Source organism: Pseudophryne corroboree, chromosome 2 (genome assembly GCF_028390025.1).
Source record: "Pseudophryne corroboree isolate aPseCor3 chromosome 2, aPseCor3.hap2, whole genome shotgun sequence".
NCBI lineage: Eukaryota > Metazoa > Chordata > Amphibia > Anura > Myobatrachidae > Pseudophryne > Pseudophryne corroboree.
This window is the reverse complement of record NC_086445.1, coordinates 957970842-958042930: the sequence shown is the minus strand read 5'-3', so window position 1 is coordinate 958042930 and position 72089 is coordinate 957970842. Positions and strand designations below refer to the sequence as shown.

Sequence of the window (72089 nt, the reverse complement as noted above, 5' to 3'; positions counted from 1 at the left end):
CAGTGCAGAGTTTTGCTGATAGTGACCACCAGTTTTATTTATAATCCGTTCTCTGCCTGAAAAAAGCGATACACAGCACACAGTGACTCAGTCACATACCATATCTGTGTGCACTGCTCAGGCTCAGGCCAGTGTGCTGCATCATCTATTATCATAATATCTATATATAATATTATATATATCTGTCTGACTGCTCAGCTCACACAGCTTATAATTGTGGGGGAGACTGGGGAGCACTACTGCAGTGCCAGTTATAGGTTATAGCAGGAGCCAGGAGTACATAATATATTATATAGTGAGTGACCACCAGACACACAGTGCAGTTTATTTAATATATCCGTTCTCTGCCTGAAAAAAGCGATACACACAGTGACTCAGTCAGTCACATACCATATCTATGTGCACTGCTCAGGCTCAGGCCAGTGTGCTGCATCATCTATATATATTATATATCTGTCTGACTGCTCAGCTCACACAGCTTATAATTGTGGGGGAGACTGGGGAGCACTACTGCAGTGCCAGTTATAGGTTATAGCAGGAGCCAGGAGTACATAATATTATATTAAAATTAAACAGTGCACACTTTTGCTGCAGGAGTGCCACTGCCAGTGTGACTAGTGACCAGTGACCTGACCACCAGTATATATAATATTAGTAGTATACTATCTCTTTATCAACCAGTCTATATTAGCAGCAGACACAGTACAGTGCGGTAGTTCACGGCTGTGGCTACCTCTGTGTCGGCACTCGGCAGCCCGTCCATAATTGTATATACCACCTAACCGTGGTTTTTTTTTCTTTCTTTATACATACATACTAGTTACGAGTATACTATCTCTTTATCAACCAGTCTATATTAGCAGCAGACACAGTACAGTGCGGTAGTTCACGGCTGTGGCTACCTCTGTGTCGGCACTCGGCAGCCCGTCCATAATTGTATATACCACCTAACCGTGGGTTTTTTTTCTTTCTTTATACATACATACTAGTTACGAGTATACTATCTCTTTATCAACCAGTCTATATATTAGCAGCAGACACAGTACAGTGTGGTAGTTCACGGCTGTGGCTACCTCTGTGTCGGCACTCGGCAGCCCGTCCATAATTGTATATACCACCTAACCGTGGTTTTTTTTTCTTTCTTTATACATACATACTAGTTACGAGTATACTATCTCTTTATCAACCAGTCTATATTAGCAGCAGACACAGTACAGTGCGGTAGTTCACGGCTGTGGCTACCTCTGTGTCGGCACTCGGCAGCCCGTCCATAATTGTATATACCACCTAACCGTGGTTTTTTTTTCTTTCTTTATACATACATACTAGTTACGAGTATACTATCTCTTTATCAACCAGTCTATATATTAGCAGCAGACACAGTACAGTGCGGTAGTTCACGGCTGTGGCTACCTCTGTGTCGGCACTCGGCAGCCCGTCCATAATTGTATATACCACCTAACCGTGGTTTTTTTTTCTTTCTTTATACATACATACTAGTTACGAGTATACTATCTCTTTATCAACCAGTCTATATTAGCAGCAGACACAGTACAGTGCGGTAGTTCACGGCTGTGGCTACCTCTGTGTCGGCACTCGGCAGCCCGTCCATAATTGTATATACCACCTAACCGTGGTTTTTTTTTCTTTCTTTATACATACATACTAGTTACGAGTATACTATCTCTTTATCAACCAGTCTATATATTAGCAGCAGACACAGTACAGTGCGGTAGTTCACGGCTGTGGCTACCTCTGTGTCGGCACTCGGCAGCCCGTCCATAATTGTATATACCACCTAACCGTGGTTTTTTTTTCTTTCTTTATACATACATACTAGTTACGAGTATACTATCTCTTTATCAACCAGTCTATATATTAGCAGCAGACACAGTACAGTGCGGTAGTTCACGGCTGTGGCTACCTCTGTGTCGGCACTCGGCAGCCCGTCCATAATTGTATATACCACCTAACCGTGGTTTTTTTTTCTTTCTTTATACATACATACTAGTTACGAGTATACTATCTCTTTATCAACCAGTCTATATATTAGCAGCAGACACAGTACAGTGCGGTAGTTCACGGCTGTGGCTACCTCTGTGTCGGCACTCGGCAGCCCGTCCATAATTGTATATACCACCTAACCGTGGTTTTTTTTTCTTTCTTTATACATACATACTAGTTACGAGTATACTATCTCTTTATCAACCAGTCTATATATTAGCAGCAGACACAGTACAGTGCGGTAGTTCACGGCTGTGGCTACCTCTGTGTCGGCACTCGGCAGCCCGTCCATAATTGTATACTAGTGTCCAATCCATCCATCTCCATTGTTTACCTGAGGTGCCTTTTAGTTGTGCCTATTAAAATATGGAGAACAAAAATGTTGAGGTTCCAAAATTAGGGAAAGATCAAGATCCACTTCCACCTCGTGCTGAAGCTGCTGCCACTAGTCATGGCCGAGACGATGAAATGCCAGCAACGTCGTCTGCCAAGGCCGATGCCCAATGTCATAGTACAGAGCATGTCAAATCCAAAACACCAAATATCAGTAAAAAAAGGACTCCAAAACCTAAAATAAAATTGTCGGAGGAGAAGCGTAAACTTGCCAATATGCCATTTACCACACGGAGAGGCAAGGAACGGCTGAGGCCCTGGCCTATGTTCATGGCTAGTGGTTCAGCTTCACATGAGGATGGAAGCACTCAGCCTCTCGCTAGAAAAATGAAAAGACTCAAGCTGGCAAAAGCAGCACAGCAAAGAACTGTGCATTCTTCGAAATCCCAAATCCACAAGGAGAGTTCAATTGTGTCGGTTGCGATGCCTGACCTTCCCAACACTGGACGTGAAGAGCATGCGCCTTCCACCATTTGCACGCCCCCTGCAAGTGCTGGAAGGAGCACCCGCAGTCCAGTTCCTGATAGTCAGATTGAAGATGTCAGTGTTGAAGTACACCAGGATGAGGAGGATATGGGTGTTGCTGGCGCTGGGGAGGAAATTGACCAGGAGGATTCTGATGGTGAGGTGGTTTGTTTAAGTCAGGCACCCGGCGAGACACCTGTTGTCCGTGGGAGGAATATGGCCGTTGACATGCCAGGTGAAAATACCAAAAAAATCAGCTCTTCGGTGTGGAGGTATTTCACCAGAAATGCGGACAACAGGTGTCAAGCCGTGTGTTCCCTTTGTCAAGCTGTAATAAGTAGGGGTAAGGACGTTAACCACCTCGGAACATCCTCCCTTATACGTCACCTGCAGCGCATTCATAATAAGTCAGTGACAAGTTCAAAAACTTTGGGTGACAGCGGAAGCAGTCCACTGACCAGTAAATCCCTTCCTCTTGTAACCAAGCTCACGCAAACCACCCCACCAACTCCCTCAGTGTCAATTTCCTCCTTCCCCAGGAATGCCAATAGTCCTGCAGGCCATGTCACTGGCAATTCTGACGAGTCCTCTCCTGCCTGGGATTCCTCCGATGCATCCTTGCCTGTAACGCCTACTGCTGCTGGCGCTGCTGTTGTTGCCGCTGGGAGTCGATGGTCATCCCAGAGGGGAAGTCGTAAGCCCACTTGTACTACTTCCAGTAAGCAATTGACTGTTCAACAGTCCTTTGCGAGGAAGATGAAATATCACAGCAGTCATCCTACTGCAAAGCGGATAACTGAGTCCTTGACAACTATGTTGGTGTTAGACGTGCGTCCGGTATCCGCCGTCAGTTCACAGGGAACTAGACAATTTATTGAGGCAGTGTGCCCCCGTTACCAAATACCATCTAGGTTCCACTTCTCTAGGCAGGCGATACCGAGAATGTACACGGACGTCAGAAAAAGACTCACCAGTGTCCTAAAAAATGCAGTTGTACCCAATGTCCACTTAACCACGGACATGTGGACAAGTGGAGCAGGGCAGGGTCAGGACTATATGACTGTGACAGCCCACTGGGTAGATGTATGGACTCCCGCCGCAAGAACAGCAGCGGCGGCACCAGTAGCAGCATCTCGCAAACGCCAACTCTTTCCTAGGCAGGCTACGCTTTGTATCACCGCTTTCCAGAATACGCACACAGCTGAAAACCTCTTACGGCAACTGAGGAAGATCATCGCGGAATGGCTTACCCCAATTGGACTCTCCTGTGGATTTGTGGCATCGGACAACGCCAGCAATATTGTGTGTGCATTAAATATGGGCAAATTCCAGCACGTCCCATGTTTTGCACATACCTTGAATTTGGTGGTGCAGAATTTTTTAAAAAACGAGAGGGGCGTGCAAGAGATGCTGTCGGTGGCCAGAAAAATTGCGGGACACTTTCGGCGTACAGGCACCACGTACAGAAGACTGGAGCACCACCAAAAACTACTGAACCTGCCCTGCCATCATCTGAAGCAAGAAGTGGTAACGAGGTGGAATTCAACCCTCTATATGCTTCAGAGGTTGGAGGAGCAGCAAAAGGCCATTCAAGCCTATACAATTGAGCACGATATAGGAGATGGAATGCACCTGTCTCAAGTGCAGTGGAGAATGATTTCAACGTTGTGCAAGGTTCTGATGCCCTTTGAACTTGCCACACGTGAAGTCAGTTCAGACACTGCCAGCCTGAGTCAGGTCATTCCCCTCATCAGGCTTTTGCAGAAGAAGCTGGAGGCATTGAAGAAGGAGCTAAAAGGGAGCGATTCCGCTAGGCATGTGGGATTTGTGGATGCAGCCCTTAATTCGCTTAACAAGGATTCACGGGTGGTCAATCTGTTGAAATCAGAGCACTACATTTTGGCCACCGTGCTCGATCCTAGATTTAAAGCCTACCTTGGATCTCTCTTTCCGGCAGACACAGGTCTGCTGGGGTTGAAAGACCTGCTGGTGACAAAATTGTCAAGTCAAGCGGAACGCGACCTGTCAACATCTCCTCCTTCACATTCTCCCGCAACTGGGGGTGCGAGGAAAAGGCTCAGAATTCCGAGCCCACCCGCTGGCGGTGATGCAGGGCAGTCTGGAGCGACTGCTGATGCTGACATCTGGTCCGGACTGAAGGACCTGACAACGATTACGGACATGTCGTCTACTGTCACTGCATATGATTCTCTCAACATTGATAGAATGGTGGAGGATTATATGAGTGACCGCATCCAAGTAGGCACGTCACACAGTCCGTACTTATACTGGCAGGAAAAAGAGGCAATTTGGAGGCCCTTGCACAAACTGGCTTTATTCTACCTAAGTTGCCCTCCCACAAGTGTGTACTCCGAAAGAGTGTTTAGTGCCGCCGCTCACCTTGTCAGCAATCGGCGTACGAGGTTACATCCAGAAAATGTGGAGAAGATGATGTTCATTAAAATGAATTATAATCAATTCCTCCGCGGAGACATTGACCAGCAGCAATTGCCTCCACAAAGTACACAGGGAGCTGAGATGGTGGATTCCAGTGGGGACGAATTGATAATCTGTGAGGAGGGGGATGTACACGGTGATATATCGGAGGGTGAAGATGAGGTGGACATCTTGCCTCTGTAGAGCCAGTTTGTGCAAGGAGAGATTAATTGCTTCTTTTTTGGGGGGGGTCCAAACCAACCCGTCATATCAGTCACAGTCGTGTGGCAGACCCTGTCACTGAAATGATGGGTTGGTTAAAGTGTGCATGTCCTGTTTTGTTTATACAACATAAGGGTGGGTGGGAGGGCCCAAGGACAATTCCATCTTGCACCTCTTTTTTTCTTTTCTTTTTCTTTGCATCATGTGCTGATTGGGGAGGGTTTTTTGGAAGGGACATCCTGCGTGACACTGCAGTGCCACTCCTAGATGGGCCCGGTGTTTGTGTCGGCCACTAGGGTCGCTAATCTTACTCACACAGTCAGCTACCTCATTGCGCCTCTTTTTTCTTTGCGTCATGTGCTGTTTGGGGAGGGTTTTTTGGAAGGGACATCCTGCGTGACACTGCAGTGCCACTCCTAGATGGGCCCGGTGTTTGTGTCGGCCACTAGGGTCGCTAATCTTACTCACACAGCTACCTCATTGCGCCTCTTTTTTTCTTTGCGTCATGTGCTGTTTGGGGAGGGTTTTTTGGAAGGGCCATCCTGCGTGACACTGCAGTGCCACTCCTAGATGGGCCCGGTGTTTGTGTCGGCCACTAGGGTCGCTAATCTTACTCACACAGCTACCTCATTGCGCCTCTTTTTTTCTTTGCGTCATGTGCTGTTTGGGGAGGGTTTTTTGGAAGGGACATCCTGCGTGACACTGCAGTGCCACTCCTAGATGGGCCCGGTGTTTGTGTCGGCCACTAGGGTCGCTTATCTTACTCACACAGCGACCTCGGTGCAAATTTTAGGACTAAAAATAATATTGTGAGGTGTGAGGTATTCAGAATAGACTGAAAATGAGTGTAAATTATGGTTTTTGAGGTTAATAATACTTTGGGATCAAAATGACCCCCAAATTCTATGATTTAAGCTGTTTTTTAGTGTTTTTTTAAAAAAACACCCGAATCCAAAACACACCCGAATCCGACAAAAAAAATTCGGTGAGGTTTTGCCAAAACGCGTTCGAACCCAAAACACGGCCGCGGAACCGAACCCAAAACCAAAACACAAAACCCGAAAAATTTCAGGCGCTCATCTCTAGAATACATCCAGGAATAATAGAAAGAAGGTGCTGTTTGACTCAATTTAATGCCTAACATCAATTTCATAGTGGTTTGGGGGGCTCATTAAGATGATGGATGACAGAAGTGGAAACGTCGCTGCAGTCTCCGGCTTCACAGGAATCACTGATCTTCCTGAGTCTGTCACTAGTGTGCCAGCATTCCCACATCTACAGCAGCACGAGAGTGGGGCAGACTTATCTATGGATTGGACCCATATAAATATTATTCCTTTATACAGCTGCAGCGGCAGTGCGGGTGGGGTGTATACAGTCGCTCCCCTCTACAGATAGGAGAATTCAGAAAATAATCATGATTAGTGCTTGTACTGCACAATAAACTTCTACAGGTAAAGAAGCTTATGAAATAAAAGTTTTGTTACAGACACCCGCCATGTACACTTATGGTATACTTATGTATACTTATGGTAAGTAATGGAATGAAATAATTCACTGTATCATGTAGATATCATAGGTGAGTAGTAGGTGTACCCTATTCATAGGCGTCGAAAACAGCAATATGTACGGGTATGGGTCATAGGGTCGACCACACTTCGGTCGACAGTCATTAGGTCGACAGTGACCAGGTCGACACCTGAAATAGGTCGGCACAGCCATTAGGTCGACATGGAAAAAGGTCAACATGAGTTTATGTACTTTTTTTGTTGTTGTTTACTTCGTAAAGTGACGGGGAACCCCAATTAGTGCACCGTGTCCCCTCGCATGGCTCGCTTTGGGCAAGGTTACTATTCCCAATCGTGGTCCACGTGGATCACAAAGTATGAAAAAGTAAAAAAAAAATGGGGGAGGGGGGAATGTGAAAAACGTATTTTTCCATGTCGACATAGTGACCACGTCGACCTAGCGACCATGTCGACCCAATGCATGTCGACCAATAGTGGTCGACCTAATGTCTGTCGACCTAAGTGTGGTCGACCTAATGACCGTATCCCATATGTACATCAAGGTTCCTCTGAATGGCACTGCGACCATTCTGGTTTTCCTCTTCCCCTTACCCCTGTGTTATTTATGGGAAGTAACACATATAGTAGGAGTAAAGGAATTCCAAATCAGTTTGTTTAAAAGGGTCTAGTATGGTATGCCGGCGGCCGGGCTCCCGGCGACCAGCATACCGGTGCCGGGAGCCCGACCGCCGGCATACCAACAGCGTGGCGAGCGCAAATGAGCCCCTTGTGGGCTCGCTGCGCTCGCCACACTGCGGGCACTGTGGCACGCTACGCGCGCCATGCTATTCATTCTCCCTCCAGGGAGAATATGTGTCGGTATGCCGGGTGTCGGGATTACGGCGCCGGTATACTGTGTGCCGGGATCCCGACATTCGGCATCCAGAAGACCACCCATTTATAAAGCATAAATTTTAATCAAAATACATAGACATAAAATAACATAGTTACAGCCCTGGGAGGTGACGTGTGCCCCCCTGCAGACGGAAGGAGAAATTACTGTGCTGCAGAGGGAGGAGGAGCTGGGGGGACATGGACCGCTGCCTGGACACAGGTGAAGGAGGGGAGGGGGGGTCAACAGGGGCAAAAAAAGCCCATAGGCTTCTATATGGTATTGCCATAAAAAGATGGCGACATCCTCGGCGGCGAAAACCCGGAGGTCAGGCTATAGTACATATGAAAATGTGGTAAAACCCCCCCAAAAAATGGGGGGTTTACCGCATTTTCCCTTTAGTACATCCCGCCCACAGCGATTTAAAAATCAATCTAAAATCAGCCATCATCCACACGTATTTCATGGCCTAAATTCCATATTTAGTATTTTAGTAACAGTCGATGTTAAAAATCGGTTTTAAAACCAAAGTCGATGTTGACCGATTTATTATTTTTTTAAGTCAGCCAATTTTGTCCGTTTCCTTCAAAATCGAAAATGCAGATAGACAGTAAATATCGGGCAGAAATCGACTGGCACTTCCTACTGATTTTCTGTTGGACAATGCATACCACATGCAAAGAAGCTGCTGTGGCTCCTTTAATTGTGTTTTACGTACATCTACGATGGTGGGGTGCCTGCACATGTGCCTGACCCATCCTGTGCATGTGCAGCTGGTTCCTGTGTCATTGCACACAGTGTCCCCTTAGCCGTTTGGGGTTGGAGAGTCCAAAGCCAGTGACACACCCCAAAAACGTACGTGACACGCAGAAATCACAGAAGAATTAGTATGGTCCCAATTTTCCCAGAGATTTCTGTATGTGCAGTGGAGATGTCACCGGGGACATGGTGAAGGAGCCATGTTCCCGGAGACCTGCGCATGTACAGTAGACCTTGGCACAATGCCAAAGAATACTGGGCTGCATAGAGGCGGGGGTCCGTATAGAGCCTCCTCCTCTCTCAGCCTGCCCTTACTGTAGAGCAGTTAGAGGCAGTGTCGGACTGGGGCATGAAGGGCCCACTGGGGGAATGCGTTGATAGGGGCCCATACTTAGGGGTGTGGTCAGCCTACAAAGGGGGTGTGGCCAACCCCCACAGAGGCTTGAAATACACAATAGTCTTGTGCAGTATAATGCAACATATCTACCATGTATAATACAAGTGCATAGTCTGGAACCTGATCCCTAGAGGAAGGAGTGGGGCCCACCGGTGGTTTCCCCTGTGCCCCTGTGGGCCAGTCCGACCCTGGTTAGAGGTATCACAAGATGTACGTGTGCGGTTTATGCCTTGCCCTGGCATGATGTTGAATGTAAATTGCAGACTTCAGGCTTTGTCAGATGCCATGTGTGCAGTCAGCATATGATAGGTTCATTGTAAGTTCTATATATGAGACACTCTCATGTGTCAGTGCCTTGTCCTGATCATTAACACAGAATCCTTGTTTTTTTAAGAATGCATCTAATTATCTGCAGTATTAACAGACAATTAATTAATGATCCAAAAACAATTTTTTTCAAGTTGATGAACAGGCTTAAACAGGCTCCATGTCATCGCGTCACTTTAGTGCACTGAATAAGAAATAACAGATAAAATCCACAGCATCTGTCATATTATGCTTTTCCATGAATAACCTCATGGGTATCCTACAGGGTGAAGTCTTAATAAAAGATGACAAGCTATAGGAAACATGGGATTCGTGTTGTAAAATGATCGGAACTGTAGAGAAAATAGTTGTAACATGGATAGAAAACCACAGGGACAATATCATTTTTATATCTACCATAATTATTATATGTCAAACAAAAAAACCATAGCAGTGGCCTGTAGTTTCATGGATTATGCTGGATCAGCAACTCAGCCCTAAAATGTTTCTAGAAAATGTTCGCAAGTGGGATAGAAAAACACATCCAAACGTCATTGTCAGGGCCGTTCCGTTTACAATTAGAACAACAGTAATAGAACAATACTGGGTAAAAACAGACAGACATAGAGGTAGAAAGGCCCTGCTGGCAATCTTACAATCTATAGGGAAATAGGCATAGATACACAAGGATAGATGCAACCTGTTACATAATGGTCCCCCAGATTGCTAGGTTCCTAATGGGTTGTATGATATGATCACCCAACAATTTTGGCAAAGGGTCAGGAGGGTGTGAGAGTAAAGAAAGACAAAATCTGTGAGGCTATGTGTACTGTAAAGAGAGGATGTAATTAGATAGGGAAGCACTGTAATTAGATAGGGAAGCATTGACGGTTATGCGGGTGGGTCTGGAATTTGATAGGCTTGTCTGAAGAGGTGAGTTTTCAGAAAACGTTGAAAGGTTTGGAGACTAAAGGTGAGTCTTATTGTGCGTGGGAGGGCATTCCACAGAGTGGGTGCAGCCCGGATAAAGTCCTGTAATTTTGAGTGTGAACAAGTAATGCGTGTGGATGAGAGATGCAGATCTTGTTCAGAGTGGAGAGGTCGGGTAGGGAGATATTTTGAGATGAGTGAAGAGATGTATGTTGGTGCAGTTTGGTTAATAGCCTTGTATGTCAGTAAAAGTACACTGCTCAAAAAAATAAAGGGAACACTAAAATAACACATCCTATATCTGAATGAATGAAATATTCTTATTAAATACTTTGTTGTTTACATAGTTGAATGTGCTGACAACAAATCACACAAAAATTATCATTGGAAATCAAATTTATTAACCCATGGAGGTCTGGATTTGGAGTCACACTCAAAATTAAAGTGGAAAAACACACTACAAGCTGATCCAACTTTGATGTAATGTCCTTAAAACAAGTCAAAATGAGGCTCAGTAGTGTGTGTGGCCTCCACGTGCCTGTATGACCTCCCTACAACGCCTGGGCATGCTCCTGATGAGGTGGCGGATGGTCTCCTGAGGGATCTCCTCCCAGACCTGGACTAAAGCATCCGTCAACTCCTGGACAGTCTGTGGTGGATGGAGCGAGACATGATGTCCCAGATGTGCTCAATTGGATTCAGGTCTGGGGAACGGGCGGGCCAGTCCATAGCATCAATGCCTTCGTCTTGCAGTAACTGCTGACACACTCCAGCCCCATGAGGTCTAGCATTGTCTTGCATTAGGAGGAACCCAGGGCCAACCGCACCAGCATATGGTCTTACAAGGGGTCTGAGGATCTCATCTCGGTACCTAATGGCAGTCAGGCTACCTCTGGCGAGCACATGGAGGGCTGTGCGGCCCCCCAAAGAAATGCCACCCCACACCATTACTGACCCACTGCCAAACCGGTCATGCTGGAGGATGTTGCAGGCAGCAGAATGTTCTCCTTGGCGTCTCCAGACTTTGTAACGTCTGTCACATGTGCTCAGTGAGATCCTGCTTTCATCTGTGAAGAGCACAGGGTGCCAGTGGCGAATTTGCCAATGTTGGTGTTCTCTGGCAAATGCCAAAACGTCCTGCACGGTGTTGGGCTGTAAGCACAACCCCCACCTGTGGACGTCGGGCCCTCATACCACCCTCATGGAGTCTGTTTCTGATCGTTTGAGTAGACCCATGCACATTTGTGGCTTGCTGGAGGTCATTTTGCAGGGCTCTGGCAGTGCTCCTGCTGTTCCTCCTTGCACAAAGGCGGAGGTAGCGGTCCTGCTGCTGGGTTGTTGCCCTCCTACGGCCTCCTCCACGTCTCCTGATGTACTGGCCTTTCTCCATATTTTGGATATGTTTCTTAGATGTATGCAGCGGTGCAAGTATGTGGGTACGGGTGGGTAAGAATTTAGCCGTGGGTACGCCGTACCCACACCGACAGGCCGCAGCTCCTCCTCTCCCTCCCTCTGCTGCTTACCGCCGCTACCGCTGATGTGAGAGGAGGAGAGCACAGCCTACGCCTCTCCTCCCCCTCAGTGTCCTCGTTCCATTCTGCGCCGCCCTTGAGCCAATCAGCTCGCGGACCGGCAGCCAAGGCTGCCAGACCGCGAGCTTTGATTGGCTCACGGATCAGCGCTGAATGGAACTCACCCGCACCTGCTGGAGACTGAGAAGGAGAGGCGCAGGCTGCACTCTCCTCCCCTCACACACACAGAACAGCAGCAGCAGTGGTGGTGAGCAGCAGGGGAGGAGGAGGGGGTGGGCTTCATGTACACCTGGCACTGGGGGCATATCTGGCACTGGGATGGCATGTATACCTGGCACTGGGAGCATATCTGGCACTGGGGGGACATGAGTACCTGGCACTGGGGGCATATCTGGCACTGGGGGGACATGTATACCTGGCACTAGGGGCATATCTGGCACTGGGAGCATATCTGGCACTGTGGGGGCATTTCTGTATCTGGCACTGGGGGCATATCTGGCACTGGGGGGACATGTGTATCTGGCACTGGGGAGACATGTGTATCTGGCACTGGGGGCATATCTGGCACTGGGGGACATGTGTATCTGTCACTGGGGGCATATCTGGCACTGGGGGGGACATGTGTATCTGGCACTGGGGGCATATCTTGCACTGTGAGGGCATTTGTGTATCTGGCACTGGGGGGCAATGTGTATCTGACACTGTGAGGCAATGTATATCTGGCACTCTGGGGGCATTTGTCTATCTGGCCCTGTGGGGCAATGTGTATCTGGCACTGTGGGGCAATGTATATCTGGCACTATTGGGGTCATATGTGTATCTGCCCCTCCCCCATATGTGTATCACACCCCCATTTTAATTGGCCACGCCCATGTGTCATTTGGTCACACACATTTTTGGCACGCGCGCCTTCGGCGCACGCACACAGTACCTGTAAGACATTTTTTCTACTTGCACCACTGGATGTATGTAACATGATTTTGACATTGAATGTGGGGAACAAAGGACAGTTCAGAGTCAAGAATGACACCTAGGCAACGAGCTTGTGGGGTAGGGATGATTGCTGAGTTATCAACAGTGATAGAGATTTCACGTTGGGAACTACTATTGGCCGGTGGAAATATAATTAATTCTGTTTTGGAAATCTTGAGTTTGAGGTGGCGAGATGTCATCCAAGATGAAATGGCAGAAAGGCATTTAGTGACACGGCCCAATACAGATGGTGACAAATCTGAGGAGGATAGGTAGATTTGAGTATCATCTACATACAGATGATACTGAAATCCGAAAGAGCAGATACTGTATGTTTGAAGGCTATAGAAATGAAAGGTTAATCCATGCTTCTAATTTATAGAGGTAGAAAAGCATTATCATGCTAAGCAACGTGTGGAGGAAAACGTTCCGCTCATCGTGACGCGTTTTCTTCAAGGTGTTTTATGGCAAAAGCAAATCTTTTCAATTAAGTAACAATAAATAGAAGTTGATCATCTATACCAGGGGTAGGCAAGCAATTTTTAATGGAGTCCGGATGTTATCTAATTATTTTGACCGAGGTCCAAAAAAAACACAAAATCAAATATCTAATTGTAATCTTATGTATACGATGACTTCTTTACTCCCAGGGTGTAAGAATTTATTGCATCCCAAACCCCTACAGTGGAGCGCAGTATCTTTTCTTGTGCAATACAGACACAAAATATGTTTCAAAATATGACTGCTCACCCTTATGTGCAAAGCCCGCGTACGTGGGGACGGGCAGGCCGCAACCCGTAGACGCACTAAAAAGTGCCTCCCGGCTCCGCCGCCTGGTAGCTTGGTATCCTCTTGAGAGGGTGAGTCCCCTGGGTGCGGGGGCTGGGTCCAGTCGGGGCTCCTCCACGCTGTGGTGCGGTGCGCGGGATCCACTCAGCGCCTCAGCCTCCATCAGTCCTGTGACGCCGCGTCAGCCCACTCACAAGGGACGCTGCGTCAGCCCGCTCACGTGGGACGCCGCCTCAGCCCGCTCACGTGGGACGCCGCGTCAGCACGCTCTGCAGGGGAAGGAAGATGGACGCTCTTGCCTCTCTGCGTCATTATAGTGTGGCTGCCATCTTCCTTCCCCTGCCAGTATCCTGCCAGTATTTATAATTAGAGTTTATCTTAGATTAGTAAACCGGTCTGCTGTTCTGTTCTTTGCGGTCCGGAGATGGACCGCGGTCCGCCAGTTGCCGGTTCCTGATCTATATGATGCGAAACAATAAAATACACATACAATTAAAAACCTGTATATGTAATACATAAACTAAATATCATACAGTATTTATAAATATACACATATTACAGTATAACAGGTTTGCACTGAATCCATTTACTTACCTATACCTCCTTAACAATATGTATATTTTGTGGACCAAATATACTGTATATATATGGCTCCCTCCCCCTAGATTGTAAGCTCCTCGGAGCAGGGCCCTCTTCCCTTCTGTTCTCACAGCCCAATTCTCTCGCACTTCCATTTCATCTCTCCTACTCAGCAACTGTCTATACCCGCATCTCCTCTCTCTCGTAACTGCTCATCTCTTCCAATGGCTGCCCGCCCCTAGTAGTACTTATTACTTCCTTACTGTACATCTCAGCTGTATTGTGTACTAAGAATTGTGGTGCTAATTGTTACGTGTGCTCTGTTTTAGTTGTTCAGTTACTGTAATGTTAGGTTCTGTGTACCCTGTATTGTTCTAATGTGTGCCATGTGTACAACGCTGCAAAACACTTGTGACGTCTTATAAATAAAATGCAATTATATATATCTACAGACAAGAAATTGCAGTGGCACTGTCAGTATTGTCAGCTGGACATTGGGGGTAATTCCAAGTTGATCGCAGCAGGAAATTTTTTAGCAGTTGGGCAAAACCATGGGGGTCATTCCGAGTTGTTCGTTCGGTAAATTTCTTCGCATCGCAGCGATTTTCCGCTTATTGCGCATGCGCAATGTTCGCACTGCGACTGCGCCAAGTAAATTTGCTATGCAGTTAGGAAATTTACTCACGGCATTACGAGGTTTTTTCTTCGTTCTGGTGATCGTAATGTGATTGACAGGAAGTGGGTGTTTCTGGGCGGAAACTGGCCGTTTTATGGGTGTGTGGGTAAAAACGCTACCGTTTCTGGGAAAAACGCGGGAGTGGCTGGAGAAACGGAGGAGTGTCTGGGCGAACGCTGGGTGTGTTTGTGACGTCAAACCAGGAACGACAAGCACTGAACTGATCGCAGATGCCGAGTAAGTCTCGAGCTACTCAGAAACTGCACGGAGATGTATTTTTGCAATAATGCAAATCTTTCGTTCTCAATTTTAAGAAGCTAAGATTCACTCCCATTAGGCGGCGGCTTAGCGTGTGCAATGCTGCTAAAAGCAGCTAGCGAGCGAACAACTTGGAATGACCCCCCATGTGCACTGCAGGAGGGGCAGATATAACATTTGCAGAGAGAGTTAGATTTGGGTGGGGTGAGTTCAATCTGCAATCTAAATTGCAGTGTAAAAATAAAGCAGCCAGTATTTACCCTGCACAGAAACAAAATAACCCACCCAAATCTAACTTTCTCTGCACATGTTACATCTGCCTCCCCTGCAGTGCACATGGTTTTGCCCAACTGCTAAAAAATGTCATGCTGCGATCAACTTGGAATTACCCCCATTGCTTTACACTCACTGCAATCAGGACTGTGCAAAAGTTTACGTCAACTATGGCTAAGATAACCCACATGTTCGAAGCCTTTGTAAAGCCTTCACTTCTACTAAAATTTACTATTTGTTTATTTGCCGTTGCTTCAAAGGTTATTACTGTATTTTGTTTGCCTATTTATTGACTACAGCTTTGTCCCACATGATTCTTTATTCTCAGCATTGTCCATCATAACCTGTCACCCATCTTCTCAGAGCTAAGCAATGTGGCCAGATAGGGTTTGTCTCTGATAGCTACCCCAGCGCAGGGGTATTCTGCTAAGTGCCCTTTGCCTGCAAGGTAAAGATATGATGGGTGTGCAAATCCTTGCATCATTTATTACACATTATTGTACTAGGTTTCAATACCTACCTCTGGAACTCTCTCCCTCTCCCTATCAGACTGTCCACCTCTCTACAAAACTATCTCAAGACCCACTTTTTCACCAAACCCAGCCATCTCTCATCCTACCCCTCTGTTCCATGCTCACTTTCTACCCCATATGTATCACCCCTGTCTGTATGTCCCTCCCCTTTAGAATGTAAGCTATTGTACGCTCTTCTCTGGTGTGCTCCCTCTTCACACATGTGTGTTGGCTTCCCTACTAATACTATCATCTACTCCGTGCTCCGTTCAATAGCTTGTAACCATTGGTTTCTGCCATCTTGTTGCCTAGTTTAGTGTTATGACCAATGATGCAACAGCTGCAATGTTTTTTATACCATGTACTTGCTTTTGCTTTGTCTTATTTTGAAATTTACTGCTTTCTTGAGTGAGAATGTGTTCATGTACTTTGTTAGGAGCTGCAGAACAGGGGGCATTAAAGGAGACACCCGTACCGGGCCCCAAGGTTCATAGGGACCCCGAGCATCAGAGACACAAAACAATGGTGTCGCAGCGTCTGTTAATGGCTTTTAAAACGCCTGTTCCGCCTGCCAACTATCTAAGATTTTGGGAGGTGTTTGGCAGCGGAGAGAGCGGGCTGTGGGACACCATGGACAAACGAGCGTGGACGCCGTGACTGCCGGAGAGAGCAGCCATTTGATTTCTTTTCCGTTTCCAAGCCAGACACCGGTAACGTTAGTGTGGCAGCTATGAGTGACATGGAGGGGAATAACTTTGAGGGCAGAATAGTTATCCAGAGTGCTCTGTGTGTGTGTTTCTCTTCTGTCACGCCCGCACGAGTTGCCAGGAGGGCTGCTGTGCCCGGTGGGGGTAATGCATGCGGTAACCGGCATATTGACGGCTCCGTGCTGAGGATCTGGAGGCAGCGGCATTGTGCAACACGTGTAGAGTTATGTGTGTGAGCTCCTCAGGTATGTAATATGTCACACAGACTGTGCTGTCAGCTCTCTCTCTCTCTGGTGCTACAATGTATAGCTATTACGTGTGTGTGTGTGTGTGTGTGTGTGTGTGTGTGTGTGTGTGTGTGTGTGTATACATATATATATATATATATATATATATATATACATATATATTGTATGTGGTGTTTGGAGGAGGGGTTAAGGAGGGTGGGTTGAGGGGTGGCCCCCCAGAGATATTGGTGTATGGGGATCCATGATTTCTGTTGCCGGCCCTGTCCATGCTGCTACTTTTACATATTAAGATGTATATGTGTGAGATGCAGTCGATTGCTTAATGAATTATTCAAGGACCATGGAGACACATCTGGTTTCTTCACAGGCTTGTTCAGGTGTCCTTGTGTGATATACTGGTAAGTATTAGGAGTTTGAGCAATTCAGATAAGTTGGGATATGACCTCTGTTGTATTTCTTACCAGTTCTTGATGAACGAATGGTCTGGAATAGAGGTTCCACTTTGAATCACAGAGAGGTGTATTTTTGCACAGACACAATTTTCTCAGATTCACTGAAAAAAGTAACGTATCAATTCAATGACTTAGTTTCACTTTGGAGTGAAGCTGAGTAAAGTTTCTCAGTGTTCACTCTTTTATATTTAATCACAAGCGTTTACTATGTACAATAAGAGCAATACAGATTATATGAAATGCATTCAGTTAAGACATCCAGATATAAATTTATTGAGCAGCAAACTTAACAGAGTAGACTCCTTCAGCTGTAAGAACTTCGGGTTAATCGGCAAAGAAGTTTTCTTCAGTAGAATGAAACATAGAAACAATTGTATTTTGTAGGTTTTACCTTTACATAACATTAGTAACAGTTACTTACAATTAAATCAACCTTAGGGCAAAGTCATATAACACAGTTCAACAAGATGGAGCTCGGTGGTGCACTTTGAAATGTATCTACTCTAGTTATAAGGCGCCCATAATTTTATTGCGATTGACATAAACACTTCTTTAAGCTAGGTTATCACTAAAATAACGACACACTAAAATAACGACACGGACACGGTTAGCTGTAGTTAAAGGTCAGACGATATTTATTGATCGCTGACCTGTTCTTTAAACTATAATTGTAATTGAATTGATTTTATATTGGAGGATGGCAAAGGACAAGTCGCTACCAGACACCAGCTCCAGTCCCTTGGATGAAATCCAACCACCAAGGAGGGGAGTACCCAAACCCCGCCTCCTCCCTGCATAACCCGCATTGTGCAGGACTCACCACTCTTTTATCTGGCAAACGTTCGGTTCCCGCAGGGGAACGTCTAAATGTCCAACCGCAAGGTAAGGACACACCTGCCGTCCTTCTAAAGAGGGTGCCCCACAATGACCACTTATGCCCATCTGACCGCTGGTTGATAGCGACTTCCCGCCACAAAGGTTTAACAAACCGCCCCGCCATCCAAACCAATAAAAACCAGGAAAACAAGAAAGCTAACTGAAAGGACCAAAACCCCAGGTAAGAAAAACCTGCAAAAATCCAGCCGGAGAAGACGAACGCCTTCCCCCTTGTCGAAACTGCGGCTGACGCAGTGCAAGCAGAGGATGCCTGACCACCTAAAAGCCATAACCCAAAACATCAGCTGTCCTACGCGCCAAGTAATGCCCTGCCGCCCAAAAATGTAAGAGTGGCCAAACCAGCCATTTCTGTTCAAACCATCGACGGCTGCAAAAGAAAAACACCCTAAAATCATCACACTGACATACATCACATAGGAAAACCAAGTGACAGATAACAGAATTAACCCAAGTAAAGGAGAAAACTCAAAAAACCTCCCGTGGACCTTTGATGAGCCAATTGTAAGTAGGCCCCCTCGGAGGAAAATTTAAAAATTCACTTCACACCCTCGATTCCTGAACGCTACCCGTTCAAAAACCGACGGGTAAACAAGTTTTTGGGTTAGCGCAACAGGCGCAACTAAACATTATCCATATGCAGAAGGCGTATAGTAAGCATCCCTCCACGGAGCACCTCCTGAATAGCTGCCGTGGAGGACCCTGTGGCTGCCGCACGGTAGCCACCCCATCCGCAAGGAATAGGACCTAAAAAGTATACCTTCAACGGCCCACCTCCTGAATAGCCGCCGTGGAGGAACCTGTGGCTTCCGCATGGTAGCCACCCCCATCCGTATGGAATAGGACCTAAGAAGTATACCTCCAATGGACCACCCCTTGAATAGCTGCCGAGGGGGACCCTATGGCTGCCGCACGGCAGCCACCCCCATCCGCAAGGAATAGGACCTAAAAAGTATACCTCCAGCGGACCACCTTCTGAATAGCTGCTGCGGAGGACCCTGTGGCTGCCGCATGGCAGCCACCCCCATCCGCAAGGAATAGGACCTAAGAAGTACATCCCCAACGCCCCAGCTCCTGGACCGCTGCCGTGGGGAACTCTGTGACTGCCGCCCAGCAGCCACCCCAATCCGCAAGGAATAGGACCTATAAGGAGTAAACCTCCAACGCCCCAGCTCCTGAACAGCCACCGTGGAGGACCCTGTGGCTGCCGCATGGCAGACTCCCCAATCAGCAAGGAACAGGACCTAAGAAGTATACCTCCAACGGCCCAGCACCGGAACCGCTGCCGAGGGGGACCCTGTGGCTGCCGCATGGTAGCCTCCCCAATCCGCCAGGAACAGGACCTGCAACAAGCATACCCCCAACAGCCCTGCTCCTTAACAGCTGCCGAGGAGGACCCCGTGGCTGCCGCAAGGTAGCCACCCCAATCCGCAAGGAATAGGCCCTAAGACGTACATCTCCAACGGCCCAGCCCCTGAATAGCTGCTATGGAGACCCCTGTGGCTGCCGCATGGCAGCCTCCCCCATCCGCAAGGAATAGGACCTAAGAAGTATACCGCCAATGGGCCAGCTCCTGAACATCAGCCGAGGAGGACCCTGTGGCTGCCGCATGGTAGCCACCCCAACCCCCAAGGAATAGGACCTAAGAAGTATACCCCCAACGGCCCAGCTCCTGAATAGCTGCTGTGGAGGCCCCTGTGGCTGCCACATGGCAGCCTCCCGCATCCGCAAGGAATAGGACCCAAGAAGTATACCGCCAACGGGCCAGCTCCTGAACAGCTGCCGTGGCGGACCCTGTGGCTGCCACATGGTCAGCCACCCCATTCCGCAAGGAATGGGTACCGAACCCAAACACAGCAGCAACACTGCACCTTAGTGAGAGGACCAGCGAGCGCCTGTATCAGCAACTGGTCGCCCCCCCGGAGGCCCATCTATACTCATGCGCCAGGCGCAGCGGGCAGACACCCACCTCCTCCTGGGCCTCCAAGGACACCCAGCGACCCCCAAGCTGCTTGATCCGATTTAGATCACACCATCCTGCAGAGCAACCGACCACCCTGCAACCCGCGTTACAGAGAAAGGTCCCGGCATGCCGAAATGCCTGCTGCTCGCCACCCCTCACTTACCCGCAAAACCCAGAAGAAAGCCAAAGCAACGGCTAATCTAAACAGGGCCACCTCCCACACCAACTCGGCGACAGGAGGCAGCACACCCAGCAACTCCGCCAAAATTTGCCACGTAGCAGGCCCACGTGTATCCGCAGGCGCGGGGCGCCTAGCCCCAACCCTAAAGTGCTAACGAAAGACCAGGCGGGGTCCACCAGCCCGCGCAGCCTTGAACGGAAGGAAATGCCCGCAAAGGCAGGATACCTGGCCGCCTAGGACCTCCCTCCCAAATGACGCTCGAACAGGAAAACCATCAAACCGTCTACCAGGGACACACCCGCTGTATCCAACCTACTGAAAAAACACCAGGACGCAGCAGACGCCCCAAGCGAGGAAGGAGCCAACGCCTGCCTAGTCCGAGTAGCCAACCCACCTTGACAATCCACCCGACAGCAGACGGGCATGAGAAAACCTTATGACGCCACCCCCGGAACCCACTCGCGGCACTCATAAAACTGCAAAGAAACAAAGCATCCGCCAACCCATTCCGACTCCGGAGCGGGATGGTAAAACTGCACCGCCAGCAGCCACGCAGACGTCGCAACAGCCGCAAAGCCTGGGGGGACCGTAGGGAACAAGGAGGAAGAGGCCACAATAACCTCCCCGTAAAAACTATAGGAATGAAGACCAAATCCACCCAAACATCACTGATCCCGCGGGAAGGGAAACTGCGGTACGCTACCTGGTCGACCCCGCAGGGGCCCTTAGGATTCTTGCAAACTATGCCACCCATGGGGATAAACCTGCTCGCCAAAGGGGAGGAGCTAACAACTGCACCCGCTTAAACCGAACTTCGCGTTACCCCCCCAGCCGTCGTTAATAAAACCCCAAAAGTGTCGGTACCTTGTCAGTGGGGAGGCGACAGCAACCCGCAATTGTGCCCAGCGCCAACCCCTGAAACCTCAGGCAACCGGTAGGGCCCTAGCCGCGTACCGGGGCAACGGGATCCTCCAGGACCCTGACAAAGACCCGGCAACCTACAGAAGTATAGCTGCAAACCAAAAATGCCTCCCAGACCCATAAAGAGAAAATAGTCCCTGTAGCGAGAAACACCGAAGGGGCCGGATCCGGACCGTATGTGCCAACGCAAGAAAGTGCAGAATTTCTAAAAAAAGGCACATGAGACAGAAAAACTCAGGGGCACCAACCGGTCAGCATAAAACAGGCCCCTAATCGATGCCCGAAAAATTGGAGGTGATAGGGACGCAGGGGAAGCGGCGCAAACGCGACCAACGTATAAGTTAACCAAAAAGGAGGTACCCGGCCCATATTCCTGGAACAAAACGCAGAGTTCCTAAAAGACTAATCTCACCCCGCGCGAGGTATCGGAAATGGAGCATGAAAAGAAAAACCCCCTGAGGATACGACAAATGTAGGCTAAGGCGGCACCAGCCCGGGGTCCCTGGCAACAACCCCACAGGGAAGAAGCACAAGCCGGGAAGAGATGAAGAAACGGCATAGGGCCCACACGAGCCCCAAGCCGGTTCGGCAACCACCCTCCGCCGGCCCTGATGCGGGAAAGCGTGCGCGGACTTACAACACCGGCTCGCGGCTGGGGCCCCGTCACTGGACGGGAGACAGGCCTAGCAAATTTGCAGGAGTGACAAACACGGGAGTGGACCTATGGTGTACTAGCCCCTGCCATAAGCGAAAAAAAACCCCTACCAAGGAGCGCAAAACAGAAATGCCAACTGCGAGGGTCCCGCGGTCTGGGACCCCACTGTGCGGTCCGGCCTGCCGGGCGACCCCCAAATACAACCCCAAGAAATTGACGTTACCCCCCGAACCCGATGGACTTCACGTCGTAATCACCCCAAGCGGAAACCTAGAATTAAAATTGCGTGCGCTGACACAAAAACTGCACCATGTGGGGATACGCGCCAGGTCGCGACCCGGTGCAACAAGCCGTAAAATCTAAAAAGCGTAACCACAGATGAAAAGTACGGAAAGCCGTCTCCCCAATCCCCCCCACCGTCCGCCTTCTCTGCGAACCGAAGGGGGCGGAGGAAACAGTAACCTCCGGCGCCCTGCCTTTCCGAGATGCCTAACGCCATGCACCGCGCAATGAGCCTAGCCAACTAACGCGGGCGCCCAGGAGAACCAGAGGAAAACGCTACAAGAAGGTACAAGAACTGTAAAGTAATGATAAACAACAGCATGCTCACCGGTGTCTGGAGGACGTGGAATACCATCAGCCGGCTCCACTGCCACCGACCCTGTCGTTGCTTCATCCACTGTCGTTGCAGCCGCATCCCTACTTTGTCACCGATCCCTCCACGATGAATCCACCGACTCCCCGGACTCGCAGACACCTGTGTGGACGAAACAGAGGGGACAACAAGCGCAGGAAGCGCCCGCGCATAAAGACAGAAAACAGGAGGCACAAGCGGGGGCAAACGAACGCTGCAACCCTTGGACAGCGGGCTGAGGCGAGGGAAAACACCCAGATGGGAGGGAGGAACACGCGGCAGGAGGGGAAGCCCGGCTAAACGGGATGACCCAATGGCGTAGGCCGGAAGCCAGGAGGGCCAAAAACCGGGCACGCGGGTCCGCAGCCGCTGAGGCATTACCGAGCTATGAACCCGCAAAGGACGGGTGGGGGGTGGAGACCCGAGGCCCCTTGAAGTAACCTGCGGGTAAGGACCCCGGACACAGAAACCGCTGCACATGGCGCAAATTGTGGGAGGGAGGCAACAGGACACCCGTGAACTGTACCACATGGGGGGGCAATGAACCAAGCAGCCCCAGGGAGCAGGGGCTTGAGCCCCGCGGCAGTCGCCCCCGAAAAGAAGTCGCCAACACCCCGCGGGCCCTGGAGGAAAAAACGTGGACCCCCGTCCACCAAACCCAGAGCATCTGGTCCCCCGTACCCACCCTCGGCCATCATAGCATGCCCCCCCACGCATGGGGGAGCCGTAAACCCCAAACCCAGGCACCGTCTACCAGGAGGGCAGGGAGCGGCTGCTTCCCACGCGACGTTCCAGCCCACACAAGCCGCCACCCGTCACCCCCCCGCATACAGCCCAGGGCCGCCAGGCCCACGTGGGCGCCGGAGCCGCCAGCGGTGGGGGGCGAGCGGCGCGCTTGGAAACGCTGCGCGAGGAGAGGGGAATCCGCAGCGTCGCAGGCGCCGGGGAAACCACCCGCGTCCGCCCCACGCCCGCGGCAGCCGCGGCAGGGGCGCCCGTTCCATCCAGACCGGCCAGACGGAGGAGAGGCGCGGACCGCGGCATCGCGACCCCGCCGGGACCCGCTGTCAAGAGCAGGATGCAGGGGCAGGGGAGACCATAGCCGGGAGCGCGGCCGAACAAAACACCATCGACCGCTGCGGTAGGGGCACCGTGTCCCTCGCACGGACGAGCAGCAGGGGGAGAAGCGTGGCCGCAGCGGTCCGACACCGCCGCGCTCTGTCCGGCGCGGCCGGCCATCAGACGCTATCAGGCTGCAGCTAAGAGACGGGTAGGGGGGGCATAGCAGCGGGGGGAACAGGAGCCACAAGCACCATGCTTGAAAGAAAAGCAAGTAGAAAGGAGGGGAGGGGAGGGGAGGGGGGGAGGGGAATGGTGGGGGAAACATTGCAATGAGGACACCACAAATGAAATAAATATGAACAACCTATAAAGCAATCAGTACTCAGCCTTCCTGGGCCATTCCAAAATGGCAAGAGGAAGTCTGAGGCACATGACCATGGCTTATATATTATTCCAAGACCAACCCCTAAACCCTTGATGGACAGCCCTATAATCCTATTGGAAAAATACCCACGAAAACACTGATCTGCCTAGCAACTGCTTAGTCACAAACAACCAATCACAAAAAATTGGGCTCTTATATGGCCACAGGCTTATGCAGCCTTCAGCTTATCTAATAGTTGTAGCTGGTCATATTAGATACTGCTGAAATGGTTCCTCTCCTTTGTTACGTATGGAGTAAAGTACAATAGTTATAAACTTGCAAGTTGTTATATCTCTTTATTTTCAGAAGATCTTCACTTTTATCAATACATCGAATTAAGCTCTGAAATAAACACTACTGTAGCTCCGCAGTATACCTCAGTTCTGTAATTAGTACTGTCTCCGAAAGAATGTCTTGGTATTGAGAACTGTCCCTGGACTAATGTCTGATAATTTGTGTTTAGTTTTATCTAGCAGTTCAACTTTCTAATACTTTCTAATTATGTTTCCAAATGTATTTCTGTATGCTGCTTGTAGCTTAAAGTGTTTCTGTCAGCAGGCTGGATAATAAGGTGTAAATGTATGTTAACCTCTCTCTCAGACACTGTCCAGTGTGTGAGCGGTAGTGTATCCGACAGGTGCATTGTTGTGAGGTGAGGATTGCAGACCTTTTCCTCATAGATTGCTGGTCCAGTCAGCACCTCAGCATAACAGGACTCCTCTGCATCTCTTTCCTGTGTTACAGCAATCTGAAGCTGTCACTATTTCTGAATCAGGCTCGCCTCGTGTTGGTGTCAGTCTGAGCTTCAGGGTTGGCCTCTAGCTCTATCCGGCTGCGGGGAGCCATGCCTCTGACCTGCCTCCATACCAGGGCACAAAGGGAGACTGGCGCTTGTCTTACAGCTTTGTCTGATTCTGCCTTCAGTTCTACCACATAGATGAATTGTCCACCATGATGTGGCACGGCTTACATACACAGCCACTGTCAGCCGTCCCTCAAGTAGCACAACATGTCTGCCCAGCAGTTACCTCAGAACTCCCTTTGATCAAATGTCACTGGCTTCAAACTGTCCCTTGCTGTACCACCTAACACCTCATGTGACCTGCTCCCATCTCTTAAGCAGCTGCTGGGGATGCTGGGAGTTATCTGCCTTATAGATTAAAATAACATTGGCTGACAAATTATATTATCATAAATAATAACACATGCATGTTGGAGCATGAGGCAGCACATAATAAGCTCCCTTTTTAAAACAAGTGTGATACCACCTATACCAGTTGTAGCCAACCCTGGTCCTCGAGAGCTAACAACAGTTCACGTTTTCCAGCTCACCTGGCAGGTGCACATGTGCAGTTATTACTAACTGTCACATTTTAAAAGATCCACAGGTGGACTCAGTGAGGAGACCTGGAAAACTTGCACTGTTGGTAGCTCTCGAGGACCAGGGATGGCTACCCCTGACCTATACTGTACTGTATATCTACACAGAGGGCCCTCATTCCGAGTTGTTTGCTCGCTAGCTGCTTTTAGCAGTATTGCACACGCTAGGCCGCCGCCCTCTTGGAGTGTATCTTAGCTTAGCAGAATTGCGAACGAAAGATTAGCAGAATTGCTACTAAATAATTATTTGCAGTTTCTGAGTAGCTCCGGACCTACTCACAGATTGCGATCAGCTCAGTCCGTTTAGTTCCTGGTTTGACGTCACAAACACGCCCTGCGTTCGGCCAGCCACTCCCCCGTTTCTCCAGACACTCCCGCGTTTTTCCCTGACATGCCTGCGTTTTTTTGCAAACGCCGGGAAAACGCTGAGTTACCACCCAGAAATGCCCCTTTCCTGTCAATCATTTACCGAACTGCAGTGCGACTGAAATGCGCCACAGAATCCACAGCAAATCTGCTAAGTTTTTAGTTAAATAACTAAGCGCATGCGCCCTGCGTGCCTTGCGCATGCGCAGTTTGCAACAGATCGCAGCATAGCTAAAATCGGCAACGAGCGAACAACTCGGAATGACCCCCTTGGTTCTGTGATTGCAGTGGGCGTACTCTCCCCTGCTCTCCATGTGGTCCAGCACTGAATAGATAAGGACGCTACCTTGACGTCAGTGCTGGTTATATTGTCTGCTGTTTGCAGGATTCCTGCTCTGCATTTTGCTACTCTGTCTGATTATCGTTGCCAACTGAGATTGTTCTGACTGCTTTTGATTTCCATAAGTCCTGACCTTGGCCCGTTAATCAGATACCCAGTCTGTCCGCCATCTGCCCCAAATTGGACTTGATCAACTGTCACTGCTAGTCATCTGCACTGACTAGGACCATGCCCGAGTCTCAGCTGCTGTCTACTACAGCTCTTATATCTATTTTTGCACACCTATCTGTGTCCTGCCCACATATTTCCAATCACAGTTGGTACTTACTTGTGGGACCGTGACCTGCAGGGAGTCAGGACCAGAGTCCACATTCCTTACAGTGGTCCTTGGTGAACATCTGACACTTACTAGACTCTGTGCCCTCAGGCTAAGCTTTGACGAAACAAACTGGTTGCATCTGAAACCTATCACTAGCGAGTTTCCTCACAATCACATAATTAGAGAGGTATGGGCGCTGTATTGAATCATGGGTCTAAAGTATGCACCAGTGAAATTATTACCCTGCAGGTTCACAACAGGGACTTAGGGTACAGTGCTTGTACTTTGCTCATTTTAATAGGACAATGCCTTTAATTTGGAAACTATGTAATTATTATAATGCTACACTATTGTTGGAGCTACTCTATGACATGTTACTGCTTATCTCCTCATGGAAAACTAAGCAACACTCAAGTTTTCCTTCACCCCAAACACTCCCGATATTGAATGAATGTAAAGCATGTTTAATAATGAGTCCACCTTACCGTCCTCAAGAGCCCTGATATTATTTGAATAGCTTTGAAATGCATTAAAAAGGCGTCCTTCTCCCAAAACCAGCAACAAAATTAAATTAAATTAATAGCATTCACATTTGAAAAGTAATCAATTTCACCCAGAACCTAAAATTAGTTTTACCCACATTTAATAATTAGTCTGCCTTCTGCCCAACGAGCCTTGACATTAAATTAGTACAGTAGCTTTCACATTTAATAAATACTGTAGACCTATTTCCCACCTACCCAACCCAATAATAATTTAATACCATTTATGTATAATAATTAGGCCTTCTTTCTCCAACCAGCCCCAACAATACATTATTAGCACCCACATTTAATGGGGGGACCCTATATTGCATTAGAAGTCCTACAATATATATTAATAGCCCCAACAACTCACAAAAAGAGACACCGTATAACATTAATTAGTGCATCTCTGTCTCACTGTACCCCACCCTTGCAGTGCCCCTTTATCTCAGTGTACCCCATGCCTACAGTGTTTCTATAGCTCAGTGTACCCAATCTACGCAATGTTTATGAATGTGTAACATTAAATCAGTGTCTCTGTTTCTTAGTGTACCCCATCCGTGAAGCATCCACAGCTGCCTGGGTAATGTGCTTTATCCCTTTTTCTCTGGAATGCTCTCTGTATTGTATGTTGGTCTCTGGAAAATTCTCTGTTTTGTATTTTTGTCTCCGGAATTTGCTCTCTAGGATGCTCTCTGTATTGTATATTGATCTCTGGTATGCTCTCTGTATTGTGTACCAGTTCTAAAATGCTTCCCATGGTTCTGACTCTGAACATAAACACTGGCAATGGGGGGGGTGGGGGTGGAGGGGGGGGGTGCTGTCAGTGTATTACCCTAGGTTGGCTGGTACCCTGGACAAATATATAGTGTTCACTCTAGAAGTGAAAAGGGGCATGGCGCCGGACTCCGGGGGCATATGTGCACGCGCGCACCCGAAACGGGGTCACGGCCACGCAATTTAGGGGGTGTGGCCACGCCTACGTCATTTTAATGGGCGGTGCGGCCCACAGACGCTACTATAGAGCATGTCTGGGGCCGGCGACGTCACTTTTGGGGGCGTGCCCAGCACCTCCGTCGGTGCTGGGCTTCCCCAGCTCTCTCCCAATGCATGAATGGATGCCGTGCACATGCGCACGGCATCTTTACACGCTGGGGGGGCAGGAAGCGGGCGGCTGTTCTAGCAGGGCGCTGCAAAAGGGGCAGGGTGGGTTTTGCCTGCTAAAAAAACGGGCAGGGCGCGGTGCCCTGCTAAAACAGCCTAGAGTGAACACTAATATATACAGTATGTACTTTGTTGGTTTCTCATTAATATACTGTCATTCATCATGATTAGATAGAATTGTTACCCTACTTATATTCTTCTTATTCTGAAAAGGTTTTCTCTTTTTATTCTCATCTGCTAATACTATTGAAATATATCTAAATGGGGTCCTTGAGTCAGCCAAGCCATTTTGTTTTACAAGTTTTAATCACATTATAAGATTCCTTTTACAGAAATAAAAGAAACACATAAGTAACTTAAGACTGCTTCTATATTGTGTCATACGTACATACTATAATTTGTGCTTCAAATGTCATCTCCCACCGCAGTGGCTTTCAGCATTCTTGATCTACAGAACGACATTTGGGTTAAACTTCATTTACCTAAAGTTCCTCAGTAATAGGCTCCGTCTATGGAAGACATCTGTTACAACTCCGAAAGCTCTAATTTTAATAGAAAATAACATAGTTTAACAGCGTAAGATTAGAGGTTGTGTGTTACTTCATTTCACAGCGTTGGCTTCAGCATTACTTTCTTCTGCCAAGAGACTTATAATACATTAAAGTCAAAATGTGCTGAAGGCTTGAGAAAAGGAAAAGGGAAAATAATCTTCTTATCTTGTCACTCTGTTTACTCCCTTCTTCAGATCCTGTCAGAATCTCCAGTGGCTCTGACAATAGCCCTGTTTCTCTTGACAAAAAAAAAAACTTGCTGACTAAATAAATCGCCTATTAATTACAGTCCTAAGTAAGTGCCACTGGCACGCTGTAGCAAAGGCAAACTGTCTGTTTTAGACAAATTGTATGCTTTTCTTATTGCCACATTGGACCAATTGCATACTAATTTCTTGTCTAACAAGCTGTTTCCTAGCAGAGTGAAAACAGATTTCGGTATTTTACAAATGTATTGACCTTGTTGAAATACTTCATGCCTGGAAATAAAAGTGCATTGCGAAAAACAGTAATGAAATAGAAGTAAACTAGACACACTATGGCCCTCATTCCGAGTTGATCGGTCGCAAGGCGAATTTAGCAGAGTTACACACGCTAAGCCGCCGCCTACTGGGAGTGAATCTTAGCTTCTTAAAATTGCGACCGATGTATTCGCAATATTGCGATTACTAACTACTTAGCAGTTTCTGAGTAGCTCCAGACTTACTCTGGCTGTGCGATCATTTCAGTGCTTGTCGTTCCTGGTTGACGTCACAAACACACCCAGCGTTCGCCCAGGCACTCCCACCGTTTCTCCGGCCACTCCTGCGTTTTTTCCGGAAACGGTAGCGTTTTCAGCCACACGCCCCTGAAACGCCGTGTTTCCGCCCAGTAACACCCATTTCCTGTCAATCACATTACGATCGCCGGAGCGAAGAAAAAGCCGTGAGTAAAATTACTTTCTTCATAGTAAAGTTAATTGGCGCAATCGCAGTGCGAACATTGCGCATGCGTACTAAGCGGATTTTCACTGCGATGCGATGAAAAATACCGAGCGAACAACTCGGAATGAGGGCCTATGTTCTGTTGTTCTGTAGTTAGTGACCCTATTAATTAGGGCTTTTCACGCTGCAGTAGTGATTCTTTAATTAGTGCAGGGTGCCACCCGCACCGTGTTTCTCGTGAAGAAGTCACTGTGTATATTGCAGATACTTAGAAGATAGGTAAGGGTCTGGCCAGGGTCTTAGCCAGATCTTTGTGGGCCCCATAGCAACATTTTGAAGGGGCCCCTGTCCCAATGCTTCTAGAGAGACACTTCTCTGCAGCAGTTGTTAATGTTATGCCCTATAATAGTGCCCTAGTTAATTTTCGGAACCATAGTACAGCCTTATTTAATGTTATGCCCCATAGTAGTGCCCTAGTTTCTTTTATGAATCGTAGTAGTGCTTAAGTTCACCCTATGTCATATATCAGAGCTGCCAGTATACATTATGCTGCACAGTACCCCCAATTCACATTATGATATATAGTGCTCCCCGTACAGTGCCCCGGTTCATATATTATAAAATTACAAAAATGCCCTCCAGTTCATATTATACCACACTACAATGAGAAAGTCCAGGGGCATACCTAGATATATTGCAGGCCCCAAGGAAGAAGATTGAAAGGACCCCTATGTACCACCCAATCACGAAAAATGTATATAACACATGTAACTTTGACAGGGAAGATGGGCCCCTCCCAGCTCTGGGCCCCATAGCAGCTGCACTGTCTGCACCTATGGTAGCTACGCCCTTGGGTCTGGCGCTATGTCACCTTTTGCATATGGGCGATATCTCTTTCGTGTGCATAAGCCATATTGTCATGGGATAGGGGTTTGAACATTTGCACGTGGACCACAACAGAATGTATGTATGAAGCTTGAGGTGGGTGGTCTTCAGTATGCCGGCGGTCGGGCTCCCGGCGACCAGCATACCGGCGCCGGGAGCCCGACAGCCGGCATACCGACACTTATTCTCCCTCGTGGGGGTCCACGACCCCCCTGGAGGGAGAATAAAATAGTGTGGCGCGCGTAGCGCGCCACAGTGCCCGTAGCGTGGCGAGCGCAGCGAGCCCGCAAGGGGCTCATTTGCGCTCGCCACACTGTCGGTAAGCCGGCGGCCGGCCTGCTGGCGCCGGTATGCTGGTCGCCGGGAGGCCGGCCGCCGGCAGATCGTAGTGAACCCCTTGAGGTATGGTCTCCGGAGGTGAATTATGGGTAGGACTTATTGATACAGCTGAGCAAGCATGACCTTTGCAATAATTAAAAAGGCTCATTTAGAATTGAATGTATGTCTTCTTTCGTGTTTTATACTCATTTTCTGGCTGTGTGTAAAATAAAGAGTATGCATATGCCTTTATCAAGGGATTTGTATATGATGCATATTTGAAATGAAACAAGGCCAAGCAACTCAACTATGCACGAAAACATAGCAACTGGGGTACAGAAGAATGGCAGCAGGTGCCTGGACTGATGAGTCAAAATTTGAAATATTTGGCTGTAACAGAAGGCAGTTTGTTCGCTGAAGGGCTGGAGAATGGTACAATAATGAGTGTCTGCAGGCATCAGTGAAGCATTGTGGAGGTTCCTTGGGCAGCATTTCAACAAATGGAGTTGGGGATTTGGTCAGGATTAATGGTGTCCTCAATGTTGAGATATAGAGAATTGAATACATAAGAAATAGCACCAAATAGTCTTTACATTCATAGTGGTCCTTGGAAGTGTAGAGTATGTCATCTGTTCATGTACAATAGTAGCTGCATCTGTCGATTTTCAGATTGTTCCGTAAGAGTTTTTTTCCTAGAGACTCACACACCTCAAAATCTGCAAAAGGTTTAAAAGAATTAAAATAAGCCATTGTGCCTAGTAATAAAATCTACGATTCTGGAATCAGTCACCAGGGCTGTTTCTAGCCAATTTGGCTCCCAGTGCGAGATTTCAAAATGCGTTCCCCCCCCATTGACATAACAAAAAATGCGCCCCCCCATAGATATAAAAAGAAAAAGCTATGAGAAAGCTGAAGGCGCGCGAGCTCCCTGCAAAGGGGCGTGGCCTCGATAAAATGGGCGTGGTCTCTGGAAAATGGGCGTGGTCTCGTCTGAAAAGACTACCTTACACCCCAGTTTTTGACCTTGCACCAACAGATCACGGCGAGCACAGGAAAAAAAAAATATACAGTATATATAGTATATATATAATATATTATGCCATACACCGCAATGCCCTTGATACATTAAATCCCCATTACGGCAGGCAAGAGTCCCCATTTTTCACATTACGGCAGGCAAGAGTCCCCATTTTCCACAATACGGCAGGCAAGATTCCCCATTTTCCACAATACGGCAGGCAAGAATCCCCATTTTCCTCAATACGGCAGGCAAGTGTCCCCATTTTCCACATTACGGCAGGCAAGTGTCCCCATTTTCCACAATACGGCAGGCAAGTGTCCCCATTTTCTACAATACGGCAGGCAAGTGTCCCCATTTTCCACATTACGGCAGGCAAGTGTCCCCATTTTCCACATTACGGCAGGCAAGTGTCCCCATTTTACACAATACGGCAGGCAAGTGTCCCCATTTTCCACATTACGGCAGGCAAGAGTCCCCATTTTCCACAATACGACATGCAAGTGTCCCAATTTTACACAATACGGCAGGCAAGTGTCCACATTTTACACAATACAGCAGGTGTCCCCATTTTCCACATTACGGTAGGCAAGAGTCCCCATTTTACACATGATAGCAGGCAAGAGTCTCCATTTTACACATGATGGCAGGCAAGAGTCCCCATTTAACACATGATGGCGGGGAGAGAGAGAGGGAGAGGCTGACTTACGTTTGAAGCTGTTCTTCCCGCTCTTTGACAGCCTCTCCCTCGTCTTCACGGCGCTTGGCTCCCCCTCCTGGCCTCCTCCTGAGTACCCAGCTCGTGGGGGCGGAGTTTTGCAGAATTATGCGGGTGAGTCATGATGTCACGACGCACCCGCGTCATTCCGTGAAACTCCGCCCCCCGAGCTGGGTACTCGGAAGGAGGGAGGAGGGGGAATCTAAGAACACAAGAAGTGCCGCGGCGGGTGCCCCGTGCGGTTGCACGGCTCGCCCGCTGCAAGAAACGACACTGCCAGTCACTTTAATCCATGCACCTGAAGCACATTTTAGGATACTGCCAAAGCTAGGGCACAGGGAATGCACCACTTCCAGATATGTAGTTCATGGGTGACTAGTGCGGGCTTCTATGTGTAATGCAGACAGAAACCTGTAATCAGTTCCCTTGTTCTCATGCTTTAATTTAAAACATACATATACATTGCATTTATACAACTCCTAAAGCCATATACCCCCCCTTCCATCTTTAATACTGCACTCATACCGATATAAATAACTTTATGGAAGTGTATAAAATATACCAGTTTCCAATCTCAAAAACATTATTTATAGAATAAAAACCTCCATGACCTGTCATGGACAGATGGATAATGTAAGATACACAGTATCTGAAATTTTATGTTTTGTTTGCAAGGTCAATAAAAGCCATTATTTCATGCGTCTGTCGGAGGTTACAATCCAGCTTCCGCAGTGATTTGCAGTAACTCGAGAAATCTTAGGTGCTCAAAAGTGCTTTCTCTTACAAAAGAAACAAGAATGAATTCCTTCAATTTTATACAGACAAAGAACCAATGATATGTTGTTAAACATTCTCATCAGTCCTTAAGGAAAAAACATAAAAGATTGTGCCAGTGTGAGCAATATACCCAGTATCAGCAGTGAAGGAGATTTTGGCTGCTTTTTGAAAAACGAAAACGGGTCAATAACTACTAAACCTGCATTGCCCTGCGAGATCCTGTACAGGCGCACTATTTAATCTTCCCTGTAAGCTCCCATGTTGAACATCTGTGAGGCCTATGGGTGTCCCTGCCGTAGCCTGAGTATAATATCTAGAGTAACATACCCTCCAACATGACCCATTCCATTAGGTACAAAGGGGTAGATATATGAAGCAGTGATAAGAGTGAAGTGAGCCAGTGGAGAAACGTGCCATGGCAACCAATCAGCTGCTACATATAATGTTATAGAATGCACTTGATAAATGGATACTTCAAAGCTGATTGGTTGCCATGGCACACTTCTCCAATCTCATCTATGCTTCATACATCTCAGAGGCAGAACTCTGGGAGGCAACGGAGTAAACTGCCGCCGGGCTCCTGCATTGAAGGGGGGCACTTCTCCTCTGGTTCTGTGTGTTCAGCGACATTAATCAATTAAGTTAATTGACAGCAGCCGGTGTCTCTTCCGTAGCCGACTTCCCCACTAGCCTCTACACCTTACAAATCATACCCTCTTTATTATAGATACACAGGAAGCAGACACCTTACCGATGAAGCTATTTGCTCCTATAAAGGAAGCATGTGAATTCTAACTATGGGGGTAATTCTGAGTTGATCGCAGCAGCAAGTTTGTTAGCATTTGGGCAAAACCATGTGCACTGCAGGGGGGGCAGATATAACATTTGCAGAGAGAGTTAGATTTGGGTGGGTTATATTGTTTCTGTGCGGGGTAAATAGTATACTGGCTGCTTTATTTTTACACAGCAATTTGATTTCAGTTTGAACACACCCCACCCAAATCTAACTCACTCTGCACATGTTATATCTGCCCCCCCCCCCCTGCAGTGCACATGGTTTTGCCCAACTGCTAACAAATTTGATGCTGCGATCAACTCAGAATTAGGCCCAATGTGAAGTTATTTCTCTGACAATTACAAGTAACTAACTTAATATAGTTAGAATTCTCATACTTCCTATGCAACAGCAGATATCTCCATCAGTAAGGTGCATGCTTCCAGTGTAATAGGTTGTGGGTTCTAATCCTGGATATGACACTTGCAAATTACTTGTCAGAGAAATAATCAGCATTGTGAGTGACTGAGCAGATGTATGTAGTGTGTGGCTGGACCCCTACATAGATCTGCCTAGTTGCAACGGTTTTGTAGTAGCTTCATATATAGGTATATGCAATAGCGGGCGAATCGCGTCATTTAATCCGCCCCTGTATAATTCGCCCGCTATCGCCAGCCGCAGCCCTGTCGCCGGGACCCTGAATTCACCATATTCAATGTATAACTGATTCGACCCACCCCCAGGCGGATTACGGCCAATCGGCGAGTAGTGGGAGTACTGAATTCGCCTTCCCGCCGAAAGCAGCCCTTTATTAGGGCTTGTTTGCTGCGTGCTCTGCAGCCATTTTGTGAACCTGCAGAGAGGTGTGAGGAGGTGCAGAGCTAGCAATTTGGTTGTTTGCTGTGGATATCGTTTGGACACCCCAGCAGGCTTTATTCCAGGACAGTCAGGAGGATTCCTGTTACCCGGAGGAGAGCCATTTTAGGAGCTTTTACTACATTTGTAGGTAAGTACCACATGTGTGTCTGGTGTTGCATGTATGTGTTTGTGTAGTGGGGGTTGCCATGAGGTGTACATGGGGTGTTTGTGTATGTGTGCATGTGTGCAGGTATGTGTATAGCCCCTTGCTTGTGTTGCTGCATTTTTTGGGGGAGACTTGTGTTTTGGGGTAGTTTTTCACGTTTTTTTTTTATTCTTTAATTGACTTTTTTGGGTCTTCTATTAGCATTGGTGTACCTCCTGAGTGTGTTGGGATGCTTTCTGGCCATTTTGGGGTGATTTGGAGCAAGTTTAGTCGACAGCCTGGTCGACCTGTGCTGTAGACTGTTTGGCAAACATGTGTTTTCCCGCCTAATTTTGCTGTGGTGTACCTCCTGAGTGTGTTGGGATGCTTTCTGGCCATTTTGGGGTGATTTGGAGCAAGTTTAGTCGACAGCCTGGTCGACCTGTGCTGTAGACTGTTTGGCAAACATGTGTTTTCCCGCCTAATTTTGCTGTGGTGTACCTCCTGAGTGTGTTGGGATGCTTTCTGGCCATTTTGGGGTGATTTGGAGCAAGTTTAGTCGACAGCCTGGTCGACCTGTGCTGTAGACTGTTTGGCAAACATGTGTTTTCCCGCCTAATTTTGCTGTGGTGTTCCTCCTGAGTGTGCTGGGATGCTTTCTGGCCATTTTGGGGTGATTTGGAGCAAGTTTAGTCGACAGCCTGGTCGACCTGTGCTGTAGACTGTTTGGCAAACATGTGTTTTCCCGCCTAATTTTGCTGTGGTGTACCTCCTGAGTGTGTTGGGATGCTTTCTGGCCATTTTGGGGTGATTTGGAGCAAGTTTAGTCGACAGCCTGGTCGACCTGTGCTGTAGACTGTTTGGCAAACATGTGTTTTCCCACCTAATTTTGCTGTGGTGTACCTCCTGAGTGTGTTGGGATGCTTTCTGGCCATTTTGGGGTGATTTGGAGCAAGTTTAGTCGACAGCCTGGTCGACCTGTGCTGTAGACTGTTTGGCAAACATGTGTTTTCCCGCCTAATTTTGCTGTGGTGTTCCTCCTGAGTGTGCTGGGATGCTTTCTGGCCATTTTGGGGTGATTTGGAGCAAGTTTAGTCGACAGCCTGGTCGACCTGTGCTGTAGACTGTTTGGCAAACATGTGTTTTCCCGCCTAATTATGCTGTGGTGTACCTCCTGAGTGTGTTGGGATGCTTTCTGGCCATTTTGGGGTGATTTGGAGCAAGTTTAGTCGACAGCCTGGTCGACCTGTGCTGTCGGCAGTTTGGCAAACATGTGTTTTCCCGCCTAATTTTGCTGTGGTGTTCCTCCTGAGTGTGCTGGGATGCTTTCTGGCCATTTTGGGGTGATTTGGAGCAAGTTTAGTCGACAGCCTGGTCGACCTGTGCTGTAGACTGTTTGGCAAACATGTGTTTTCCCGCCTAATTTTGCTGTGGTGTACCTCCTGAGTGTGTTGGGATGCTTTCTGGCCATTTTGGGGTGATTTGGAGCAAGTTTAGTCGACAGCCTGGTCGACCTGTGCTGTCGGCAGTTTGGCAAACATGTGTTTTCCCACCTAATTTTGCTGTGGTGTTCCTCCTGAGTGTGCTGGGATGCTTTCTGGCCATTTTGGGGTGATTTGGAGCAAGTTTAGTCGACAGCCTGGTCGACCTGTGCTGTCGGCAGTTTGGCAAACATGTGTTTTCCCGCCTAATTTTGCTGTGGTGTACCTCCTGAGTGTGTTGGGATGCTTTCTGGCCATTTTGGGGTGATTAGGAGCAAGTTTAGTCGACTGCCTGGTCGACCTGTACTGTCGGCAGTTTGGCAGACATGTGTTTTCCCGCCTAATTTTGCTGTGGTGTACCTCCTGAGTGTGTTGGGATGCTTTCTGGCCATTTTGGGGTGATTAGGAGCAAGTTTAGTCGACAGCCTGGTCGACCTGTGCTGTCGGCAGTTTGGCAAACATGTGTTTTCCCGCCTAATTTTGCTGTGGTGTTCCTCCTGAGTGTGCTGGGATGCTTTCTGGCCATTTTGGGGTGATTTGGAGCAAGTTTAGTCGACATCCTGGTCGACCTGTGCTGTCGGCAGTTTGGCAAACATGTGTTTTCCCGCCTAATTTTGCTGTGGTGTTCCTCCTGAGTGTGCTGGGATGCTTTCTGGCCATTTTGGGGTGATTTGGAGCAAGTTTAGTCGACATCCTGGTCGACCTGTGCTGTCGGCAGTTTGGCAAACATGTGTTTTCCCGCCTAATTTTGCTGTGGTGTTCCTCCTGAGTGTGCTGCGATGCTTTCTGGCCATTTTGGGCTGATTTGGAGCAAGTTTGGTCGACAGTGTGGGTCAGCCATTTTGTGTGGGTCAGCCATTTTGTGTGGGTCAGCCATTTTGTGTGGGTCAGCCATTTATACATGTATGTATGTATGTATGTATGTATGTATGTTTATTTTATTTTTATTTTATTTTATAACAGAGATGTCAAAGGACAAGCAGACCCGATCCGCCCCTTCCCCCACCCCCTCGGATCTATCCCTTCATAGCAACGAGGAGTGGGAGCCAACCCAGGAGGCGGATACGACCGACCAGGCATGTAGTGCCCAGCCGCGGTCGTCAAGGGCCAATGAGAAGTCCAAGAAAAAGCCTAGTAGAAAGGTACTAACCACACCTGCAGACACAAATAGCATCAAACTTTCTTTACTGTAGTTTGCGCAATGCCATGCACACCTACTGGAATATGTGCGCAATGCCAGGGATACTGACACTTACAGGTACATACCGATCTTATTATTATTTTTTTTTATTTTTTTTAATCCCTAAAGGCAAGAAACCAGCCAGAGGAGCAGTCGGAGGAGGAAGCCTCTGGTGAAGATGCAGGACAGAAAAAGGTGCGTGGACCCAGATATACTGAGGCGGAAAACTGTACCTTAGTGGATTGCGTCGACAGGTCCTACGACGATTTGTATGGATCAAAGGCACAGACAACATCAGCTAGGGCTAAGCGAATCATCTGGGAATCCATTGCCAATCAAGTCACTGCAATATCTGGAAACCGCCGGAGCACCAGAAATTGCTTGAAGCGGTACAGTGATTGCCGCAGACAGACCAAGAAGAAGATGGGGATTCAGCGCCGACATGAGACAGCTACGGGAGGTGGCCCGGCTCTCAATCTGAAGTGGCTACCCTGGGAGAACATTATTAGAAGGCGCATGAACCCTGCCATGGTCGAAGGAGTTCGCGGAGGTGTGGACTCCAGCCGTCCTGCTGGCTTTCCCCAGGAGGAAGAACCGCCCAGAAGACGGAAGAAGGCGGGAGACCAGCCGTCCAAAAGGAGGTCTGATGGTAAGAATACATTCACATGAGCTGTACTTCCCTTTAAAATGTTTGTATGTGCTAAATGTGTTTTTTTTTTCTTTTCAGACAGGCCTGCCCAGAGGACATCACCTGCGCACAGGACATCGCCAGCGCACGGACCGTCACCTGTGCAGCAGGCATCGGCAGCAGCGCGCGGACCATCAACTGCGCCGCAAGCATCGCGAGCACACAGATCGTCACCTGTGCGCCACAGTTCGTCATCGCGCAGTTTGTCACCTGTGCACCAGACGACGTCAGCGCACAGACTCTCACCTGTGCGCCAGACACCGTCGGCGACCACACCACAAGATGGGCGCCAAACTACAGCTCCTGCGCGCAGGCCATCACCAGATCGTCGTCTCTCCAGGAGCTCTGGGACTGTGACTGAAGAGCCTCAGGACACAACCCTTGTGGACCCATCACTCGATCTGTTTGAGTCTACAGGGTTAACAGACGAAACTTTTCTTGGGTTTGAGGACAGCCGTGCAGACGTATCCTGCCAGACCCTTGAAAAGTCTTCCGAAACGAGGACAAGTGGAGCTCCTGGAGCAGCGGCATCACAGGATGGAGAAGGTTTGTATTTATTTTGTGTGTGTGGGAGGGTGGAGGGGGGGGGGGGGGGGGGGGGTTCAGCAGTTGTGTAAAGTTTATTAACTTTCCCAAAAAAATTATTTTGCAAACAGTGGTGCCACGAACCAGCAGCGGACTAGCTTCGGGGATTGGTTCCTACTTCAGGCCGGATCTCCTACAGGAGTCGTCAGAGGATGACGAGGTGGAAGTGCAGGAGGCTCCAGTTACTACATCCCTGCGTGAGTAAATTGAATTGTGAGCCTTCAAAAAAATGTATGATGAATGTGTATAATATTGTCTAATTTTCTTTTCAGCTGCCCAAATCCAAGTTGTGGCAGACATCCAGGAAGGGCAGAATCCCTCAACTGTTCAGAGGGTTCACACCCTGGCATCAGAGATTGGGACACGCCAGGATACATACACAAATGTCGTGGGAAGCAGACTGGACAACATTGAGAGGACAATGGAGAAAATGGCAAACAGTCTGCTTGAACTGCAAAAGACTCTTTCCGACAGCACGGCCACAATACTACAGGTCAGAATGCAAGATCATAGGGAGAGTATGACCGTACTTAACATTCTGGCCGAATCCATGACCCGGCTCGTGGACAACACTGCATGTCTGGCAGCAAGCAATAAAAACATGTCGGAGAGTCATCAACACTCCTCATCCAGCCAACAGGTCATCGCAACCACACTGCAGATGATCTATGATAAGCTCCCAGGAACAGCTAATCAACAAGCTGGTGATCCACCATATCCGCCGTCGCAAGCCACAAGGACGCCTCGTACCCTTCCTCAAGTCCCATCCCAGTACAGACAGTCACAGATGTACCAGGGATATACAGGGATGTACCCCACCCCCCAGATGCCTCCACCACCGGCCACACAATCTTCAGCAGCATGGGCACAGAGGACCAGTCAACATACTCCCCAGCCTCCCAGGACATCCACGCCCTATCAGGGGGAAGAAGAGGATCCGGACAGACTTCCACCATAAACCCGGTCGTATTGTTTTATTTATTTACAAATGTTTTTCATGTATCCCTTTCTTCCCCTCCCATTAGTTTGTTTTTTTTCTTACTGTTTTCTGTGTTGGGCTTCCCCACCCGTGACCGGGTACTACCAAGGAGCTTTGTGTAGGCATACATGCGCGGGCATGTATGCGGGCGCGTGTGGTAACGGATGAAAGCTCCTTGTGGCTACATGTATGATGGGCCAAAGAGCTATTCTGATACCACTTTTTTCTTCCAAAAATCCTTTTTGTAATGGTGTACAGTAGGCTTTAATTGTGTGAATTTACTATTCACTAGTCTGTGTTTTTGTCTTCTTCATAGGATTGGTGGGGAATAATGAAGTGGACGGCATAAGTTTGTGTTGTGCGTACCAAGGTGAGTAGAACCATGTTTCATTCAAGAAACTTTGAACCGCATGCCTCTGTAGAACCACACAGTCCAGCAATGGGTCATGCTGGGCTGTGTTGTTCCACAAATGTTAGCGTGTCAAAGTGCTGACCACTGACGCCACTCTTTCACTTTGAACCGCATGCCTCTGTAGAACCACACAGTCCAGCAATGGGTCATGCTGGGCTGTGTTGTTCCACAAATGTTAGCGTGTCAAAGTGCTGACCACTGACGCCACTCTTTCACTTTGAACCGCATGCCTCTGTAGAACCACACAGTCCAGCAATGGGTCATGCTGGACTGTGTTGTTCCACAAATGTTAGCGTGTCAAAGTGCTGACCACTGACGCCACTCTTTCACTTTGAACCGCATGCCTCTGTAGAACCACACAGTCCAGCAATGGGTCATGCTGGGCTGTGTTGTTCCACAAATGTTAGCGTGTCAAAGTGCTGACCACTGACGCCACTCTTTCACTTTGAACCGCATGCCTCTGTAGAACCACACAGTCCAGCAATGGGTCATGCTGGGCTGTGTTGTTCCACAAATGTTAGCGTGTCAAAGTGCTGACCACTGACGCCACTCTTTCACTTTGAACCGCATGCCTCTGTAGAACCACACAGTCCAGCAATGGGTCATGCTGGACTGTGTTGTTCCACAAATGTTAGCGTGTCAAAGTGCTGACCACTGACGCCACTCTTTCACTTTGAACCGCATGCCTCTGTAGAACCACACAGTCCAGCAATGGGTCATGCTGGGCTGTGTTGTTCCACAAATGTTAGCGTGTCAAAGTGCTGACCACTGACGCCACTCTTTCACTTTGAACCGCATGCCTCTGTAGAACCACACAGTCCAGCAATGGGTCATGCTGGGCTGTGTTGTTCCACAAATGTTAGCGTGTCAAAGTGCTGACCACTGACGCCACTCTTTCACTTTGAACCGCATGCCTCTGTAGAACCACACAGTCCAGCAATGGGTCATGCTGGACTGTGTTGTTCCACAAATGTTAGCGTGTCAAAGTGCTGACCACTGACGCCACTCTTTCACTTTGAACCGCATGCCTCTGTAGAACCACACAGTCCAGCAATGGGTCATGCTGGGCTGTGTTGTTCCACAAATGTTAGCGTGTCAAAGTGCTGACCACTGACGCCACTCTTTCACTTTGAACCGCATGCCTCTGTAGAACCACACAGTCCAGCAATGGGTCATGCTGGGCTGTGTTGTTCCACAAATGTTAGCGTGTCAAAGTGCTGACCACTGACGCCACTCTTTCACTTTGAACCGCATGCCTCTGTAGAACCACACAGTCCAGCAATGGGTCATGCTGGACTGTGTTGTTCCACAAATTTTTAGTGAAAAGAAATGAACATGAGTTTAGTGTGTCTTTACTTTAATATACTTTTTTTTCTTTTCCCCACAGATATCTATATACACAAGAAAAGAATGTAAAGAAGAACAAACTACTTTTTTGTTTTAATTAACTTTCAAACTTTATTAAAAAAATTTCTTCAATAAACTTTTAAAAATAGAAGTTTCCTGTGGTTTTTATTAAAATTTGTAATGCATTTGAATTGTACGTAAGTAGATTGCCCAGGGAACATCAAGGGAACTGTCTCTTCATATCCACACCACTTAGGAAGGATACACCGGAAGACCTGTGGAAGAGAACAGTATGAGCTTCCAGATATGGGTGATAGTGTCACCCTGGGGCTGGAAAAAGAGGTACATACAACAGTCCACACAACACAAGCGGGTTGCAGCGGCCCAAATGCAACCCTCCTGCACTTGCATCACTACACATCCAAACATTCCCTAGCATTGCTGTTTCTGGGAATGTTTGGATGTGCAGTCTTGCAAATGCCGGAGGGCTGCACTTTGGACATGCCGGGGTGATTTTGGACAAGGGAGTTTTGGTCAATACATCTCACCTGAGGGGGGTTGTCTGCTACATGGCGGAGGGTCAGGTCCACTTCACCAGTAGGGTCACCCATGGAACATCAGGTGAAATGTCGTGTCTCCTCACATCCACGCCACTTGGGAAGATACATCGCAGGACCTGTGGAAGAGAAAAGTTTGAGCATCCAGATATGGGTGATAGTGTCACCCTGGGGCTGGAAAAAGAGGTACATACAACAGTCCACACAACACAAGCGGGTTGCAGCGGCCCAAATGCAACCCTCCTGCACTTGCATCACTACACATCCAAACATTCCCTAGCATTGCTGTTTCTGGGAATGTTTGGATGTGCAGTCTTGCAAATGCCGGAGGGCTGCACTTTGGACATGCCGGGGTGATTTTGGACAAGGGAGTTTTGGTCAATACATCTCACCTGAGGGGGGTTGTCTGCTACATGGCGGAGGGTCAGGTCCACTTCACCAGTAGGGTCACCCATGGAACATCAGGTGAAATGTCGTGTCTCCTCTAGAGATGAGCGGGTTCGGTTTCTCTGAATCCGAACCCGCCCGAACTTCATGGTTTTTTTCACGGGTCCGAGCAGACTCGGATCCTCCCGCCTTGCTCGGTTAACCCGAGCGCGCCCGAACGTCATCATGACGCTGTCGGATTCTCGCGAGACTCGGATTCTATATAAGGAGCCGCGCGTCGCCGCCATTTTCACACGTGCATTGAGATTGATAGGGAGAGGACGTGGCTGGCGTCCTCTCCATTTAGATTAGAAGAGAGAGAGAGAGAGAGAGATTGACCTGATTTACTGGAGCTTAGGAGTACTGTAGAAGTGTAGAGAGTGCAGAGTTTACTAGTGACTGACCACAGTGACCACCAGACAGTGCAGTTTTATTTAATATATCCGTTCTCTGCCTGAAAAAAACGATACACACAGTGACTCAGTCACATACCATATCTGTGTGCACTGCTCAGCCCAGTGTGCTGCATCATCTATGTATATATATCTGACTGTGCTCAGCTCACACAGCTTATAATTGTGGGGGAGACTGGGGAGCACTGCAGTGCCAGTTATAGGTTATAGCAGGAGCCAGGAGTACATATTATATTAAAATTAAACAGTGCACACTTTTGCTGCAGGAGTGCCACTGCCAGTGTGACTGACCAGTGACCTGACCACACTGACCACCAGTATAGTTAGTAGTATACTATATTGTGATTGCCTGAAAAAGTTAAACACTCGTCGTGTGACTTCACTTGTGTGGTGTTTTTTTTTTTATTCTATAAAAAACTCATTCTGCTGACAGACAGTGTCCAGCAGGTCCGTCATTATATAATATATATACCTGTCCGGCTGCAGTAGTGATATATATATATTTTTTATATCATTATTTATCATCCAGTCGCAGCAGACACAGTACGGTAGTTCACGGCTGTAGCTACCTCTGTGTCGGCACTCGGCAGTCCATCCATAATTGTATACCACCTACCCGTGGTTTTTTTTTCTTTCTTCTTTATACATACATACTACTACATCTCTTTATCAACCAGTCTATATTAGCAGCAGACACAGTACAGTACGGTAGTCCACGGCTGTAGCTACCTCTGTGTCGGCACTCGGCAGTCCGTCCATAATTGTATACCACCTACCCGTGGTTTTTTTTTCTTTCTTCTTTATACATACATACTACTACATCTCTTTATCAACCAGTCTATATTAGCAGCAGACACAGTACAGTACGGTAGTTCACGGCTGCAGCTACCTCTGTGTCGGCACTCGGCAATCCGTCCATAATTGTATACCACCTACCCGAGGTTTTTTTTTCTTTCTTCTTTATACATACATACTACTACATCTCTTTATCAACCAGTCTATATTAGCAGCAGACACAGTACAGTACGGTAGTTCACGGCTGTAGCTACCTCTGTGTCGGCACTCGGCAATCCGTCCATAATTGTATACCACCTACCCGTGGTTTTTTTTTCTTTCTTCTTTATACTTATACATACTACTACATCTCTTTATCAACCAGTCTATATTAGCAGCAGACACAGTACAGTACGGTAGTCCACGGCTGTAGCTACCTCTGTGTCGGCACTCGGCAGTCCGTCCATAATTGTATACCACCTACCCGTGGTTTTTTTTTCTTTCTTCTTTATACTTATACATACTACTACATCTCTTTATCAACCAGTCTATATTAGCAGCAGACACAGTACAGTACGGTAGTCCACGGCTGTAGCTACCTCTGTGTCGGCACTCGGCAGTCCGTCCATAATTGTATACCACCTACCCGTGGTTTTTTTTTCTTTCTTCTTTATACTTATACATACTACTACATCTCTTTATCAACCAGTCTATATTAGCAGCAGACACAGTACAGTACGGTAGTCCACGGCTGTAGCTACCTCTGTGTCGGCACTCGGCAGTCCGTCCATAATTGTATACCACCTACCCGTGTTTTTTTTTCTTTCTTCTTTATACTTATACATACTACTACATCTCTTTATCAACCAGTCTATATTAGCAGCAGACACAGTACAGTACGGTAGTCCACGGCTGTAGCTACCTCTGTGTCGGCACTCGGCAGTCCGTCCATAATTGTATACCACCTACCCGTGGTTTTTTTTTCTTTCTTCTTTATACTTATACATACTACTACATCTCTTTATCAACCAGTCTATATTAGCAGCAGACACAGTACAGTACGGTAGTTCACGGCTGTAGCTACCTCTGTGTCGGCACTCGGCAGTCCGTCCATAATTGTATACTAGTATCCATCCATCTCCATTGTTTACCTGAGGTGCCTTTTAGTTGTGCCTATTAAAATATGGAGAACAAAAATGTTGAGGTTCCAAAATTAGGGAAAGATCAAGATCCACTTCCACCTCGTGCTGAAGCTGCTGCCACTAGTCATGGCCGAGACGATGAAATGCCAGCAACGTCGTCTGCCAAGGCCGATGCCCAATGTCCTAGTACAGAGCATGTCAAATCCAAAACACCAAATATCAGTAAAAAAAGGACTCCAAAACCTAAAATAAAATTGTCGGAGGAGAAGCGTAAACTTGCCAATATGCCATTTACCACACGGAGTGGCAAGGAACGGCTGAGGCCCTGGCCTATGTTCATGGCTAGTGGTTCAGCTTCACATGAGGATGGAGGCACTCAGCCTCTCGCTAGAAAAATGAAAAGACTCAAGCTGGCAAAAGCAGTAGCACCGCAAAGAACTGTGCGTTCTTCGAAATCCCAAATCCACAAGGAGAGTCCAATTGTGTCGGTTGCGATGCCTGACCTTCCCAACACTGGACGTGAAGAGCATGCGCCTTCCACCATTTGCACGCCCCCTGCAAGTGCTGGAAGGAGCACCCGCAGTCCAGTTCCTGATAGTCAGATTGAAGATGTCAGTGTTGAAGTACACCAGGATGAGGAGGATATGGGTGTTGCTGGCGCTGGGGAGGAAATTGACCAGGAGGATTCTGATGGTGAGGTGGTTTGTTTAAGTCAGGCACCCGGGGAGACACCTGTTGTCCGTGGGAGGAATATGGCCGTTGACATGCCTGGTGAAAATACCAAAAAAATCAGCTCTTCGGTGTGGAGGTATTTCAACAGAAATGCGGACAACAGGTGTCAAGCCGTGTGTTCCCTTTGTCAAGCTGTAATAAGTAGGGGTAAGGACGTTAACCACCTCGGAACATCCTCCCTTATACGTCACCTGCAGCGCATTCATAATAAGTCAGTGACAAGTTCAAAAACTTTGGGTGACAGCGGAAGCAGTCCACTGACCAGTAAATCCCTTCCTCTTGTAACCAAGCTCACGCAAACCACCCCACCAACTCCCTCAGTGTCAATTTCCTCCTTCCCCAGGAATGCCAATAGTCCTGCAGGCCATGTCACTGGCAATTCTGACGAGTCCTCTCCTGCCTGGGATTCCTCCGATGCATCCTTGCGTGTAACGCCTACTGCTGCTGGCGCTGCTGTTGTTGCTGCTGGGAGTCGATGGTCATCCCAGAGGGGAAGTCGTAAGACCACTTTTACTACTTCCACCAAGCAATTGACTGTCCAACAGTCCTTTGCGAGGAAGATGAAATATCACAGCAGTCATCCTACTGCAAAGCGGATAACTGAGGCCTTGGCATCCTGGGTGGTGAGAAACGTGGTTCCGGTATCCATCATTACTGCAGAGCCAACTAGAGACTTGTTGGAGGTACTGTGTCCCCGGTACCAAATACCATCTAGGTTCCATTTCTCTAGGCAGGCGATACCGAAAATTTACCCAGACCTCAGAAAAAGAGTCACCAGTGTCCTAAAAAATGCAGCTGTACCCAATGTCCACTTAACCACGGACATGTGGACAAGTGGAGCAGGGCAGGGTCAGGACTATATGACTGTGACAGCCCACTGGGTAGATGTATGGACTCCCGCCGCAAGAACAGCAGCGGCGGCACCAGTAGCAGCATCTCGCAAACGCCAACTCTTTCCTAGGCAGGCTACGCTTTGTATCACCGCCTTCCAGAATACGCACACAGCTGAAAACCTCTTACGCTAACTGAGGAAGATCATCGCGGAATGGCTTACCCCAATTGGACTCTCCTGTGGATTTGTGGCATCGGACAACGCCAGCAATATTGTGTGTGCATTAAATATGGGCAAATTCCAGCACGTCCCATGTTTTGCACATACCTTGAATTTGGTGGTGCAGAATTATTTAAAAAACGACAGGGGCGTGCAAGAGATGCTGTCGGTGGCCAGAAGAATTGCGGGACACTTTCGGCGTACAGGCACCACGTACAGAAGACTGGAGCACCACCAAAAACTACTGAACCTGCCCTGCCATCATCTGAAGCAAGAAGTGGTAACGAGGTGGAATTCAACCCTCTATATGCTTCAGAGGTTGGAGGAGCAGCAAAAGGCCATTCAAGCCTATACAATTGAGCACGATATAGGAGGTGGAATGCACCTGTCTCAAGCGCAGTGGAGAATGATTTCAACGTTGTGCAAGGTTCTGCTGCCCTTTGAACTTGCCACACGTGAAGTCAGTTCAGACACTGCCAGCCTGAGTCAGGTCATTCCCCTCATCAGGCTTTTGCAGAAGAAGCTGGAGACATTGAAGGAGGAGCTAACACGGAGCGATTCCGCTAGGCATGTGGGACTTGTGGATGGAGCCCTTAATTCGCTTAACAAGGATTCACGGGTGGTCAATCTGTTGAAATCAGAGCACTACATTTTGGCCACCATGCTCGATCCTAGATTTAAAGCCTACCTTGGATCTCTCTTTCCGGCAGACACAAGTCTGCTGGGGTTGAAAGACCTGCTGGTGAGAAAATTGTCAAGTCAAGCGGAACGCGACCTGTCAACATCTCCTCCTTCACATTCTCCCGCAACTGGGGGTGCGAGGAAAAGGCTCAGAATTCCGAGCCCACCCGCTGGCGGTGATGCAGGGCAGTCTGGAGCGACTGCTGATGCTGACATCTGGTCCGGACTGGAGGACCTGACAACGATTACGGACATGTCGTCTACTGTCACTGCATATGATTCTCTCACCATTGAAAGAATGGTGGAGGATTATATGAGTGACCGCATCCAAGTAGGCACGTCACACAGTCCATACTTATACTGGCAGGAAAAAGAGGCAATTTGGAGGCCATTGCACAAACTGGCTTTATTCTACCTAAGTTGCCCTCCCACAAGTGTGTACTCCGAAAGAGTGTTTAGTGCCGCCGCTCACCTTGTCAGCAATCGGCGTACGAGGTTACATCCAGAAAATGTGGAGAAGATGATGTTCATTAAAATGAATTATAATCAATTCCTCCGCGGAGACATTGACCAGCAGCAATTGCCTCCACAAAGTACACAGGGAGCTGAGATGGTGGATTCCAGTGGGGACGAATTGATAATCTGTGAGGAGGGGGATGTACACGGTGATATATCGGAGGATGATGATGAGGTGGACATCTTGCCTCTGTAGAGCCAGTTTGTGCAAGGAGAGATTAATTGCTTCTTTTTTGGGGGGGGTCCAAACCAACCCGTCATATCAGTCACAGTCGTGTGGCAGACCCTGTCACTGAAATGATGGGTTGGTTAAAGTGTGCATGTCCTGTTTTGTTTATACAACATAAGGGTGGGTGGGAGGGCCCAAGGACAATTCCATCTTGCACCTCTTTTTTCTTTTCTTTTTCTTTGCGTCATGTGCTGTTTGGGGAGGGTTTTTTGGAAGGGACATCCTGCGTGACACTGCAGTGCCACTCCTAAATGGGCCCGGTGTTTGTGTCGGCCACTAGGGTCGCTTATCTTACTCACACAGTCAGCTACCTCATTGCGCCTCTTTTTTTCTTTGCGTCATGTGCTGTTTGGGGAGGGTTTTTTGGAAGGGACATCCTGCGTGACACTGCAGTGCCACTCCTAAATGGGCCCGGTGTTTGTGTCGGCCACTAGGGTCGCTTATCTTACTCACACAGTCAGCTACCTCATTGCGCCTCTTTTTTTCTTTGCGTCATGTGCTGTTTGGGGAGGGTTTTTTGGAAGGGCCATCCTGCGTGACACTGCAGTGCCACTCCTAGATGGGCCCGGTGTTTGTGTCGGCCACTAGGGTCGCTAATCTTACTCACACAGCTACCTCATTGCGCCTCTTTTTTTCTTTGCGTCATGTGCTGTTTGGGGAGGGTTTTTTGGAAGGGACATCCTACGTGACACTGCAGTGCCACTCCTAAATGGGCCCGGTGTTTGTGTCGGCCACTACGGTCGCTAATCTTACTCACACAGCTACCTCATTGCGCCTCTTTTTTTCTTTGCGTCATGTGCTGTTTGGGGAGGGTTTTTTGGAAGGGCCATCCTGCGTGACACTGCAGTGCCACTCCTAGATGGGCCCGGTGTTTGTGTCGGCCACTAGGGTCGCTAATCTTACTCACACAGCTACCTCATTGCGCCTCTTTTTTTCTTTGCGTCATGTGCTGTTTGGGGAGGGTTTTTTGGAAGGGACATCCTGCGTGACACTGCAGTGCCACTCCTAAATGGGCCCGGTGTTTGTGTCGGCCACTACGGTCGCTAATCTTACTCACACAGCTACCTCATTGCGCCTCTTTTTTTCTTTGCGTCATGTGCTGTTTGGGGAGGGTTTTTTGGAAGGGACATCCTGCGTGACACTGCAGTGCCACTCCTAAATGGGCCCGGTGTTTGTGTCGGCCACTAGGGTCGCTTATCTTACTCACACAGTCAGCTACCTCATTGCGCCTCTTTTTTTCTTTGCGTCATGTGCTGTTTGGGGAGTGTTTTTTGGAAGGGCCATCCTGCGTGACACTGCAGTGCCACTCCTAGATGGGCCCGGTGTTTGTGTCGACCACTAGGGTCGCTAATCTTACTCACACAGCTACCTCATTGCGCCTCTTTTTTTCTTTGCGTCATGTGCTGTTTGGGGAGGATTTTTTGGAAGGGACATCCTGCGTGACACTGCAGTGCCACTCCTAAATGGGCCCGGTGTTTGTGTCGGCCACTACGGTCGCTAATCTTACTCACACAGCTACCTCATTGCGCCTCTTTTTTTCTTTGCGTCATGTGCTGTTTGGGGAGGGTTTTTTGGAAGGGACATCCTGCGTGACACTGCAGTGCCACTCCTAGATGGGCCAGGTGTTTGTGTCGGCCACTAGGGTCGCTTAGCTTAGTCATCCAGCGACCTTGGTGCAAATTTTAGGACTAAAAATAATATTGTGAGGTGTGAGGTATTCAGAATAGACTGAAAATGAGTGGAAATTATGGTTTTTGAGGTTAATAATAATATGGGATCAAAATGACCCCCAAATTCTATGATTTAAGCTGTTTTTTAGTGTTTTTTAAAAAAAACACCCGAATCCAAAACACACCCGAATCCGACAAAAAAAATTCGGTGAGGTTTTGCCAAAACGCGGTCGAACCCAAAACACGGCCGCGGAACCGAACCCAAAACCAAAACACAAAACCCGAAAAATTTCAGGCGCTCATCACTAGTCTCCTCACATCCACGCCACTTGGGAAGATACATCGCAGGACCTGTGGAAGAGAAAAGTTTGAGCATCCAGATATGGGTGATAGTGTCACCCTGGGGCTGGAAAAAGAGGTACATACAACAGTCCACACAACACAAGCGGGTTGCAGCGGCCCAAATGCAACCCTCCTGCACTTGCATCACTACACATCCAAACATTCCCTAGCATTGCTGTTTCTGGGAATGTTTGGATGTGCAGTCTTGCAAATGCCGGAGGGCTGCACTTTGGACATGCCGGGGTGATTTTGGACAAGGGAGTTTTGGTCAATACATCTCACCTGAGGGGGGTTGTCTGCTACATTGCGGAGGGTCAGGTCCACTTCACCAGTAGGGTCACCCATGGAACATCAGGTGAAATGTCGTGTCTCCTCACATCCACGCCACTTGGGAAGATACATCGCAGGACCTGTGGAAGAGAAAAGTTTGAGCATCCAGATATGGGTGATAGTGTCACCCTGGGGCTGGAAAAAGAGGTACATACAACAGTCCACACAACACAAGCGGGTTGCAGCGGCCCAAATGCAACCCTCCTGCACTTGCATCACTACACATCCAAACATTCCCTAGCATTGCTGTTTCTGGGAATGTTTGGATGTGCAGTCTTGCAAATGCCGGAGGGCTGCACTTTGGACATGCCGGGGTGATTTTGGACAAGGGAGTTTTGGTCAATACATCTCACCTGAGGGGGGTTGTCTGCTACATGGCGGAGGGTCAGGTCCACATCACCAGTAGGGTCACCCATGGAACATCAGGTGAAATGTCGTGTCTCCTCACATCCACGCCACTTGGGAAGATACATCGCAGGACCTGTGGAAGAGAAAAGTTTGAGCATCCAGATATGGGTGATAGTGTCACCCTGGGGCTGGAAAAAGAGGTACATACAACAGTCCACACAACACAAGCGGGTTGCAGCGGCCCAAATGCAACCCTCCTGCACTTGCATCACTACACATCCAAACATTCCCTAGCATTGCTGTTTCAGGGAATGTTTGGATGTGCAGTCTTGCAAATGCCGGAGGGCTGCACTTTGGACATGCCGGGGTGATTTTGGACAAGGGAGTTTTGGTTAATACATCTCACCTGAGGGGGGTTGTCTGCTACATGGCGGAGGGTCAGGTCCACATCACCAGTAGGTTCACCCATGGTAGAGTTGGATAAAAGGATCAAATATTTGCGGGAACCCAACAACAGGATAAAACGGGGTAACGAACTGTACAAACATGGCCTGGGGATATACATCAACAGGATGTAAAACTCTGAAATACATAAATGAAGAGGTTTTTTTAAAAATATTCCAATGTCAGTTTACACGATAATACAAATGTCAGTATACTCACAGGCAACTGCAAAATAATTTTGGATCAATGTCCGCCGGGAATCCTCTCCTTCGTCCATACCCACCGGTAGAGCAGAAGACCGGTTCCCGCGTCGGAAAGCACTGCGACGAAGAGTCACCGGCAAACGGTTTGCGACACATATGTTGTGTAAAATACAACATGCATTTACCATGCCGCAAACCTTCGACGGTGAGTACAAAAGAGCACCGCCGGAAGTGTCTAAACATCGAAACCGGCTTTTAAGTACACCGAAGGCACGCTCAATTACTCCCCTCGATGCAATGTGTGTCTCTTGGTAACGTTTTTCTGCTCTACCAACAGGATTAGACAATGGGGTCAACAGCCACGGTTTGTTTGGATAACACGCATCGCCTATAGAAAATATAAAAAAAATGTTAGGTACTTGTAAAAAATAATAAAAAAAATAATAATAAAAAAATAAAAAAATGAAAATACATACCTAACAGCCAGCCACCAGGCATGTTTCCTGTTTCAAACTTGTCAAACAGCGATGACTGGCTTAGGATGAAGGAGTCGTGAGATGATCCAGGAAATCCCACAAAAATGTTCAAAAATCTCATGTTTACATCACAGACCGCCTGCACGTTCAGGGAATGGAACTGTTTTCGGTTCCGAAAACATTCCTCTGAATTCCGTGGCGGTCTGATCTGCACGTGGCTACAGTCAATCGCGCCCAGCACATTGGGAAATTTGTATTTGTTGAAAAAGCCTAATTTGATCTCACGACATTCGCTGTCCGTCTCTGGAAATGTGATGTACTGGATCGTCAATTTGCGGAAAGCCCTAATGACCTGGGTTATACAGCGCGACAGTGTCGACTGTGAAAAACCGCATGTTTGAGACAGTGTAGGCTGGAATGTGCCTGACGCCAAAAAATGTAACGTCCCCAGCAGTTTCTGAAAACCGCTGATTGCACGATTTGTCCGTGCCCGAGGTTCCAAGTCGGCCTCCAACAGAGCGTACAGCGAATATATGTCGCGAGTCAATAAGCGATAATTTTGTATCACCTCGAACTCGCTGAGATCCTCCAGTTCACGCCTAGTGCGATACTGGCGTGGACGTGGAAATGAAACCCGCAATACTGGCTCACCCAATGCAGACATTTGCTGACCTGGATCCTGATGTTCATCAGCACTTTCTTCCTCCATCATGCTTGCAGCCAGCATGAACATCACAATCTGGTCAGAAAAAGGCTCCATCATTGTAGTCAGTACAAAAATAGGAATGTGTTTTAAAACGCAGGAATTTTCCTAAAAAAACGATTCCACAGAGCTGACTGTAAAATGGCTCCTTCTCCCTGTAGTCTCAAACCTGGGAGTGAGGAGATAGGAGGGGCTTTGCAGAAGTGTATCCTGGGAAAAACTGTGGAATCATGGGTAAATTTCCCTCAGGAGATTGAAGAAAAAAATATTCCTTTAAAAAATCAATTAAATAATACTTGTGAAGCAAAAAAAGACAAACCAAGTAGATAATCCTTTCAAATATAAATAGATATGCTACTAGCAATCCTCAAATATCCAAAAAAAACATGTACTAAAAATTTTTTTTTAGATCCCGCCAGTCAACTGAGGCGGACTGAAATAGGCGAATTTGCGGTCGAAAAGCACTGCAGGCGAATTTCCAAACTTGAATTGAATATGCTTTGGGCGAATTGCAGCATCTGTACCATTGCAGAAAAGTCGAATGCGAAAAAAGTCGAATTGCCAAAAGTCGAATTTTGAATGTCCGTTTTTTTGCGATAAAGTACTGTACTGCATAGGCGAATTGTTTTTTTGAGGCGAAAAAGTTCCGGAATTCGACTTTTTCTGGAATTCGCCTGCAATTGCATATACCCCATAGTCGGAATCTGCAGGCTTGCTATGTAGGAGCAAATATATACAGTATACACACACATATATATATATATATATATATATATGGGGGTGTCACCAATATTTTCTTGCCTCCGGGCAACTGGGACAAACTTACGCCACTGATACATCTATCCCAAAATGCTCTGTTCCTGGACTTCATTGCCGGTGGCAGTTGCAGAGGTGGTGCTGCAGCACAGTCCAAAATACAAATAGGGGAGCCACACCAACTGCCAACTACCTGGTACATGTGCAGTAGGGAAGTCACCGGAACATGGTACCAGGTTCCCGGAGACCAGCGCATGCACTGAAGACTCTGATACCAAGCCAGAGTCTACTCTCAACTGTGACATGAGTGAGGAGGGGACACGTACAGAGGATGCTCACGGGTCCCCACTTCTCTTAAGCCTCCTCTGACTAGAGGGTGTTCCGGATCTAATAGAGTGTCACATAATTGAATATGATGCAATCACATGATGCTCCCTATACAATTATATGCCATCTTCAGAAAAGAACTTCTGGTTTTGATGTCTACCAGCCAATGGGTGGTCTTCAGGTTGCTGGCGGCTGGCCTTCCGGTGACCACCATACCGGCACCGGCATCCTGACATCTTTTCTCCCTCTTGGGGGTCCACGACCCCCCTGGAGGGAGAATAGGTAGCGTGGCGCGTGTAGCGCACCACCATGCCAGCAGTGCGGCGAGCGCAGCGAGCCTGCAAGAGGCTCATTTGCGCTCGCCCAGCTGCTGGTATGCCGGCGGTCGGGATTCCAGCGCCGGTATGCTGGTTGCGGGGACCCCGACCGCCGGCAAACCATACTAGACCCCCTGCCAATGACATTCAGCACTATCATCGGCTGGAGGAAGGACAACTTCTTTAAGTCAAGATGAATGTACATTATAAATGAACTGTAAATATTTATCATTTATGTGTTACTGGGGTTAGTTATAGTGCAACTTTTCAATTTTTCCTTAAAAAAAATAAAATGGAATCCCTTGGAATTAAAAATAAATAAATTATGAATGCCGGCAATCAGAACACTACCCAAGCTGTTATACAATAAATAGTAGTGATCCTATGGTAGTCAGTGTTATTCACAGGTCAGGATTAGTCACAACACAGCGTGTGCATACAGACTGATAAAAACAGGATTACTGTAGATGATCAGAAGAGCAGCATGATGGAACTTGCTGAATTATATTACCAGACAATCAAAGCAGTCAACCAAATCAGCTAAATCTTTAATATAATAATAAGCAGGGATCTTTTATTCTGAGCGAAATTGTATCAACATGTAGTATTTAAACGCTAGCAGATAATTCGGGACGTTGCCTGGACATGTGGAAATTAAGGAAGATATTTTTGATAACGAGTAAAACTTACAAGCTGCTTCTTATGTTACATCAACAACACATATTGGTTTACTGTCATTTTCTAGTTCCCTACAATCTACACCTTACCTTACATAACAGGGCGACAGTTCACCCTGTGCCATCCCTTAAACCTGTGACATCATGATGTCACACCAAGGGGCGGGGCCACCAATATCGGGAAGAAGAGCACTGCCCAGAGTATTCTAAGAACTCTTCATGTAGCTCCCATGGCTGCAGGGCACCATCCCTTGGATGCTCTGTGTGGCTCTATAGTAATGTTACTGGCTGTAGGATTCCAATCCAGGCACCCTGCATGCAGGCGCCATGGACAGCAGTGGTCCTGTCTCCAAGTCCCTGGGCACTTTGTGATGGCACCACATGCACACCCCTAGTCCTTGACCTAGAGCAAGAGAGTTATATTAAATGACATAACATAGAGTCCAGTAGTTATCATAACATATATGAGAGCTTGTCCCTTCTTTGTTCTGAATTGTTGAAGCTTGGGTCTTGATAGTGGCTTTGTCAATAATTTTGTTACTTTCACAGTATACAGTACAGTACAAACAGAGTAATTTTACTGTCCACTGTGGGGGGGATTCAGACCTGATCATAGAAGTGCTAAATTTAGCACATCTACGATCAGCTTCTCTGACCAGCACAGGGCTAGTCCGCCCCGGATGTCAGGGACGACCCACCCCCCCCCCCCCCTCACAAGTACAAAAGCATTGTGCTGCTTTTGTACTGTAGGAGTAGCTCCCAGCTCTTGTGCGCTGGCAGGAAGCTACTCGACGCAGCCCGGGTCGCAGTGGATGCATGTCCAGGCACGCCTGCGTTGCCCGGACTGTGCTCCATAAACGGCGGCTGAACGCCGCCGGCTCGCCCCCTCCCACCCAGCGACCGCCTCTGCCTGTCAATCAGGCAGAGGCGATCGCAGGGCTAAGACAGCCGTCAGCTGTCTGGTATGTGCCGGTGCACTGCGGCACCGGCGCATGTGCATTTCAGGCCTGATCGCTGCTGAGCGAACACTCACAGCACCGATCAGGTCTGAATTAGCCCCTATGTCGCATAGATGATGGTGTCTGACGTTCAATCAATATGTTTTTTTCCAGCCCCAACCCCTATGTGCATGATGTCGCACAGAGGGGTAAGGAGCCACTGGCAGCGGGAATTGCAGCACTGCTTGGAGCATCCTGCGGACGCTCTGAGCAGCTGCACAGACTGCAGGCTGCCTGCCAGGAGTGCCCAAAGCAATGCAGCGGCGATACTGGCTGCAGGGTGCCAATCCAGGCACCATGCTAGACAGAAGCAAGGGCCGTGTTTCAGTGATGATGTCGCCCCCACAGCCCTTGCGCTCTGTGCAATGACATCACTTGCAGACAGACCTCTAGTTATGGCCCTGGATATGCAGCACATTAGATAAGCAGATGCGACCACGCAATTCATTGAACAATGAATTGTGTGTACACACTACAGAATGATCGTGTAGAGTGGTCACAGGCAGAGGTGTAGCTAGGCACCATGGTGCCCCGGAGCAAGAGTAAGTTTTGGCGCCCCCCTCCCCTGTACTGAATTGGGGGCCTAGGTAAGATGTGGTGGCATGTTACATTTGAAAACAAACAATATTTAAAAATCCTAAATTGGTGACAGTACCGGTTCTAGACCTTGTGAAGAACAGGTGCTGCAGCAGCTTGAGAGACAGAGTGAGGCGCTTCATCTTCTATTGCAGAGAGGTGCTGCAGCAGCAGCTAGAGCAGAGAGAGGTGCTGCAGCAGCCGGGGCAGAGAGAGGTGCTGCAGCAGCCGGGGCAGAAAGAGGTACTGCAGAGAGAAGTGCTGCAGCAGTAGCAGCTGCGGCAGACATAGGTGCTGCAGCATCAATGTGAAAAGAAGTGCTTGGGCAGAGAGAGGTGCTACAGCAGCTGGGGCACAGAGAGGTTCTGCAGAAGCTGGGGCAGAAAGAGGTTCTGCAGCAGCTAGAGCAGAGAGAGAGCTGCTGCAAAATCTGAAGTAGGGACATGTGCTGCAGCTTCCAGGAAAGAGAGAGGTGCTGCAGCAGCGAGGGCAGTACTGTGGCCCACGGGAAGGGGGAGAAGGTGAGGGGCGGCAGCGCGCCCTCTAACTTGTTCAGCACCCGGAGCTCGCGCTCCACTGGAGCCACCCTCGCTACACCCCTGGTCACAGGTACCATTATGGAATGGCAAATTGTGTAGCATTTACTCAGCTTTAATCCACCCTAACACCCCGTACCACTCTCAGACTCCCTTCCTCATGACACACAGCAGACTGAACACACAGAAGGATAGAAGAGAGGGACTTATTCAGTACAGCAGTATATTATAAAGAGACCCACTCTTATCAATATATGAAACAGTTATAAAGAACATATTAAAGTACCCCCTCCCTTTACACCATCCTTGCTTTACACCAGTGTCAAACTGTATGTTACATGATGAAACACAGATCAAATTAGAGAAATTTAAATTTGTATAATGAGGCCTTCCAAAATGTACAGTACTTAATTGTCCTTGCTTATCTTTCCCAAGGCAAGGATAATTGGTCATAGTTTAAAGGGAAAGATGAAAGTGTTGAATGGTGAAGCATTTTTAAAGACACCTGCACTCCTAATTTTAGGGTTACAAGGTTTGTTGGTTACTGGAAGTTCATCATCAATCGTTGAGTTGCCAAATAATTGTCTTTTTAGATTCGGGGTACATTGAGAGTAAGGCACCATTTATGTTCTTTTTTATTGCATGTCAAAACTTGAAATTACTATTATTAGTACTCAAATTAAGGGTAATTAGAAAAAATAAGAATTGTTACAAAACAGATGACGTGAATAGAGCATGTGAATAAGAACAAATATACTCAGGGGACATGTACAAGCTGAAAATGAAAATGATTGGTTTAAATATTGTAGGACCTATGTTTGTCATGCTTAACATTTTTAATCTAGTTCTTCAGAGTGGCTGAAGCAGTGAGGTGCGGTGAGGTCAGTGGCTGGGGAGGAGGCATTGGCTAGTATCAGAGCCAGATTTACACACACATAAGGCAGAATTCAATTGACTATTGCACCTGATCTCCCATCTAAAATGACGTAAGATCGCAGGGATGATAGTAAATTGTCTTTATCGTGCTTATCGCGCCCATAGAAGTCAGGTTTAGCCGCGTAAAGCAGCTAAACCCGACCAAAGTGCTGGGTGCAATTGCGAAAAGTGCCATTTGGGCGCCTAAACATGTTACTTTTGTGTATTTCAACTTGCCTCCCCTGGGGAATGCAAGCTGCAATGCAGACACCGGCATCCACCGCGCCCGAACGGAGCTACAGTTGAATAGCTCTGTTTGGGCACCATCTAGTGGCTGCCGACGGAAATACAATTGAATTCTGCCCATACATTGTGTATATAATTCACAATTTCAACTAATAACATGAAAAGTTTGTTGTAGAGAGTTGTAGGTAAAAAATAAGACTGGCCACACAAGGTCGGGCAGAGAGCACTATAAAGTTTTTAAAACCCACTATGCTGCACTACACCTTTTGTCCTCTAGGTTCTTACTCGTGATACAAACATTGAAATTTCACACTTGCCCTAGAGAGTATACCAGGTACTTGCAAATACAGAAACCCCTGCACTGTCCCCGCTTGTCCAGCCCCAGCAGCCACTCACCAGCATGTTCCCCTGCATTTTAGCTGTCTTGATCATCAGCTTCTTCTTCAGGTTGGCTGCTCCTGGTTGGGTGCTGGGAAACTTCCTGGATAGGTCACCTGACACATTGCATCAAGCCATGCCCCCTCCGTAAGGCAGATCTGATAGCTGCCCCACCCTTGTGATGAGTTTTGCAGTTTTATAGGGCACAGTGCGGCCCCGACACCAGCTCCAGGCAGTGTCTGACTATCACAGAGGGGAGGCGGACCTCACAGCTGCCTCACCTCTGCTCTCTCCCTGACAGTTCCTGTATTTCCAGCCGAGCGCTGCAAATTTGGGGAGTTATGACTATAAAAATTATTAGAATAGTACTAAAATTATCTTTATAAGTTATAAATTTCAACTATGTATTATTCTAATCATTTTTATAGTCAAAACTCTCGAGTATGACAGGTAATGTCACTGGATCACAGTGATAACAGAAAACTTTTAAACCATCACAGAGAGATTCACTCAAAGAAAGGGGCATTGAAACAATAAAAATAGATGATAATAATAATAATAATAATAATTTTATTTATATAGCGCTCTTTCTCCAATAGGACCCAAGGCGCTTAACAGATACATAGCATAATATAGTACAGAAAATAATGAAGTACATTTTCATAAAATACAGAAGCATGAAGATACTAAAAGGGACATTATGGAAATGCTTGAGTAAACAGAAAAGTCTTGAGTCCACTTTTGAAGGATTCTATAGTTGGGGCCTCTCGCACTGTGCGGGGAAGTGAGTTCCATAGAGTCGGAGCCGCATGACTAAAAGCTCGACCCCCAGATGAATTACGGTAGATTCTAGGTACTGCTAAAAGTCCTTCATCTACAGATCGCAGTAATCGAGTGGGGCAGTATGGGGTCAGAAGCTGTTTCAGGTACCTTGGGCCTTGGTCATGTAATGCTTTGAAACTCAGTAAGCCAATCTTGAAGATGATTCGCCATCGTACAGGCAGCCAGTGAAGGGAGTAGAGGATGGGTGTTATGTGGCTAGAACGGGGCTGGTTGGTTAATAGCCTGGCAGCTGTGTTTTGCACCAGCTGTAAGCGCTGCAATTCTTTTGCTGGTAGACCAAGGTAGAGGGCATTACAGTAGTCTAAACGAGATGATACAAATGCATGTATGACTTTTGGCATATCACCTGAGGGAATTAAGTGCTTGATTCTGGCTATGTTCCTCAGGTGAAAGAATGAGGATTTGATTGTGGCTGATATCTGATGTTTAAGTGTCAAGCCACCATCCAGGACAACGCCAAGATTCCGCACACGATCACTGGTCTGTAATTCTGAATCCCCGAGTGTAAGTCCAGTTGGTTGGCTATGCTGCAGTCTTGTCCTTTGATGTTGCGGTCGTATCATAAGGACCTCTGTTTTATCCGGGTTCAGTCGCAGCCAACTGGCGCTCATCCACTCCAGTAGTTCAGCTAGACAGCCATTTAGGGTTGCTAAACAGAAAAACACTAAGTAGATTATTTTTACAGCCACAATTGGATTCTTACACGTTCTGAGGTCTTTGTAGCTCCTCTCACAATTCTTTGCAGTTAGAAATTTGCTTTAGTGCACAATATGATTTTCATATTTGCTCAGTTAGATTTTACGGTATGTTTTGCTTTTGGGAATATAAAATCCAATTATCTGTGAGTGGAATAGGCGCCTGGCCTCTTATGCATCATCTTACATACCTTCCCTTACTAGCATTATTTTAAACTTCCATGACTAGTGGGTCTTAGTTGTCACTTTAGCAACAGTGAACTTAAACACTTTTCCAAACTGTTTAACATTGAATGTATTGTATTGTTTTAACTATATATACCCAAAGTCAACATTTCAGGGGAACTTCAGCCCCCTTACCTCAGGACAAAACGGCTTGCAGCACCAATGGGACTGTTGCATGTATACAAAGGCAGCAGACATCCCACTGAATCGCATCATGCTTTAGCAGACATGCTGGAGCCACATGCATTCAAGTGAGCTGAGTACTAGGGAAGATCCATGAGCAGGCATTGATAAGTAAGAACATGATAGGGGTTAAATAGATGCAGGCGCATATCAGGAGTCTCTGTCCTGGATACAGCTAACAGGACTATGGCTCCGGTTTGACTAACCGCAGAGTAGTGAATGTTTGGCCACACGAGTAGCATGTAGCCTCTATGAACTTTCTTACTGTATGTTCCAAGCTCTGTCCCCACTACATAGATATATGAAGAGTATATCTTAGCAGTGGGAACTGCGCATCAAAAAGGCAGGGTGACATTGGTGAAATAAAGGAGTGTGTAACTTGATATGTGATGAGTACCCGGTATCTGTTCAGATTTTGCTAACTCTATGTGTTGTGTATGTTGCTGTATGATAAAAGAATACATGTTTTACACACTAATTGGCTAGGTAGCTTATTTAGCCTTATCAAGGTACCGGAAAGAAGGTCAGGGGTGACATATACAGCTGTCTTATGTACAGATCACGTGACTAGCAAAAAGATCTAAACATTTCCCCAGTATTCACATAATTAACAAAATTGTGATTGTAATCTTGGGTATCTAATTAGAAGCAGTAATTTACAGCGACTAGTTGATATGCCAGTCGGCTATTCTATTAGCCCCAATTGCTGGCGCTTATCCCCCAATGCCAGCACTTATCGGAGATTGGTTTCGCCTGCCTCAAAAACCAAAGTGACTGCTTTTTCCACCATAAGTGCCATGACATGGTAATAAAAAAAAATATATGTTTTTCACGGCTGCGGCACTATCGCAGCTAATTGGATACTCCCCTAGGTATGTATAAAAGGAATTCTAGCTGCATTATGGGGGGAATTCAGACCTGATCGCTAGGGTGCGTTTTTTGCATCCCTGCAATCAGGTAGTCGCCGCCTACAGGGGGAGGGTATTTGCTGTATGCAGGTGTGCAATCGCATTTGTTGGAGACCTGCACAAACATGAGTTTGTGCAGTCTCTGCTCAGCCCAGGACTTACTCAGCCGCTGCGATGATCAGGGCCGGAGCTGACGTCAGAAACCCTCCCTCCAAACGCCTGGTCCCTCCTGCGTTTTCCTGGACACTCCTACAAAATGGTCGGTTGCCACCCACAAATGGCCTCTTCCTGTCAATCACCTCGCTATCGCCCGTGCGATTGCTTTTTTCGCACCATCTCTTCGCTATGCACTGATACCCGGTGAAGCCATCCGACGCGCCGGTGCATTGCGGTGCATGCGCAGTACAGACCTGATCGCCCGCTGTGCGAAAACGCACAGCCGCAATCAGGTCAGAATTACCCCCTATGTCACTAAAGTTAATTTAAGATTAAAATATGATGAATGCAAACAATAAGATGCTTGCTGGAATAATGATACATATGCTGCACGCTTCTCTAGAAAAGAACATTTTCACATATCGCAGAACATATTTTGTTTTTGACATTTGATTGGTCGGCACATCTACACATCATTCATCACTGACACGGGCGGCATATTTCATATCCTATATTATGGCTTAAAGTGTGACTGCCCCCAATAAAATCATATTGTGAGTCACAGAAAACAGTCATTAAGGCGACAGGAACCATAAAACAGCACAATAATATACTGATTAATCAATTTTCCAAAATGAATAATGTGTTTCCATATCACACAAACAGCGAACGCTAGTTGCAAATCATATTTTTTAAATGCTGGGATGAAATCGCTATGTGTTATTATTACACATATAAATCAGGTTATTTTTGTTAAACATTTATCAGTTTGTGGGAACGCTAGCATCAGTGCTCTGCCCTGTCTTTCGTGTCTCCTGCCTCGGGCTAATTTGTGCATTTATAGCCAAATGAGAGGTAGGGCCAGCGCCCAGCGTTAGATCTGTAACATTATGCACTCATCCAAATGCTCTACAACCGCAGAATGTTCCCACTTGTTCACATCTGGGTTGAGATTCTGTTATACTTGCATTTTGACTGCAGGGAAGATTAAACATCGCAGGTGTTGTGATTGTTAGATTTTAATTGTCGCCTCGTAATGCCGGATTGTTGTGTTTTTTTCTTCTTCTTCCTGGTGAATGCATGTCAAAATATTTTTGCACAAAATCCATCTTGAGTGAATGTCTTAGAAGTTTTTTTGTTTCAAAATACTTTGATGGTGTCAAATACTCCAACGAGTAGGAAGATCAGAATTGTCAGGAAGATGAATTTCAGACAGATTTAGTATACAAGTGGCAGCCTTTAATAAAGAAAAAGCCTCTTTCCATCTCCAGTTGTATCCTGTCAGTTATCTGAGCCTGCTGTAATTAGTTACACTACATTCTTTACAGATTTAGATTTTGTTCTGCATTATGCTGAAGATGTATTGTCATTACGGATAACCAGTGTCCTGAGATCACAGGCGTCCCCTACACAGCAGCCACGCTGCGGGCTGAACTAATAGGCAGTGATGTCATTAATTTGCAATGAGTGCACTGAAGTGCCTCTCGCCTCGACGAAGTCCGGAGCTCTTGCTGAATATGTAGGCTGCACAAAATGGCTGCTTCTATTATGTGTAGGTGCCAGATACACATTAAGGGCCCTTAGTGTGTGCTTTTGAGTTGCTGAAAACTGTGGGGTTATGATTTATTTATTTATTAACAGTTTCTTATATAGTGCAGCCAATTCCGTTGCACTTTACAATTGGACACGATGATACAACAAAACTGGGTAATAAACAAACCGTCATAGAGGTAGGAAGGCTCTGCTCGAAAGCTTACAATCTATAGGGAAATAGGCATTGATACACAAGGATAGGTGCTATCTATTGCATATTTGTCCACTGGATTGCAAAGGTTCTTGGTGGGTTGCATGATATCACATCACAGCAATGATGAACCCTGGTCATAAGGAATTGAAAGTGAAGAAAGAGAAAATATGTGGAGGATATGTGCGGACTGTGCAGTGGGGATATAATCGGATAGGAAAGCTTATGAAGGTTGAGTGAGCGGTTCTGGAATGTGATACGCTTGCCTGAAGAGGTGAGTTTTCAGGGAACGCTTGAAGATTTGGAGACTAGTGGAGAGTCTTATTGTGCATGGTAGGGCATTCCACAGAGTGGGTGCAGCCCGAAGAAAGTCCTGCAATCGTGCCTGGGAGCAAGTAATGAGTGTGAATGAGAGACATAGATCTTGTGAAGAGTGGAGAGGTCGGGTTGGGAGTTATTTTGAGATTTGTGAGGAGACTGACAGGTGCATTCTTTGTTATGAATAATGGGTCCAATCAGGAAAGGTGAGTTCTTATTCTCGCTCTGACAGGAAGTCTTCCATTTTGGATTCTCAGGGCCAGTTGCATCATCGCTTGAGAAGAGATAAAATGGAGAGTGAAGTAGTACCAGCCAATCAGCTCCTAACTGACATTTTTCAAACACAGCCTGTGACATGGTAGTTAGGACCTGATTGGCTGGCACTTTTTCTTTCTCCAAGCGATGATGCATCTAGCCCTTAGTCCCACACAACCTTTTTCTTGTTCTGTCTTGTACTGTTGTATTGTTTGTTGACAAACATTTTCATTCAGAGGAGATGCAGCGCACCAGTGTCCAAATAGACCGTAAAGGTGACTGACGGGAATTTTTCATTTGATATGAGCAAGAATCCTATTACCTTTAGCGGCCTGGTCTCTGACTTAGAGATGGGGGGCCAGTTCTGACCTAGTAGGGGATATGGTACCTGGATGTTCCTGGTTGCGTTAGCGGCAGGTCTGTGAAACTCCCTTATGGTTATTCATTAATTATATCTTGACTGATGGGCAGTACACACTGATATTTATCAAGAATTCCTTATTTAAATAAAAGCTGTGACATAATTTATGCTAAAAATTGTAGTCTGAGTCAATATTTTAGGTTTATTGTTAATTGGGTCTAATAAAAAAAAAACTCAGTTTCTGGTGTTTCAAAGCCTCTATAGGCAGCTTAATTCTGGGCAGCAAAAACATACCTACCAGGTTTCCATATTTTCTGATTATATTGTCCAGAATGGGCTGCAATTTATGGAGGTATGTCCCACTTACTGCTGCAATGATGATCTCCTGCTGTACACACCTGCACACCATTTTGGAAATGTAACTCTTCCTCTAAATCACAGGTTCTCAAACTTGGTCCTCAGTAGAGATGAGCGGGTTCGGTTTCTCTGAATCCGAACCCGCCAGAACTTCATGTTTTTTTTCACGAGTCCGAGCGACTCGGATCTTCCCGCCTTGCTCGGTTAACCCGAGCGATCCCGAACGTCATCATGACGCTGTCGGATTCTCGCGAGGCTCGGATTCTATCGCGAGACTCGGATTCTATATAAGGAGCCGCGCGTCGCCGCCATTTTCACACGTGCATTGAGATTGATAGGGAGAGGACGTGGCTGGCGTCCTCTCCGTTTAGACACTTGATTTACTAATTTTGGGGAGCATTAGGAGTACTCAGTACAGTGCAGAGTTTTGCTGATAGTGACCAGTGACCACCACTTTTATTTATAATCCGTTCTCTGCCTGAAAAAAGCGATACACAGCACACAGTGACTCAGTCACATACATACCATATCTGTGTGCACTGCTCAGGCTCAGGCCAGTGTGCTGCATCATCTATATATATTATATATCTGTCTGACTGCTCAGCTCACACAGCTTATAATTGTGGGGGAGACTGGGGAGCACTACTGCAGTGCCAGTTATAGGTTATAGCAGGAGCCAGGAGTACATAATATTATATTAAAATTAAACAGTGCACACTTTTGCTGCAGGAGTGCCACTGCCAGTGTGACTAGTGACCAGTGACCTGACCACCAGTATATATAATATTAGTAGTATACTATCTCTTTATCAACCAGTCTATATTAGCAGCAGACACAGTACAGTGCGGTAGTTCACGGCTGTGGCTACCTCTGTGTCGGCACTCGGCAGCCCGTCCATAATTGTATATACCAGTGACCTAACCGTGGTTTTTTTTTCTTTCTTTATACATACATACTAGTTACGAGTATACTATCTCTTTATCAACCAGTCTATATATTAGCAGCAGACACAGTACAGTGCGGTAGTTCACGGCTGTGGCTACCTCTGTGTCGGCACTCGGCAGCCCGTCCATAATTGTATATACCACCTAACCGTGGTTTTTTTTTCTTTCTTTATACATACATACTAGTTACGAGTATACTATCTCTTTATCAACCAGTCTATATATTAGCAGCAGACACAGTACAGTGCGGTAGTTCACGGCTGTGGCTACCTCTGTGTCGGCACTCCGCAGCCCGTCCATAATTGTATATACCAGTGACCTAACCGTGGTTTTTTTTTCTTTCTTTATACATACATACTAGTTACGAGTATACTATCTCTTTATCAACCAGTCTATATATTAGCAGCAGACACAGTACAGTGCGGTAGTTCACGGCTGTGGCTACCTCTGTGTCGGCACTCGGCAGCCCGTCCATAATTGTATATACCAGTGACCTAACCGTGGTTTTTTTTTCTTTCTTTATACATACATACTAGTTACGAGTATACTATCTCTTTATCAACCAGTCTATATATTAGCAGCAGACACAGTACAGTGCGGTAGTTCACGGCTGTGGCTACCTCTGTGTCGGCACTCGGCAGCCCGTCCATAATTGTATATACCACCTAACCGTGGTTTTTTTTTCTTTCTTTATACATACATACTAGTTACGAGTATACTATCTCTTTATCAACCAGTCTATATATTAGCAGCAGACACAGTACAGTGCGGTAGTTCACGGCTGTGGCTACCTCTGTGTCGGCACTCGGCAGCCCGTCCATAATTGTATATACCAGTGACCTAACCGTGGTTTTTTTTTCATTCTTTATACATACATACTAGTTACGAGTATACTATCTCTTTATCAACCAGTCTATATATTAGCAGCAGACACAGTACAGTGCGGTAGTTCACGGCTGTGGCTACCTCTGTGTCGGCACTCGGCAGCCCGTCCATAATTGTATATACCAGTGACCTAACCGTGGTTTTTTTTTCTTTCTTTATACATACATACTAGTTACGAGTATACTATCTCTTTATCAACCAGTCTATATATTAGCAGCAGACACAGTACAGTGCGGTAGTTCACGGCTGTGGCTACCTCTGTGTCGGCACTCGGCAGCCCGTCCATAATTGTATATACCACCTAACCGTGGTTTTTTTTTCTTTCTTTATACATACATACTAGTTACGAGTATACTATCTCTTTATCAACCAGTCTATATATTAGCAGCAGACACAGTACAGTGCGGTAGTTCACGGCTGTGGCTACCTCTGTGTCGGCACTCGGCAGCCCGTCCATAATTGTATACTAGTATCCAATCCATCCATCTCCATTGTTTACCTGAGGTGCCTTTTAGTTGTGCCTATTAAAATATGGAGAACAAAAATGTTGAGGTTCCAAAATTAGGGAAAGATCAAGATCCACTTCCACCTCGTGCTGAAGCTGCTGCCACTAGTCATGGCCGAGACGATGAAATGCCAGCAACGTCGTCTGCCAAGGCCGATGCCCAATGGCATAGTACAGAGCATGTCAAAACCAAAACACCAAATATCAGTAAAAAAAGGACTCCAAAACCTAAAATAAAATTGTCGGAGGAGAAGCGTAAACTTGCCAATATGCCATTTACCACACGGAGTGGCAAGGAACGGCTGAGGCCCTGGCCTATGTTCATGGCTAGTGGTTCAGCTTCACATGAGGATGGAAGCACTCAGCCTCTCGCTAGAAAACTGAAAAGACTCAAGCTGGCAAAAGCACCGCAAAGAACTGTGCGTTCTTTGAAATCCCAAATCCACAAGGAGAGTCCAATTGTGTCGGTTGCGATGCCTGAACTTCCCAACACTGGACGTGAAGAGCATGCGCCTTCCACCATTTGCACGCCCCCTGCAAGTGCTGGAAGGAGCACCCGCAGTCCAGTTCCTGATAGTCAGATTGAAGATGTCAGTGTTGAAGTACACCAGGATGAGGAGGATATGGGTGTTGCTGGCGCTGGGGAGGAAATTGACCAGGAGGATTCTGATGGTGAGGTGGTTTGTTTAAGTCAGGCACCCGGGGAGACACCTGTTGTCCGTGGGAGGAATATGGCCGTTGACATGCCAGGTGAAAATACCAAAAAAATCAGCTCTTCGGTGTGGAGGTATTTCACCAGAAATGCGGACAACAGGTGTCAAGCCGTGTGTTCCCTTTGTCAAGCTGTAATAAGTAGGGGTAAGGACGTTAACCACCTCGGAACATCCTCCCTTATACGTCACCTGCAGCGCATTCATAATAAGTCAGTGACAAGTTCAAAAACTTTGGGTGACAGCGGAAGCAGTCCACTGACCAGTAAATCCCTTCCTCTTGTAACCAAGCTCACGCAAACCACCCCACCAACTCCCTCAGTGTCAATTTCCTCCTTCCCCAGGAATGCCAATAGTCCTGCAGGCCATGTCACTGGCAAGTCTGACGAGTCCTCTCCTGCCTGGGATTCCTCCGATGCATCCTTGCGTGTAACGCCTACTGCTGCTGGCGCTGCTGTTGTTGCCGCTGGGAGTCGATGGTCATCCCAGAGGGGAAGTCGTAAGCCCACTTGTACTACTTCCAGTAAGCAATTGACTGTTCAACAGTCCTTTGCGAGGAAGATGAAATATCACAGCAGTCATCCTACTGCAAAGCGGATAACTGAGTCCTTGACAACTATGTTGGTGTTAGACGTGCATCCGGTATCCGCCGTTAGTTCACAGGGAACTAGACAATTTATTGAGGCAGTGTGCCCCCGTTACCAAATACCATCTAGGTTCCACTTCTCTAGGCAGGCGATACCGAGAATGTACACGGACGTCAGAAAAAGACTCACCAGTCTCCTAAAAAATGCAGTTGTACCCAATGTCCACTTAACCACGGACATGTGGACAAGTGGAGCAGGGCAGGGTCAGGACTATATGACTGTGACAGCCCACTGGGTAGATGTATGGACTCCCGCCGCAAGAACAGCAGCGGCGGCACCAGTAGCAGCATCTCGCAAACGCCAACTCTTTCCTAGGCAGGCTACGCTTTGTATCACCGCTTTCCAGAATACGCACACAGCTGAAAACCTCTTACGGCAACTGAGGAAGATCATCGCGGAATGGCTTACCCCAATTGGACTCTCCTGTGGATTTGTGGCATCGGACAACGCCAGCAATATTGTGTGTGCATTAAATATGGGCAAATTCCAGCACGTCCCATGTTTTGCACATACCTTGAATTTGGTGGTGCAGAATTTTTAAAAAAACGACAGGGGCGTGCAAGAGATGCTGTCGGTGGCCAGAAAAATTGCGGGACACTTTCGGCGTACAGGCACCATGTACAGAAGACTGGAGCACCACCAAAAACTACTGAACCTGCCCTGCCATCATCTGAAGCAAGAAGTGGTAACGAGGTGGAATTCAACCCTCTATATGCTTCAGAGGTTGGAGGAGCAGCAAAAGGCCATTCAAGCCTATACAATTGAGCACGATATAGGAGATGGAATGCACCTGTCTCAAGTGCAGTGGAGAATGATTTCAACGTTGTGCAAGGTTCTGATGCCCTTTGAACTTGCCACACGTGAAGTCAGTTCAGACACTGCCAGCCTGAGTCAGGTCATTCCCCTCATCAGGCTTTTGCAGAAGAAGCTGGAGGCATTGAAGAAGGAGCTAAAAGGGAGCGATTCCGCTAGGCATGTGGGACTTGTGGATGCAGCCCTTAATTCGCTTAACAAGGATTCACGGGTGGTCAATCTGTTGAAATCAGAGCACTACATTTTGGCCACCGTGCTCGATCCTAGATTTAAAGCCTACCTTGGATCTCTCTTTCCGGCAGACACAGGTCTGCTGGGGTTGAAAGACCTGCTGGTGACAAAATTGTCAAGTCAAGCGGAACGCGACCTGTCAACATCTCCTCCTTCACATTCTCCCGCAACTGGGGGTGCGAGGAAAAGGCTCAGAATTCCGAGCCCACCCGCTGGCGGTGATGCAGGGCAGTCTGGAGCGACTGCTGATGCTGACATCTGGTCCGGACTGAAGGACCTGACAACGATTACGGACATGTCGTCTACTGTCACTGCATATGATTCTCTCAACATTGATAGAATGGTGGAGGATTATATGAGTGACCGCATCCAAGTAGGCACGTCACACAGTCCGTACTTATACTGGCAGGAAAAAGAGGCAATTTGGAGGCCCTTGCACAAACTGGCTTTATTCTACCTAAGTTGCCCTCCCACAAGTGTGTACTCCGAAAGAGTGTTTAGTGCCGCCGCTCACCTTGTCAGCAATCGGCGTACGAGGTTACATCCAGAAAATGTGGAGAAGATGATGTTCATTAAAATGAATTATAATCAATTCCTCCGCGGAGACATTGACCAGCAGCAATTGCCTCCACAAAGTACACAGGGAGCTGAGATGGTGGATTCCAGTGGGGACGAATTGATAATCTGTGAGGAGGGGGATGTACACGGTGATATATCGGAGGGTGAAGATGAGGTGGACATCTTGCCTCTGTAGAGCCAGTTTGTGCAAGGAGAGATTAATTGCTTCTTTTTTGGGGGGGGTCCAAACCAACCCGTCATATCAGTCACAGTCGTGTGGCAGACCCTGTCACTGAAATGATGGGTTGGTTAAAGTGTGCATGTCCTGTTTTGTTTCTACAACATAAGGGTGGGTGGGAGGGCCCAAGGATAATTCCATCTTGCACCTCTTTTTTCTTTTCTTTTTCTTTGCATCATGTGCTGATTGGGGAGGGTTTTTTGGAAGGGACATCCTGCGTGACACTGCAGTGCCACTCCTAGATGGGCCCGGTGTTTGTGTCGGCCACTAGGGTCGCTAATCTTACTCACACAGCTACCTCATTGCGCCTCTTTTTTTCTTTGCGTCATGTGCTGTTTGGGGAGGGTTTTTTGGAAGGGACATCCTGCGTGACACTGCAGTGCCACTCCTAGATGTGCCCGGTGTTTGTGTCGGCCACTAGGGTCGCTAATCTTACTCACACAGCTACCTCATTGCGCCTCTTTTTTTCTTTGCGTCATGTGCTGTTTGGGGAGGGTTTTTTGGAAGGGACATCCTGCGTGACACTGCAGTGCCACTCCTAGATGGGCCCGGTGTTTGTGTCGGCCACTAGGGTCGCTAATCTTACTCACACAGTCAGCTACCTCATTGCGCCTCTTTTTTTCTTTGCGTCATGTGCTGTTTGGGGAGGGTTTTTTGGAAGGGCCATCCTGCGTGACACTGCAGTGCCACTCCTAGATGGGCCCGGTGTTTGTGTCGGCCACTAGGGTCGCTAATCTTACTCACACAGCTTCCTCATTGCGCCTCTTTTTTTCTTTGCGTCATGTGCTGTTTGGGGAGGGTTTTTTGAAAGGGCCATCCTGCGTGACACTGCAGTGCCACTCCTAGATGGGCCCGGTGTTTGTGTCGGCCACTAGGGTCGCTAATCTTACTCACACAGCTACCTCATTGCGCCTCTTTTTTTCTTTGCGTCATGTGCTGTTTGGGGAGGGTTTTTTGGAAGGGACATCCTGCGTGACACTGCAGTGCCACTCCTAGATGGGCCCGGTGTTTGTGTCGGCCACTAGGGTCGCTTATCTTACTCACACAGCGACCTCGGTGCAAATTTTAGGACTAAAAATAATATTGTGAGGTGTGAGGTATTCAGAATAGACTGAAAATGAGTGTAAATTATGGTTTTTGAGGTTAATAATACTTTGGGATCAAAATGACCCCCAAATTCTATGATTTAAGCTGTTTTTTAGTGTTTTTGGAAAAAAACACCCGAATCCAAAACACACCCGAATCCGACAAAAATAATTCGGTGAGGTTTTGCCAAAACGCGTTCGAACCCAAAACACGGCCGCGGAACCGAACCCAAAACCAAAACACAAAACCCGAAAAATTTCAGGCGCTCATCTCTAGTCCTCAGGACCCCACACGGTTCATGTTTTGCAGGTCACCTGTAGATTTTTAAAATGTGACAGTTGGTGATACACAGTGCAGCTGCTGGGTGACATGGAAAACGTGAACCGTGTGGGAGGTCCTGAGGACTGAGTTTGAGAACCATTGCTCTAAATAATTTAGGGGTCTATTCAGGAAGCAGTGAAAAGTGTGGAGAAATGAGCCAGTGGAGAAGTTGCCCATGGCAACTAATCAGCATTGAAGTAACATAATTTGCATACTATACAATTGTACGGAGGAGCTGATTGGCTGCCATGGGCAACTTCTCCACAGGCTCACTTCTCCAATCTTTTCACTGCTTCATGAAAAGACCCCTAATCACTAGCACTCATTTATTACATTCATTTCATTCTTTTCTGTAGCGCCAGAATAGTCCTGTACATAGAAATAAGACATGCCAGGGTACTAACATACTAAATATACAGCCCTCCTTCCAAGCTTGCAATGTATAAATGTTTATGTTCATTAGTAGTACAATGAAGAGTCCAATAGATAATAAAATGTTACACTGTATCTGTGTATACATGTAGGCTCATTGTAATCTACTTGGTTATATTTATATTCTAGCTGTA

The 72089-nt window shown here is 47.4% G+C and overlaps 2 long non-coding RNA genes across 2 annotated transcripts; both read right to left on the bottom strand.

The window, feature by feature from the left end:
- Positions 1-41908: 41908 nt before the first annotated feature.
- LOC134987155 (uncharacterized) lies at positions 41909-42814 on the bottom strand. The gene is made up of 3 exons (XR_010192884.1): positions 42727-42814; positions 42326-42453; positions 41909-42052 (listed from the first exon to the last, which is right to left on the bottom strand). It is a non-coding gene; the product is annotated as an uncharacterized LOC134987155 (long non-coding RNA).
- A 7782-nt stretch (positions 42815-50596) lies between these two features.
- On the bottom strand, positions 50597-52017 carry LOC134987144 (uncharacterized). Its single transcript, XR_010192873.1, has 4 exons — positions 51652-52017; positions 51395-51570; positions 50994-51121; positions 50597-50720 (listed from the first exon to the last, which is right to left on the bottom strand). It is a non-coding gene; the product is annotated as an uncharacterized LOC134987144 (long non-coding RNA).
- Between the last annotated feature and the right edge of the window lie 20072 nt (positions 52018-72089).